A 72089-nucleotide genomic window follows, 5' to 3' on the forward strand; every position below is an offset into this window, starting at 1 on the left:
AATTTAGCACTTCAAGTTCAGCCATTTCTGGCTTCTCAAATGAAGTTCTGTTACTGCAAGAGAAAACCAGTATTTTTAGGTTGCAGTGGTGATCAAATTCTTCCTGAGAGCCAATTTAATTGGATTGTCTCTAAAAACTAGTGGGGTAAGCACTTACTGGCAGGAACTGGTGACTTCATGCAGCCTTGGTATGGCTCAGAAGTGCATGGGTGTTGAGCCTGTGACCTGTAGCAATAACCTTAAGGAACTCTAGCACAGTAGCTTACTTAACTATGAAACCCCTGTAGCCCAAAGAATATATGGCCTCTGTATCTAATTAACTTCTCCTTAGGAGCAGACTATTTAGTAGGGGACAATTCTATACCCCTTCAAGCTTTAAAACCCCTTATTTAAGCAAACCTTTTCAAATATGTAAACAGCAGCTTGACCAGCTTTTCACTAACTAAATCCCTTCAATTCGCTACTGAGTGTAAGTGGATAAGTTGGTATGCTTATTTTATATATGTAACTTAAATAGTCTTAAAAAAAGTTAAAGAAACAAACAACACACAAAAAAAAAAAACATGCTGCACAGAAAGCCCTCCAATGTGAAAGGAACATGCCTGTCTGAAACTTGAATAAGACAACCTGAAAAAGAGGTGTGTGAAAAGGGAAGGGTAGCTCTTTGTGGTTTTTCAAACACATTATAGTTCAAGCTGAAAAACTGCAGGTTAGTACCTTTTATGCAGGTCCTGCTAAAAGGGAAAATGAATTGCAGTGCAAATTTTAAACTCACAGTAGTATTGTATGCAGGAAGCCTAATGCTTGGGGCCAGGGATGAATACAGTAGGGTAGAGGTAAATGAACAATGAATGGCACAATTAAAACTTTTAACATGCTGCAAAATGCCTCTGAGACTTCTCCAGGCACTTGTAGAATTTGATTTCCATCTTTTTTGGCTATGTACAACTGTAGGTGGGAAATAAGTAAAATGAAAAGCAAAGAAGGAGTAAACACCACCCATGTTCCTGCAAGATCATGTCTGGTAACAGAAAGTGCATGTGATGTGGCTTAATTTTTTTGTTACATATGCCTTCACTACACAATAATTAATTGAATTTTATGTAATCAAAGTGAGCAATGTAGATGATATAAGTTTGCTTTAACTCTATACCATTGCAACACTGAGAAGGTTTAAGTCCCATCATAAAAAAAGGTTAAATAATGCTACTGACCATAAAACAATTATTTTACAATGCTAACTAAAGAAACAGCTACCTCGTGTCATAGCTGTTATGTTCCAAAACCAAGGCATTATGTCCTGAACCTCAAAGGAGTGACAGTGTAATTTAGAGGAATGTTTGTCCTGGACATGTTATGGCTAACGCTAAGAAGGTTTGCTAGAGAATACTGTCAGAGAAATAATAATCATGGGTCACAGTGATGAAATACCACAGCTGTAGGTGACTATTTCTTAAATATGGCACTTAAAGTCTATTACTTGAAGTCTTTACCCCCAGAATAGTTCCTTGCAGAGAAACATATTCTTAAGTCCCACAGGGAAAATAAGCTTGATACAACACCACTTTGACCTTGGGTTAAGACTAAAAGGATCACATAAACCCAGAAGTTGTAGCTCTATTTGAAAGTTGTATCGAAATTCCTTCCCAAAGACTATTTGAGTTCAAAGAAGCATACAGAAAAGGTGAAGATAAATAAGAAAAGGATAGTAACGGAAGTGATGAAAGGCAGCAGTAATAAAATCCAATTATTAGGGAAGATTTATATCAACATATGCATATGTATTACTTCTCTGTTAGGGGACCAGTTTTATACTTGGCTTCCTTTCAGGGTATTAAAATACGGTATGGTTTTAGGTGTGTCCTTCCCACATTTTCTTTTTAACAATAGGAAAAAATAAGATGGAATGTGTTCTTATTCTTCTCTATGCCTTTGCAGATAATAACAGTTGGAAACTAGATAGCTCTAGACTGATTGCTGCTCAGCCCAACAGCTGCCTTAGCAGTAAGTGTTGAAAGTAGTATTTACCTTTGTATGCATCTTCACTAGGAAGAGGTTTCCTACACAAGAGGTACATACATTATGTAATGAGACACAACACAGAGGTGCAAGCATCCTTAAAAGACTTTTGCATTTTTGCAAAAGATTCTTCTTTTAAACCAGTTCAGACAACATGCTGTTATGCAGTCTATGTAAATCAAACAATGACTGCCAGTTAAGAGATCTTTAATTACAGAAAAATAGGTCTTTAATGTCATCTCATATCACTTTAGACAAGCATTTTCAATGATAGTCCATGAAAAATAAATGCATACACTGTGGAAGTTAAGAGCTCTCAGTGAAGTCACCATAATCCAGAAAGCTGTAGTTGAACAGAGCTTCCTATCTGGTTGAACTTCAGCAGCCATCATTGCACACAGTTAAGTTCCTTTAAAAGGTTTGGTTTAAAATAAAGAGTTCGTTTAAGTGTCTGGAGGGAAAGGCACTTAGTATTGCAGTTTCCAGAAAATGATTTGTTTGTCTTCCCCTCCTGTAATAACACTGTTGCATTGTTCATTCATCCACATGGACATTACACCACCTGGGGGAAAAAAATAATTTAGAATACAAGTAGTACTCATGAGAACGGAACATAACTTTTAAATAGGTTAGGGTCATCAGTATATATTTAGTACCTCATTATATACTTAGTGTCTATATACTATAAACTTATATAGTGTGAATGTAATGCGAAGAAGATGAGACTGCAAAGTGGCTGTTCTTATTCACAGAAGTAATCTCATGCTATACTGCCTCAGCTGATTTTTGGAATTGGAAGTGGAACGTAAGTTCCAGCGTATGATGCAGACAACACAGTAGCAAAAGGATGTATTGGGATAAGGGGAGAAGCTTCTCCAGAAAGAATTTTTTTCCTACATCATCTAGACTTGTCATATTAAAAGTATATAGCGCCTTATAGAATATGCTTAGAGGCCCACTTTTAAAGATTCTCTAGCTGCAGCTTGATGTTAATACAGCTCAAGTTCCAGATTACAAGTTTACAGAAGGGAAATTTGAAATAACTTCATGAAAGCAGCCTTAAAAGCAAACTGAATAAAACTGAGATAGTTATTCCTTCTTCGTACATTTTGGTTTCTCATGTCTTGAAGACTATGCACATACACGTAAGATGTTTGTAAATCTCTAAACAAAATACATTTATTTAGCAAATTTTACTTAATCGTTGTTAGATTTACAGTCTGGACAGACTTTGATATAAAGTAGTCTACACTACACTTTATTAAGACTGTGAAGTACAAGAAAATATGGTATTTTTGATGCTACATGAATTAGAAAAGCCCAAGTCATCTGCCTCTGTTCAGTCTTGTAAAAAGCAGTACTGCTCCACTACTGTCACATTTCCTAGGAGGCTCATGTGTACCTCCTTGGGGTGTTCTGGTGTTTCAGGTAACACTTAACATCAAGAACAACTCACAAGCAGAGCAGATGACGCTAGAACTTGTCAATACCAACACAGACAGAAAGTCGGACACTTCCATTCAATTTGAGAACAAGAATAGTTCAGGCATACCTGTATGTCCCCTGATTCTTTCAGTGACTTTTCCACCAAGAAGGTCCCAGATCAGTAATTCACCGGACTGACTTCCTGATAAGATGGTATTTCCATCCCACTTGAAACACCTGCAAAAGTAACTCTGTAATCAGTTCACTTTAAGCTAAACAATTCCAAACAAAGCCAAAGATAATTGAAAACTGAGGTATGAAACTGAAGGAAATTTACCATTTAAGAGTCTTTCTGGAAAGGTTATTCCACATCCATTTTAAAGGGTCATGACCCAAACTTTCTTTTCTGACTGCCCTAAACCCTCCTGCCAGAGGGATAAAGTATATTCCCACAGCACAAGAGGACCCGGTCAGTTGTACATGTGTATGGTACATACAGCCAAGTGTTCTCATCTCATGAACCACTTTCACTTCCATCACTTCACGTTTCTGAAAGAATCACTTGAAGTGCAAAGACGACTTTCAGGGTAATGACAAAAGAAGTTGGTGCTGAAAAAGCAGGAGTTATTTGCTTAGATACCTGTTTGTTTTCATTCCAGTTTGGAAAGCTTGACCATAATGCACACAACTTACTAGGATGTCAGCCTTTGCACTTAAGTGCAAATTAAGTATTTAATTTAATTCAGTAAAACAATCTTCAGTATTACTACCCTTTCCATTCTGCTATTGCCAACCATTAAGCATCTCCACAGTTAACTAAGCTGGCCATGCAGCTTCATAGTCTGTGTTCTCAGGATTACCTCTGTGGCTCATCAGCAGTTACAGAAGATATGAGCATTCCAGTCTGCACATCAATCACTTTAAAACAGCAGTCTTCTCCTGCACTGAGTAGATGTCTGCTGTCTGTGCAAAAGAGCAAACAAAAAAAACAAAACAAAAAAAGCATGTTTAAACATGCAGCTCTAGTTATCAAAGCAGTCTACAGTACAGCATGTTTGCTGTGACAGGCCTGACCTGCTTATTTATACAAAATTTACTGTAAGTTGTCTTCAAGCATGCAATGATAAACATTGGTCTAGAGTCTAGACCGCTGGTCTACAGTCTAGTATGGCCTTATATAGAATTAGTACATTTTTTTATTGTGAAGAATCACAGAATGGTTTGGGTTGGAAGGGACCTTAAAGGTTATCTAGTTCCAACCCCACTGCCATGTGCAGGGACACGTCCACCATTCCCAGTAGACCAGTAATTTCAATAACAAGAGTGTATTACATGAAATCAGGAATAAGATTCCCTTTGAAACTCCCAACAGTGCACATTAAAAACCAAAATCCAACATACCAGGACTAAAAGCAGCTTCAAACACAGTACCAGAATGACATGACAACTGGTGCAACATTGTTGCTGTAGTAACATCCCAAATACTAATGGTACCCTCTTTGGTTCCAGATGCCAGTACAGTATTTGCAGCATTAAGGTCGATTGTATTTACCTAGGAAGTTAAACATCCCATGATTTTCCTGTTCTTTCATGTAAGCCATCTTGAGACAAGTTTTAAACACACCCAAAAAAAGTCTCATCCATTAAGATACCATTTTATTTACAAAGGTTTTACGTTTAATTCTGCAACATCCTTAATTAAGTACAATTATTACCTAGAAAAAGCAAAAGATAGGTCCCTTTGATTATATTTTTAAATATTTTTTCTTCACAGAGTATGGAATGCAAATTGACATTTCAGACTATTTGTACCCCTGCTCTCCACCTAAATGCAAGACATTACCCTTATGGGTAATATTCTCCTTTATTCCTAAAGAACTTCAGTTGTTTCCAATACTCTTGGGTACTATTCTTAAATGTTATCAACACTGTTTCAATACTTGCTTATGTTGTGCCCTGTTAAAAAACAAAACACTAAACTACCAGTCAAGCAGGTTTACAATACTTAAATATCCTAGAGTGATACCAGATGCTGTAAGTAAAAGTGCACATTACACAAAACCAATAACTCTTCTCACTGTTGCTTCAGTCCACAAGAGTGCACCTTCCACCCAAGAAAGTAGGGGACATTGTAGAGCAGGACATTCATCTCAGATTAAAACAAAGAAACAAAAACAATAAACAAAAAAACCCAAAGCAGTAAACGAAACTAATAAAAACAACAACAACAAAAAGCTAAAAACACACAGCTAAACAAAACAATCCCCCAAGACAACCCTCATACTTTAACACATTATCTTGACTTTTGTTTTACTGAGCAACTAGTCTTCAAATTCTCAGATACTGTATCTCTCTCTGCATACTTACACTAACATCATGTTCTAACTCTGCAAGGAGTTCAAAGTGGTGTTTTTTATTGCTCAAGGTCTCTCCAGGAACACAGTGCCACACCTGTAACACAGACATTTCAGTTTGCTCAAGATAGCATTAGTAAAACTCTGAATGAATTTCTCCATTCCTGAATTCTCATATTAAAAGGGCTGCTTGTGTAACTGTGGCACAATACAGCAACAACAAATTGCACCATAAATCATTTACACTAAGCAGAGCAACATATTAAACATGATCATTACAACTCCAAGTAGGTTACAGAAGCTTACCAAAGTGATTGTAAATCACTGCACTGAATGTATACTTATCAAAAGCCATTTACAGAAGGCTTTGGGAATTTTTTTCATGTTTGTAACATTTAATTTTAAATTATCTTTCAATCTAACTGTAAGCATGCTCTTTTGATTAGCAAGTGCCTGGTCCACTTGGCTGAAGAAATAAACTACAGAACTATCAAACACTTTAGAAGCCTATTCCAGTCAGCAAACAATTTTCAGTCAAGGTCACAAAACATTCACATTCCTTCAACAAAAGCAGTTCACCCCCAAAAGAGCACATTTGTAGTAAATTAGAATGAATTAGATTCCTTTAAAGTAGCACTTCAGCGTTGAAACACAGCTGAGGTAAAGCTAATGAGCTTGTACTACAGTAAGATTATTTCTAGGATAAGTATTTATTCTACTACAACAGGTGCATCCACTCCAATGCATTTGTCTGGCTAAATAATAAAGTGTTAGCAATAAACAGTTATTGAAATATTAGAAATTTGTATACAAACCTTCACAGTGGAATCCCAAGACGCAGAATATAAACGCCCATCACGCCAACAGATCTTACTGACAGCATCATCATGTCCCATTAAGATGTCTTGACGTCTTCCAAATGCAATTGAATAAAAATATCTAGTAGGAAGGAGTTATAACAGCATTATCTCTTCAGAAAAATTAAACAGGTTTCTCTGTATTGATTAAAATAACTTTTCTTCTACAGTTTCTAACACAAACCCATTGAAAAAAAACACATAGAAATATAGATACTGCATATTAACAATGAACTTCTGTATCTATAACCATAAATATAATTACCAAGGTACTCAATGTAATTCAATAGAGTCACTAGGAAGTAAATACACACATATGATTGTCCCATGAAGAACTTATGACAGTGGTATCTCCTGGTAAGATTAGACAAGATGACAAGGCCTGTAGGAAAAAGGAAAAAGAAAACATGTTTTTTACCATGAGTCAAAGTGAAGTACATTAACATGCTTCTGGAGAACAAGAAGCATTGTAACTTATGAAAAACAACATACAGGTGTTACATGAATATTACATGTACATAAGAAAAACCTTTTAAGTTGGACACTGGCCATCCTTTAAAGCAAGAACACTGAATGTCAGGTAAATAGAAAATTAACCCTAAAGTTCAGAAACACGTGTAGAACTGATGGATCTCTTTTTTCAAAATGCTGTTTTTCCAAGTAAATTGGATGTGATTCCACTCAGGAGAAACTGGGTCAGCTTTTCGTCTTGCAAGCTACTGTCAATTCTAGATGCAAGAAGAAACCAAAAAACATAGGTTTCTTTTGATGTTTGTTCTCCATGTCAGCATCTTATCTGCTCAGCTCTTTTAAACAACAGATGTAAATACCTAATTTCTATTATTCTCAACACAAAACATTCTTTACAGACAGGTGCTCAGTTACATTGCCATTAATGGAAGCAGAAGAAAAAAATAAATAAATCAGCCCACTGCTTCTACTAGTATCATCTAAAACACGAACAATATACTGTTCTAAAAAACAGGTAGGCAGCTGGAGTGTTAAAAGACTATTGTTTCTGGCCTTTCTCCAGCAGATCTGCACTGAAACTACATAAGGGGTGGCAGAGAGGGAAGAGTACAAGAATGTACATGGCCTCCTCATGACAAATAACTTCTGGACTAGGATTCAGCAAAGAGCTCCCTTTCTATAGTGTCAACAGTGGAATTTCTAAGTTTGCCTTTGTTAAAGCATTAAGAATTCTTGTATATAAGTTCACCCGCTAGTGTGTGCCACAGAAGGCACCAACCAGGGTCTTGATGCTAAAATTTGTTTTGGGACCTGCTAGAGCATAACTATGGCTTCTATCAAGGCAACATATTTGGTTTTTCTCCCCCTCCATAGAGATGAGGGTACAGAGGAGGGCTAATGCATGCTAGTATCTTGTCTTGGTAAATTTCTCAGAACATGACAGAGAGGGAATCTCAATGACCCAGCTCTGACCACAGTGCTCAAGCACAGAAAATCAAGTAGAGAATTCCTTTCCAACTTCTGATTTAGAAGCATGGGAAAAATGTTCAGAGGCTGCTGAGATCACTGCTCATGAAGAAAGGATACCTCGGGTTCACACAGCATGGATTCCACTTCCTGCCCTTGGCTTTCCTCTGCTGACTGACTCACAGACTCCAAACACTTTGCAGCAGTACGGCAATAGTGGGTATGAGAACACGGGTGGCATTTAAGCTTTGTGAATCTGTTCTTGTACTGAACAGCAGCTCAAGGTTGTACAGAAAGTCAACCTCTGCTCATGCAGAGGTATTTTTGTCTACCACAATCCCTTCCCTGGACAGCAGAGCAACTCAGAACAGCACTAACACAGATGTAAAGTGCAAGCCTTTAAATGCACCCTTCCTGTGTTCACATAATGTGCTCTCTTCTCTCCCTGGAGGCCTGACAGGGAATCTCAATTCACTCTACTAAATTATTCACACACAGTAAAACTGAGGAGGCAGGCAGGGAGGAAAAAAAAAGAAAAACACTGAGGTATGCTAAGAGGTGTTTCTGTGAGTAGCTTTCAGAAGATTCTTAATGATGTCCTTTTTGTTTTGACAGCAACTTACCATGTTTGAAAAGGACACACTTCTTTGCAGTGTTTTTGATTCTTTGGAAAACATCTTCAAAGTTGAATCTAAGGATAATGGACAAAACAGACAAAAGACAAAAAGGACTGTTTTATATTACAGAAGCTAGTAATTTTGCTCCTGTTTGAATATTCAAATAGTTTATTATAAAAAGGAGGTATAAATTTCTCAGTCTTTGAACTAAGAATCTAAAGTGAGAAATTACCAACTTGTCAAGCCTAGATATAGACAATATTGAAATCTTTGAATTAAAGATCTAAAACTTTAAAAATACATGTACTTAAGCTTTTTAATTACATGAAATATATATATTTCACTTCATTAATTTCCGTAATAAGTGACTTGCAAATCTGACAATCCAGAAGCAAACAGAAGAAGCCTTTACATATTGCTTGATATGTTTCAGTATTCATAAGAAGTAATTAAGCATGAATCGAAAAAACAACAATCTTGCATCTGGAAGATTAGGGCAAAGCTCCTTTAAAGACTGTAAAAAAAAAAATTGAACTCAATGATTCTGGAAAAATCCCATATAATGTTGCCTTCATTTTGCTCTCAGAGAAGATATTCAAAGGATTCAATCTTAACTACATTTGAAAGCTTCATGCTGTTTTGTTCACAAAACATTATTTGGTGTTACAACCTATTACTGAAGTATTTACACTGCAGGTTCTAGTAAATACCTCTGCAATAATACTCACCTTGGGATGTAGTGAAGACAGAAGACCCATTGCTTGTGACTGCTATTCCAGTAATTGCCCTGTTTAATACAAGTAAACTTATAGGTGATTTCATAGGTTTTAAAACTTAACCACCAACTGACTACAGTTGAAATTTGTTATTTCATCTCTGTAAGAGTTAAGACTTTTAAGGAGATTTAAAACTCTACAGCGGTGTGTTACACAGAATCACAGAATTTCTAGGTTGGAAGAGACCTCAAGATCATTGAGTCCAACCTCTGACCTAACACTAACAGTCCCCACTAAACCATATCCCTAAGCTAAATGCTTATATATAAAAATACATGCCTATATATAAAAATATACCTTGATATATGTGAAACACCAGTACAGGTCCTCCATATTGTTCTGCAATAACTTCATCCTCACCAGAAAGGACATGCCAATGTGAAAGGATTAATGATTTCACATTCCATCTTCCCAATTTGGCATTAGCTACAAACTACAAGCAGATACCGAGTACCTCAAGTATTGGGGTTTGGAATTCATACATTTTTTTCTCCTTGAATTTGATAGTGGTAGAGTCATGATAGTCTACATATTTACCCATCAACCGACTTAAGTCAGTGAGTTAGCTGTTAGGAAGCACAGAGCATTCTGTACTGCCAAGAGTCTCTTATACAGTTCTGCTTCTATTTTTTAACTCAGTATTTTCGGAAAACAAATAATATTTAGAAGCTAAAATTAAAATTTGTTTTCAGGATTAGGATTTTCTTAACCCCCTAACAACCTGGTAACTGGGGACCTTTCTCACTGCAGATACTGCCTTGTTTTCTAGACAAGGAAATACCCCTTTTCTAGATTAGGTTATAATCACTAAGAAGGTAGTTCCAGTTGGTAAGACATCCTTCTACTGGTCTAGCCACTAGGAAAAGGGATGGGGTCAAAGGAAAACTTGTTCTTGAAAATACTTTTGCTCTTGTTCATTGTTATCATAAGCCCTAAACCATCATTCAGATTGATACACAAATACCCCTTATCCCCCAGTTAAATAGAACAATTGTGACTGAAAGGCAGAGTAGTACCTACTCTTTGTGAATTTTATATTGCTCATCTAATTTTAGTTTGGCAATATTATTCCAAGCAAGCGTTATACTTTCTTCTGTCAAATCTTCAAACGATTCTTCATGTACAGAAACTGCAATAAAATGCCACAGTAAGTTTCATCACAAACACAAGTCAAAAAGATGAATTTCAAAGAGCTAGGTAGTTCAAGTTGCAAATATAAATATGAAAGTACAGAAATCATGCAGAGTTTCAGGAATACAAATTTCTGGCTACTGTAGACAGAGACCAGATAACTCTTTTTCCAAATCTTTTCCTGACTGCATAGGGCTAAAGTAAAAAAATACCTTGTTGTCTTCCTCCCCTCCCCCCCCAAAAAAAAAAAATATGGCTTTTAAGCCATAGACTTTATGTAATACATTTCCAAAACAGAGGAGGCAGGAGGGGAGGAAAACAAAACACACACACACACATAAAAAAGAACCCTTAACACTTTCTGCGGAGATGTTGTGGTGTTCCTTTGAGATGCCAAGAGCTTTCCAAATGGAAAAGTACCAGGAAAGCCACCTACTGCTTTTTATCTTACTTCATTCTGTTAGGAATGTAGGAATTTTACAGCTTTATTTCACTGCAGTGTTCTCAAAGCTAAGGGATAAAAAATGCAAAGAAAACGAGACAAAGTAAAAATATCCATTACTGTAAAGAGGCCAAATCTAGCAATTTAACACACATGACCATTATTACAACCATATACAACTTCCAAAGCCAGTCATGCCATTTCAATGCTTCTGTTTGCCATGCTAAGTAGTAACCAACTTTACTTCTCTGCTTAAAAATGAAAGCCATCAAAAGGTAAGAGAATCAAGGACAACCACCCTGAGAGAAGTCTTTCCATGTTATAGCTGGGCTGAAGATCCAGTCCAGTTTATAGTAGATCACTATTCACATAATGAGGGCCATAACATCTTAATTTCAGAAAAATGGGCAAAGTTTCACATGAACAGAAGCCTGTGTTGACCTTACACATCCTTTCCTCGAAGTTATTCAACCAACATTTTCTTCCATACTTACTGTAGGAATAAAGTAATTTCTTTACAGATTTTCACTCAAGTTATGATAGAGTGGAGGGAAAAAAACAAAAACAAAACCACAACAAACTACGCATTCATATCCAGACGCTCAAATTAAGTTCTTATGGTTCACTTAGACCAAGCCAACCAAACACCCCACAGACATCCCTGTTCAAAAACTGAACAAATCTTTATGTCAGTTAGAGTGCCTGCAGAGATAGTCAAAGAAGTTGCTGTCATGTCCGTTTGATTCTGAAGTGCCACGAAAGGCCAGGGAAGATAGCCCTCCCACAGCTTCAAAAGCAAAGATTGAACAGTCCCAGAGGAGACTACTGGAACATAAGGCAAACTGCAGGACCAGAGCTCCAGGACAATGCATGTATTTTCAAATTTGAAACTGATCTTGTCAGTTTTTCCTCTAACAGTTAGTCAATGTATTTATTTTGAGTTTGCTTAAAGGGCAAGTGGCCAGGAGAGTTATATAATGAAGTCCTATGGGAAAAAGATACAGAACTCCAAATCAGTTACATTGTCAGTTTATCTGTTACACACTTACCTGGAGACTCAGTTATGGAAACACTGTGAAAAGATGTTCGAGAGGAGCTTTTCGATAATATCCGTTGGGGATGAGGAACTGTAAACAACTGTTTTGGCGTCTGTCCAAACTCCAAGATTTGTGTCAGCAGAGCTACTTTTTCATTAGGGTCCATAATACTTCAGAGGAACAAGATATTTAATTAGGGCAAGTTGTTTGTTTCCTCCCTGGAAGCATGGATCTGCACATACAGTTACTATGCCACTATCAGCAATCACAAATTCTTACAGAACAGATTTACCACAGATACAACACACATCCATACGACAGCTCCACTATTTTAATAATAATAAAATTTCACAGAAGTCGGACTGAAGAATCATTCAAGTTACAATCTTTCAGCATTTTTTAAAAATGACAACTCTGTATCAGTTCACTGTGTATTTGGGAGTCTAAAATGGAAGAGCTACACTGTTCACATACAGAGCTTTCTTGCAGACAGCAGAGAAGCTGAAGGGATACTGGCATATGTAGCTAACTACTTTAACAAATGTCTTCAGATTTTTGTTAATTACCTGTTTAAATCCACTCCTCCTTCATAAGTTAATGGGTGAAACACTGGAAAAAAATAAATTCATACAATATAAATATACAAGGTTCATTTTCTTTAGGTATCTGCTATGAACAACTTATATTTTTACTCAACTAAGTTATATTTTAGTAACCAAGCTATTTCATCAAGCTAGAGAGTTTGAGATCCTGTGTTTTAATCCTGTGTTTCTTACTTGAAATAAAATCCAGGATTTCTAAGACACTCAGAAAAAGTTTCAGAAGTCAGTCCTTTCATAATGGTAGCAGCTGCAAATACAGTGAATTAATTTGGGACCTCTGTATCCGAACACTTACTTTGTCTTTTGTCTTTGTCATTCTTACACAAAACCCTTCTGTCTCTCGTCTGCTCAAGACTGTCTTGCAAACTCATCCACATTGCAATGAGAGAAGCACGCTGTGTTTTACAAGTTTATTTGTGAGACAACATACAGATGCCGTAACTTAAATGCCAGTTTTCCTCATTCAAAGCCTCTGGTATATTTTACTTGACACTTACAGCATCCAACCATATTGTAACCAGACCCTGCAAGCCTAACATACAGCCAATCATGATTTAAAAGCATGTGAAAAAGCATATTAATATATATTTTTAAAATCACATCATCTGACTCTTAAAGTAGAAAGCATTGACAAGCAAAATTAAGAGGTATTTATTCCTTCCCTCCCAGTATTTGAAAAGAACAAAATTTATCTATCTTGTTAAGTGCACTCTATCTCACGTTGTCTCTTACTTGTAATCCTTCAAAAGGATCAGGGCTTCTGAAATAGACAGAGTATCTTCACTCTATAATACAAATCTGCTAATGTTCTTTTACCAAGAAGACATTTCCTTACCAAACAGTAACATTCTTAAGCTAAGTATCAGACCACTGAATAGACTGATTGTTGGTATTCCTACTAGGTCTAGAGAAATTAAACATGCCAACATAGCTATCCCATAATAACATCCTCTTTTATAAGCATTTACAATGGCTCTATACACGTTCAGTATATATACAGAACAATGAAACTTTCCACACACGAAGTATACACACTACACAAGGACAAACTCAGTCACCATGTACGTTTCCTCCATTCTCACTCCTAAACAGCTGTAGCCCATTAGATACTTCTTTCCCTTGACAATTCACAGAAAACGAGGGGGGGAATTTTAGAACTGAAAATCTTACGCGGTAGGAATGTTAAAAACACATTTGTGTGGAGGCTCCTACGAATTCCCATTCTTAACTGGGAAACACTACAACTTCAACACCACATTGCAACACCGCACTGTGTGAACAAATAACCGCAATGCTGCAGAATCTTCTTGCCTACCATTTAAAATACATCTTCAAAGATGCCAATAGATTTTACTGGATAAGGCACCGTTTCCATTAAAGAACTGTATTTCCTTAAAGGATCAAGAATTCCAAGCATAATTATGAAAGCTCAAAGCAAATCGAGCATTACAGATGGCTGTTAATTTACCTTTTTTGTTTGTTTGTTTTGTTTTTTTTTTTTCTATTTCAATAAAATGTATACTTACCATTGTGAGCTGCAACTGCTTCAGTTCCCTTCTGCTTGTAGCCAAACACAATGTCAATCCATTCATGAAGATGTTCTGATACATATTGACTCTCTAAAGCCTCTCGGCTCTTCTGAAGAAAATCGTCAGGACCTGGCAAGAAAAAGGTTAATTAAAGACGACATCCCTCTCAGTATTGGTATCCATTTATGTTGTTCTTCACATAAAAACCTGAGCCCTAAACAAGTAAAACAACACCAACAAAAAACCACACCAAACTCAAATTTGCTATGAAAATTAAATGTAACTATTATACCAGTGTTTAAGAGCAAAAAATACTTCAGAAGGAAACAGAGTAAGAGCTTTTGAGAGAAGAATAATCCCAGGAACCTAATAACAATGATAATTTAATTCATTCATAAAACAAGAAGCTTGACTATTAGTACCTGATGCCCAAGGCGGAAGCTCTACATCTTCAACTGTCTTTCCACCTTGTCTTTTTCCCAAGTCCAACTTCAAACTGTTTACTAGAAAACTAGAATCATTTTCATAAAATTCTGGAATCAACTGGTAGAAAAGGAAACGGAAAGTTCTGAGATCAGCTTGGCTTTGATCATTTTAAGTAGAATACAGTTAATAAAAAATGATAGTTATTGAAACTCATACATTAAGCTCTAAAGGTGGATAGACATTTCTCCAGGCTTTCCTCTCTATCAGAGAACATCGGAAACTTCCTTCTGTTACCCTTCCAACTAGGCTTCCTGGCTACCAACATGGTAATTCTCAAAGTTAAATTCAGAGTAGCATAAATATTTTTAACATTATATGTATGGCATATGAATCCATAATATCTAAGAGTATCTTCAGAACTCTAATCACAGAGCTGCCTTCTTACTTTTAAGACATGATTCAAGACAAAAAAATAGAATAAAAATAGAATTACAAGAACAATTTGAGAGGTTAAGTCAGTTATTTTAAAGACCACCACAGCTAACCATTCTTAATTCCACTATTAACTATTAAAATAAAAGTAGTATTTAAGTGTCACTAACCCTGTCATCAAAGAAATGTTATTTAACAGTACCCACAATCTGGCAATCATTCAACATACTCCACAAGTTTTTGTCTCTAAAAAGCTCAAAAACCTAAGATAAAATTTCTGTAGTTTAATCTCTCCAGATGTACTGTTATAATGCAGCCAAATCCTAATGAGATTCCAGCAGGTGTATCCAGCACATAAAATTGCATGTTTCACCCTTAATACACTTCGATAATTCCCCCTTATTCAAATATCATTCATATGGACATTTGTCTTAAAAAGAATGTAAAGACAAGCATGGAATAACACAATTATAGAGAAGAAAAGTTCAAAACTTTAAAGGTTTCATAAATTGCATTAAATAGCCTCAATAACATATAAATTCAAATCAACAGAAGATATCTGAGAAGAGGAAGCTCAGCGTAAGCACTAAGAAGGACTTGAAACATTTTCTGGCCACTTACCTCTTTGAAATCTGTCGCACCATCCAAACAATTTTTCCAGGTTTCTGCAAGACTAGACAACATGCATCAATCACACAATTGTTAAACAAAACGAAACAAAAGCCATGTTAAAAGCTTTGTGCTCCCTTGATACCTATTTTAAAATGAAAACAACTTTGCTATAAACAAAACATAAACAAACCTGTTAAACGTTCTGTCAGCATGATCAAACTTTCCGTTCTGCAGACAGAGCATATATTCTGGCGCTAGGGAGAAAGAAAAAGTCATCAGATGGCTTCAAACCTTGTCCCCTTCTGAGGCAACAGTCTGCATAGAGAACACGTAAAAAGTTATCTTACCAACTCTAACAAGATAAAATAAAACATAACCCGGAGATGAATAGTGGCTCCCATACATGAACTTAGGTTCTGGCATTTCCTGATAACGTGTCTGCAACATAAGAAGAAGAAAAGAGTTCTGTTTAATATCAGCACTCGTGCCTTCTTTCAAAATTGTACACCCATATACTGTCCCTTTATCTATTTAATAAAAAAAGAGGGAGTTGAGGGTCACCTCCCAGATTTTTTTTTCCTAAAGACAAAACATATTCTAAGTACTAATAACTATGCTGCTTTAATCAGATCAGTAAATCAGTAAGAAGGCACAAAGGTTTTTTGTAATTCATATTCCAGAATTATCAGGACTTCTGCTTTTTTCTTCTCTCACTTTCCACACACCATGGCAGTGACTTAACTTCAAAGTACTTGATATTTTTGCTTTTCACCTGAAGTTTACTAAGATTACGGAAGGCACATATTGATTGAACTCAGCCTGGCAGATTCCCTCCTGCCTTAAGCTCCTATGTGTTACCCCCAAACCCAATTGTACTCTAAACAAAAAGTCCATTAAGTATTTGCTGTTATTGAAGAAGTGGAGAGTACAAGCATCATCAGTATTACAACCTTAAGAACCATTTATGATTTTAAAGTACTTAATATTTTTATCAATAAAATGCAGCTATTCTGGCAGTATTTTCTTCTCTAATACTTCATTAAGGACTAATGAAGACTGCAAAACATGAAACATTTTCCATAAACTATTTTGGAATAGTCAACCTACCATAGTAGAAAATAATTTCATAAAAAGAATTAAGAGCAAAAAAAACTTGGGACCTTCTAACTGTAATTCTGTATTTGACTGTTTATGAAAAGAAAGCGTGCCTATTTTGAGAAATGGAAAAAAATTGTGCACTGCTATCTGCATGTGGAAATTTCAACGAACTCTGATCTGCATGGATCTGTATTTCCTCCCCTTAACAAATTCTCACTCAAATTCAACATTTTTCTAACACGGAGATACTTAAGATTTCTGTTAGTTTGCCTTGTGTAAGGCACACATGCATTTTACATTATGTATTTTAATCCTTTGGTCTTGAAGTTTTATATTTCCGTGTATGTTAACAGTGCCTGCCATACAAATGCAGTTACAATAATGACAACTTGATGATCTTACTATAAAAAACAAAAACAACACCACCAAACACACAGAATATTTAAAAGTACAATACATACAGTATGTTACTAAGAGAGATGAAGCAGATTTAAATAATTTTAAGTTAGTACCAGTAAAATCAGTACTAATAAACTGAAAATAAATATAACACAGTTTATAGGCAAGTTTGCTTCTGATAAGGTTTATAGTATTTTATATATGTGCATTAACTCCAAAAGGTTGCTTGACAAAGCTCCTTTTATTTCCAATATGTTCAAGGCCTAAAATGTTCAGTTTAAAAAGCCAAGATATACATACCAATAATCTATCCAGCCTTTCCTTATTCAGGGCACCAATTGGTTTACTGAGATCACGGAATGTTTCAGGCTTTGTTAGATCTAAAAAAACATAGTTAGACTATGAATTGCCAGGAATAAATATATTCTGATCAATAGTAAAAACCACAACTACTACAACAATCACCACAGAAACACCCCAGTAATTCTTCCTCCTCCCCAGGTGCAAAAGAATAATATTCTTGCTCTAAATAGCTACTCAACTCCTTCCTTCCCGGTAGAATTGCTCTTAAACCACTTGCATAAGAGCTAGTGGTTATACATGCTTGACAGTTACTGCAACTAACATCGTCTTCTATATGAGACACAAAAGCAGCTGGTATTGCCTTATTTCTGTTCAGCTATTCTGCATGCTACAGTTAAAACCACCAAACAATCAGATTGCACTACCTGAGCCGGTGCTCAACACCACAACATTCCTCTACTCTACTGGTTTTAGAGGGACAAGCTTCCAAAACAAATTACACAAATATCCTTAACCAATGAGCCTATTTAGACACAATCCTTGTTAGCCTACTTCTTTCAACTTGAAATATCCAGAACTGTGAAAGAACACCTGGATCCTGTACATTTCAATACATACAGATTGTTCCACGAAAGGCCATTTTATCCATTCTTACACACTGATTTTCAATACCACTGATTTTCAAAGTGACCAAGCAGATGCTAAAGAGCCTTTATGTGAAAAGTGAAATATTTAACAGAGAAAGTGAAAGTTCAGTTGTCCGCTGAACTCTTGAGCAAGGGTAAATACAAATGAAAACATCCAAGGCCACTAACACCAAGTGCATTTTGATGTACCTGGAACTTTTGGCAGTGTAACACCCATCCCCCCCACCTGCCCCAGAGATGTTGGGCATGATGCACTAACATGGCTTCTTGTATATACATACCTAATACTGAACTAGAGTAGTCTGCTATGATCCAGGGAAATACAGGATACTGGGAGAGATCATTGCAGCTCCTATCAGCCAGATTGTTGAGATGAAGAAGATATTCGTAGTTTGATAAATGTCCTCGTTGCCATTGTAACATGTAACTTTCAGCTGTATGCTCCGTAATATGATTTTCTAAAATGAAACATAACATTAAGGGGTTTTGAGGTCTGGAGTTCCACCCACAAAATTATACTGTAATTAATATTAATCAATGTAAAATAATTAAGGGCACAGTTGTTTAAAAGAACCAATCAGAATTAAGTGGAAGTTTTGTGTTTCAATAGCTACTATTCTTTATATATTTTGTAATACCTGTTCAGATGGGCCTGAAGTGCAATTCTATGTGTACGTCCCTGCCCCCCTGCTCTCCTCCCCCCCCCAAAAAAAAAAAAAAAAAAAAATCACCCAGAAGGAGTTTTGAAGCTGAATATGGTCACGATAGGTGGAAAAGATCCTGAAAGTTTATGAAGGTATAGAACAATATTTGCAGACCGTGAATAGTGTTCATGGCAAACAGGCAATCTTTAAGATTTCAAGTTTCAAGAAACAGCTCTGCTGGGAAGCAAAGAAAAAAATGTTTCCTACTAAAGATGCCCACTGACAATAATTTATTGCAAGGAAGTCACACACAAATGTAAAAGGAGTTCAGTATCAAGACAACTGAAACAGAGAAACTAGTGGCAGATAAAACTTTACCACCACTAAAGTAGAAACTATGTAACTGAAGCATCCAGCCACTGAGATGTTACAAGCACCTTTAGAAATCATAAAAGGGTGAGCCCTATCCCTAATGTCCAACATCAACAAAATCTTCAAGACAGAACAAAAAACTTTACTGGAAGCAGAATAAAAGAGAGAAGACTGATTTTTCCACTTCACCCCCTTGTACATCTTTTGACCTCTTTGGAAAGTAGAGTTGCACTCAAATAATTTATTTCCATGGAACTGGAAGCTTTGACTTCATCAGTCCCTGCACCTGGAAACTTTGTCTTTGGAAAAAAAAGTACAGGAGAAAGTTATCCAGCAAAGTCTGAAGTGAGGTAACAGCATGCAATTAATTTAATAACAGAGGAAATCATATCAAACTCTACTTCCTTTCCAAAACGAAAATGTAAAAGACAAAAAGGATTCTCAAGTTAAGTGATTATTTCATTGTGGATTTTCCAGTTTCCTTTGTGAATACTCCAAGATTTGATGAAGTGGGGAAAATGTCAACTGGTATTTAGGCAAATTCATTAAAACAGAACTACAGTTCCGGTACAATAACGAGGTAGTACAAAATTTACATAAACACTTCCAATATTGGCAGTAAACATGGAGTTCCAGTGTTTCAGTTGTAGTAGTATTCTAGAAAAAATAACTATTAGCTTTTTCTTTCATTTTCTCAGTGCACATACTAGCATTTTAGAAAGTTTGTGTTCATGATCTGCAAAAGATATGTACCACTTTCTAGGAATTAATGAATAAAAGACTTAACAGAAATGATAATTCAATTGTTTTTGAAAGGTGATTTTCATAATTTAATTGTTTTTGAAAGGTGATTTTCATCAGCCGTTGCTGCTGAGTTTGAGGAAAGTTCAAGTATTTGCCTGCACTAAAGATCCATTCACTACAGGAGCCTTCTCAACACAATTTATACCCAGACTTAACAGGGGGTAGGAATGGAATCCACCCACTATCCTCTCTATATTCTTCCAGCAAAGCACAATTCAGCTGAGTGGATCTTTCTTACTCCTTGCTTTGAAGAAACTCTATTTTATTATTTTGGTTTTTGGGCACTACCTATCAAGTTGCAGATTAAAGGAATCAGTTTCACCTTAATAATGTGAATGTGTCTCAGCTTTCATACTCAGTTCTTCAAACACAAACAAAAAACATGCCACTTTGCAACATTCATTTTGAACTTTCTTCGCTTCTACCAAAAATTTTTAGGGCTTATTCTTCCAATTCTCCCTACAAATCAAGAAAGCAAAACCCAGGCAAATTTCCCCTCACAAGAGTCTACAAACTACATTAATAAATAAATACTGCAAACCTAGATATGTTGCAATAAGGAAATAGAGCTCATCTCGATCTTGACAGCTGTAGAATTTCAAGTAGATATCAGAACAAAGATCATTTTCTGTGCAAAATACTTCAAGTCCCTTAGAAGTTAAAGGGGAAGAAAAAAAACAAATTGAAAGCAGTTACTGACAAGGTATAACATTCATGTTTTTACAAAATATTCCAGTTACTAATATCTAAAGCTTAAGACTAATAAACTGGGCAGTGGTTTTGCCTACATACAGTCTAATGTTTTGATCTTTTCTGTTTCCAACCCTAAAAGTATTCAATTTACACCCCACTAAGCAAACAGATTTACAGCTGTCCACAGACTGGCTCCATCTAACTTGTTTAAGGACAGGTAATATATTTTTTGTCCTAAGTGAATGAAGTGAGGCAAAGAGTTAAAGGTCCACTTAGTTTAAAGGCATTTTGACATGCGAATTTTGTTCAATACTGAAATTTCAGTGTTAACACTGAGAACACACAACTGAGGTTCCACCACAGCACTGTCAGTATCCCTCAGTCACGTACAGCAGAGCTCATCACTCCACATTAGTCTCAAACTAAACTAGTGATCAGGCTCCCTCCATGAATCAATCCAGAGAGAAAATACACCATGAGAGGGCAATTCATTCTATCATAAGATAGGTGTTTGAGATAAACGGGATGAATTGCTCCCTGGAGGTACTCCCTTCTCCCTTCCCTTACACCGACTGCTTATGAAGGAAATTTTTCATCCTTGACAGAGTTCAATTTTCCTGTTTCCATCTTTCTGACAACACAGGGAACTAAAACACCTTCTAGTGTTTTAGGTTTAGTTTTTGAGTGCTGTTCACTAAATATTCCTCTGTTTTTAAAAACATATATGTTTTACCTGATGATGCACACAACTTCAGCTGGTCAGTTTAACAAAACATATACACAGCATGCTGTTAAGATATATGTATATACATATTTGATCTTACCAGTGGCATTAGACCATGTCTTCTTTTATAGATGCGACGTACATTTTGCAGTGTTATTTGTACTACTGGTTTCTGTAGGGGGAATGGGTAGGGTGGTAAGAAAGAAGACTGAGATATTCCAGGAGATGTATATTCTTTTACATTAACCTTTCCAATCAATCTGAAGTTTCTCTGAACTAGCGATACTAGCAATATCAAAGCAATATCCACCCATGTCATTTTAGAAGTGAAACTGGTTTTAAGCAGTTACTTTAAAAAAAGGAAGTTTGTCTTTGCTGTTGGTTCTTGTCTGAGTAGCAAAGCAGCTTAAGAATAAAAGATGAACAATGCATGATCACCTAAATCTGTTGCCAGTAAGAATTATCAAGCAAAAGATGTGCAGAACACAAAGATCTGTATTAAAAAATAAGGAAGCCATTGGGTTGCTGGGCAAAATGTTTGCCAATGGTGCCATCTAATGGATGAAAATTGAATGGCATTTTGTCATAAAAATGTGAAACACTTTACTTGTCTGGACACATTTTCAGTATATTAGTAGCCTGCTAGAACTATTGCTGCTACTTCTGTGACAAAGCTCCAAAGCAGTGAGATGCTCTCAATTTTCCTCTAGAGAAAGCAATACTCCGTTTAAAACCTAGATACATCTTCCAATATGAAGTAAATGTATATAAAGCTCTCACCAGGTAGGGACAGCATCAAAGAGTAAGATTAGAACTTTATCTTAAATGAAATTTTACAATAAGTTATTGTTAAATATTAATGGAGAATGAGCAAAGGACATTTTGTGCTTAGGCAGTAAGAGGTAAGTTTTAAGCAAGTTAGCGCAGAGTCAGAGTACTGAGATATACCAAATGAAATCAGAGCAGCATAAATTAAAGGAATGCTAAGGAACTTTTTATGAGAACTGAAAATACAATTTTTTGGAGATGTGCTGCATGTGCATTTAAGAGGAATAATATTAAAAAACCTGTCCACTAGAGGAGCAGCGTGCTCACATCATATGCAAGACCATCTATGAGGAACTTACAGGATATCCATTAAGAGGCTGGAAGTACAAGTTAGCATCAGTAACACACACATGCCCTGGATTAGTCACCAGTGGTGTCACCATTTCTGCTTTACATTCCATATTCAGCGTTTCAGAAATGCTTTGAAATCTACAAGTGAAGAAAGGGAGTAAGTTTACCTCTGGTTCTTACATACGCAGAGCTACCCTTAAATTCTTCAGATTAGTTTATAACCATGGGATGTCACAATGGGGACTTCACTATTTTAGGAAAGAAGAGAGTTCTTTGTTGAGACCTCTACTTTACCATGTCGTGTTCTGCACCATTCTCAGAGCAGTATACTATTTCTATGTTCATTTTTCTATACAGAGCTTTATTCTGCATATACCAATGCCCAGTTTGCAAAAAAATTAATAGGTAAACTGAACAGTTTGAAGAGGAAAGAAATGGGGGGAAATAACACATTCATCTTTACAATACATAATTTGTCATTCTCCATTCCAGGTGGTTCAGAATGTAAAGAAGATAACTCTCTGAATTAGAGAACTTCTGCTTCCCCGAGGAAGCACTTAAGTACTGAAGCAGAAGACTAATTGACCAGAATTCAAATATATTTTCCCAGTAGGAAGTTATTAGAAAAATACCTGTTTTTATCAAATGAAGTTCTAGCCAAACGGGATTGCAGTATAGCAGTTATCTAATGTGAAGAAAAAAGAAAATACAGTCTATGATCCAAATACAATTAGAGTTTCATTAGTAACATTGATATTCTGATAGAAATAATGAGATACTTACCATGGCAGCTTGATCTCCCATCTTATCTAGACAAGAAGCCCTGTAGAGCTAAAGGACGTTGAACATTAAGTGAAATAGCACAGAACTCCCACACAAGTCACAAGTCAATAGCAACTGGAAGTGTTCTTAGTGCTGGAGTACTACAAGAGCTATTATTCTTTCTTTTTAAAGTAGAACATGTTTGTTAATTATTATTATTATTACTTTGTCTATACACTACCACCCGGCATAGTAAAAAGCTAACAAGAGTAGCTTACAACAGTTTTCAGAACTAGATGCTATGTTCAACTGCTGCATTTAAAAAAAAAAAAAAAAAAAAAAAAGATACTCCCATCATTTCACTTTGAGAATAAGTTACTCAAAATATTTAAAGAAAGCTCCCCATCAAATACCAAAAAGACACTCTGACAAAGTGTGTAGTGATACCAAATAACCACATACCTGATGTAGAGTTTGCACAACATCTCCTACTTTCCCAGCCACATCCAGTTGGAATAAGTGTTCTGTAGTACCCTAAAACCAAAAGGATATTTACTATAAGTAAGTTTAAAATAAAGAGCAATAAAAAAAAATAAAAGAAAAAAAAAAACACCTAAAATTAAAATACACTAAAACCTTGTCAAATTGTTTCCACAGGTTGCAGTATATATTTGAAAGACCTATGTTAAACCCGAAGTTTTTTTTTTTCTTTACAAATCTATCTTCCCTGTGGTAAGCTCTTTACATAATAATTGGTCAGTCATTTAATATAATGCAACATAATAACTTCAAAGCGATCCATTTAATATAGTGAAAACATCTGTAAGTGTAGAACTAGTACATGCTCTAACTAGTTTAGTATCACAAACATGTAAATATAGAATTAGTAAATGCTCTGACTAGTAAATGGCAATACATTTGGACAGCTACTATATATAGTTTTTTAGACAAAATATTCCAGCCCATTCAATCTTGAAAGACCTGGCTTTAAAAGTCATCATTCTTCTCTACATAAATAGTTTTAAACTGGAATGATTCCAAATGTAATTATATGTTTGGACTACTCATTAATAAAAACTCTAGGAAACCTGCTTTGGCAGGGGGGTTGGACCCAATGATCTCGAGGTCCCTTCCAACCCCTACAATTCTGTGAAAACCTCATGAGTATACCACACAAGTTGGGTGATGTTCATTTCTTTCCTCTACAAAGTCTTCCCAGATCTCTCAAGTGTCATTTCATTTCTCATTTTGACTTAACTATATTAAAAGTATGTGTGCAGATCAGCTGACAGTGACTCTTACACAAAAGTCATCTTCAGCAAAGGTGGTTAGGATCCCTTGAAAGACCCAGAATGTAGTATAAAACTGTATTAACACATTTCTGTAGGGCTTTGTTTTATCTTTGGTTAGACTTTTAAAATAGTTATCAGTAAAACTACTTCAAGACATTGATCGGTGGATACAATTGGATTAATTTAAAACTTAAGGAAACAAAACAATCTAGAATTTCAGTAGCAATTTGGTTAAAAACTTTGTAACATTTTACAAGCACACAATTTTCCTTCAACAGGGAAAGCATAACTTTCATATTCTAGCGGATGGTCTACAAGGGCTGCTTACAGCCTACAACGCAGAAGCTTTCATGAGCAGTTCTCTGTCTAGCTCTCCAGCTGCGTGCAAAGACAGCAATGCAGTGTTTTGTAATTGATCTCAAACGATCAATGGAAGACATGGAAGCTAAAATGTACTACCAGATTCCAGTACTCAGTGAAGCATCCAGAACTGGCAACGATCTAAGTGTAAGACATCTAGCAGCAATTAAAAAATATATATTCTGAAGTGACTTAAGGCAAACTGAACTTCTGTTTTAATTCACAGAAACATACCTGCACTTTTGTGAAGGAAATTGTAACGGTTAACTCTCAGGAATGGTTCGGGTATGAATGACTCTTGATTCGGGACAAATTAAAATGAAAAACCTTACAAAAAAAACACTAATTCTTTTATCTTTTCACTGTTTTGACAATGTGATAGTTATAAGATATTTAATAAATGGTGCACTTGGAGGCAAAACGGAAAATACAAGGACCAAAACAGAAATCAGGTTTAACACAAAGAACTAATGGCATAAAGCAAATGAAAAAAAGAAAATCAAGAAATAAAATAAAATAAAATAGTTTAAGAGATATCAACAAAATAACCTAAACCAGTTGTTGAGAGAACAATTCCTACAATTTCTTGTCTCTTATAGCAGCAATACATATTTATGGACTCCATGACTCCTGAAATCTTTCACTTGAACGAATATGGCAAGAAATATAATACAATAGCCTGTTTCAATTCTTGCCTTTGGAAAGACTTTTTGGTCAGAAATAGCGTTTCAATGACTCTGCGTTTTCATTTTGTATTTGTATCTTAAACCATCTCCCATTCCATCTGAAAAACCCTTACTTGTGCACTTCAAAGCCCTCAGGCTCAAGAATTGGAGCAGACTCACCCCATCAGCAGAAAGGAACCAGAAACAAGCTCTGGTTTCTGCTGTAAGCAGACTTATCTGCCATTCCTTTGAACCGCAACGCATTCAGCTGGGAAATCTCAGTTAGGAATCTCTCATCTGGGTGTGCTTAGAACTGAGGAGAAGTGGCCACTAAATACCAGTGGCCAGCTGACAGCTCTGTCTGATTGTTCAGCCCACAGAGCTGCACAGCAAGGGCAGCAAGGTCTGCAGTATGTCCTCCAACAAATAATACAAATATGTTGTAGAAGAATTCAAGCACTGTTTTTTATTCAATGTGTACAATTTTTTAAGCTTTATTGTCATATTCCTCAACTTATAATCACCTTACTGTTTCCGAAATGAGAAGATAGGTCTTTGCAGAACAAGAGTTCACTAAAAACAGTGAAAAATTGTATACTTACTCTGACTGTTTTATAGGGTGCAATAATGTTTCTTTCTTTAATGAGAAAAGCCTGAAAAAGCAAGAATGTTAGTTTTAGTCTGAAAAAAACCACACCACCCCAAACAAAAAAAGAACACATCCAAAAAAAACCAAAATAAACCCAAACCCACATCAATAATAAACATAAATCCTGATAAAGGCAGAGCTAAAAACACTGTTTAAGCAGTCAAAATACTGGGTTGCAATATCCTGCTTTAACAACCCTACATGAACTGCAGAAAAACAATGACCTTTTGTAGCTGCTAACCACAAAAGGGACAAGTGTCCAATGCATTTCAGAGGCTTACTCACTTATACAGTCAATTAGCGAGCTTTTATTCCCATCATATGACCTTCAAGGAGTTGCAAGATTAAAGGCAGTAAACATAGCCACCAGTCTGGCCCCATTCAACAGAATACTCCCCCCACCTTTTTGTCTGGCAGCTCATGTCCCTCCGGTTCTGCCCTGAAAGGAATGCCCCTTCCCATAGAGGCAACTCATGAAATACCCTGAGACCTCTCAAATGAGCTCTGTCCACTGCCAAACATTTTGCTTCCTGTTCCAACAGCCACAAATGTCAGATTTCCTCTCTCATTCAATAGCTCGCTTTTGGACAGTTTTGTATTTCTGATGCTACTCAGATCTGGAGAGGACCTTCCCCTCCTCCCCCCTCCAAAAAAAAAAAAAAAAAAACACAAAAAAACACACATGAAACCTTCAGATTTTTCTCTTCACAGCTCCTACACAAAGGTTTAACTGTTGGCACACTAGTTCATCACCTTATCATCTGCTGTCTCAAAGGTGTCAAAAGCCAGAAAAGTGTTGTTTTGCCCTGTCCATGGGAAAGACTCAAACTTGTTAAAATCTCATGCCTGATTAAGACTAACTCAGTCCTAAACTCCACGAAAGGCACCAGACTGCACTACCAACTGCATTATTCTACACCACGGCCTGAGAGCCTTTCAACACACCAGGCATCCACGTGGCTCCACCAGACCCAGTGCCTTGGTTTGCTTCCTACAGAGAGCATCACGCCTGTGGGTCTGCATTCAAAGGCAAATAAAGAAAACCAAAACCAAGAGAAATACTGTTATCAGCCTGGCAGATCAGGGTAGAGGAGTGGACACTGTCTACCTGGACTTCAGTAGGGCTCAGAAGCTAACATCATAGCTGACCTTTGCCGTGTAACAACTCACAGTACGGGCAAGCCAGCAGAAATTGAGCAGCATGCTTAGAAGCTTGAAGGCTCAGCATGCCTCTTGAAGTGCTACATCAAATAATAATGGCAATTAGTTCCTTTCATCTGACATCAGCTTTTACAGACCTGAACCAGGCTACAGGAGAATAAAATTCAGAGTAAGAGGCACCTACTTTATACTCAGCACTTACTTCTGTACGATAACTAAATATTATTCTACACTGAAAGTCCCAAATTCCAAACTGTGAGGGAAAAGCCAACAGCACACATCAAAAAACATATGGAAGCAGAACAAAAAATTTAGCATACTACATTAATTTCATATTTTGGAGGACCTTTCTCCAATTATTATTTATATTTGTTGTTTTATAGTCATTATTTTTTAGTTTTCTTGTTACATAAAGCAAAGCTTCTTATCCAGCTATGCATTAACAGCTTTGAGCCCAAAGAAAAGGTGAACATGTTGAAGATGATCCAATTATTCACTGTGTACAGTTTCCTACAAGACAGAAATTCTACTAAAAAAATATTCGGAACTAGATCATGATTTATCATCAATACAACCACTGAGCGAGTACTTTACACTTGAAAGTCCCTATGCCTTTTATATAAAATACCAGCGTTATCATCACAGCAAAATGTTTCAGAGCACTTCCCCAGTGACAGAAGGATGACTGGCATGCTACACGTAGTGGGACAAATAACATTTGCCACTCAAAAAGTTAATTCTCTTTTCTTCATGAATGTTTTTATACTCATCTGTTCTTCAGAACATCAGCATATGGGATGAATAAAAGGTGTAATGAAATAAAAGACAACACTTTTTTTTAGACCACCTGCAAGTTCGCATGGAACAATTAGAAATACCTATAAACAACAACAACTGTAAAACACTAAATATAATAAACAGCATAGACAAAATTAAATGCTTGGGTACCTCATTGACTGCCAGAGTACATAACACAAGGCCTTCAATCTTTGGTAAAGACATTTTACCTTCTCAAACATTCTAGCATATTTGTATTTCCCATCTCATCTCTGCTCTTTCCAGAAATGAAAACATGAGAGGTTTCTTTGTTTGTTTTAAGCTCTGGAACACTTATCAGCCCCGGTTTTGCAAAGCTTGAAGTATATTCTGTTAGTTAACATTATGTACAAACATGTTCAAGTTAATCACACCTCATGACTGAAACTTGAGCCCACATTTCAGGATAGCTACTGAAAATGACTGGTGGACATACAGTAGAGTCCAATGTTTTTATAAAGCTGAATTGAAAGGACAAAGATGGCTTTGCCATTGCAAATATATGCTGCAGAAAGAAAAAAAAAATCTATATATATCTGTATCAAGATGAAAACAAGGATGATTAATAACCACTTTGAGATCAGTCTATTTGCCTTTTTCATTCAATTCTAACATTGCCCTAAGCTCCATTATAAAATGTAGTGTAAAAAAATCTTCTATAGTTTGAGATTTCCAACAACAGTCTCACATTAATGCTAAGGTTTTTCACACCAATTAGTTGTGTTTCCAGTCAACTTCTCACCCTAAAATTCCAGCTCTGAGAAAGACAACATTAAAGAATGTAACCTTTCATGTTTATACATCAAGAATCTGTTATATGCAGCTCTTACCTGATTACATACAACAGAAATCCCTCCAGATGTTTCCCTAAAATGTAAATAAGATATTTAAAGTGATGGGCATTTCAGCTTTTTAGAGTTAAATGCATAGATACAGTAACTCAAATTCACATACCGAGTGAAAGGATTATTTGCTTCATTGTCTTCTGGGGCTTTTATACTAATGCAGTCTCTCAGTGGTATCTGCAACAAGTCAGAAAAACACATACCCCTTCTTAAAAGCTTTTTAAAAGGAATCTTAATTTATCAAGAACTTGCAAGGTTGCAGTGCTTACCTTGATAATGGGTTGGATATTTTCATCTGGTTCAAAAATTATTGATTTTGAACAGATTTTTAGAGAACCTCTGATTTTTCTAGAAGAACAAAAAACAAGTTGTAGTTGTTATGTGTGTTTTACAGATACATGAGACTACAACGACTAGAGCAAACAAATGTGTGTAAACCTTTCATACCTTTCATCCCTGCAACCTTTATTTATGATATGATTAGCTGTGTGCTGTTCAAAGTAATATTCTTCCAGGTTAAGAAGCAGCAGTGAAAACCTGCAAATAAATAAACAAAAAATATTTCATTAGAAAGAAAACACCATGAAACAGTTAATGTTCTTAATAAAATATATCAAGTGTTTGGGAAATCTTCACTAACATATATAGAAACATAAAATCATTCAGGTTGGAAGAGATCTTCAAGATCATCTGGTCTAACCATCCCCCTACCACCAATGCCACCCGCAAACCACGTCCCTAAGCAGCACGTCCAACCTTTCCTTGAACACCCCCAGGGATGGTGATGCCACCACCTCCCCGGGCAACCCGTCCCGATGCCTGACTGCTTTTTCTGAGAAGAAATGTCTTCTCATTTCTAACCTAAACCTCCCCTGATGTAACCATTCTCTCTAGTCCTATCCCTAGTTACCTGCAACCTGAACCTCCCCTGGCACAACTTGAGGCCATTCCCTCTGGTCCCATCACTAGTTACCTGTGAGAAGAGGCCAACACCCAGCTCCCCACACCTTCCTTTCAGGTAGCTGCAGAGAGCAGTGAGGTCTCCCCTGAGCTTGCTCTTCTCCAGACTAAACACCCCCAGTTCCCTCAACTGCTCCCCACAGGACTTGTGCTCCAGGCCCTTCGCCAGCTTCGTAGCCCTTCTCTGGGCACACTCCAGGGCCTTGATGTCCTTCTTGTAGTGAGAGGCCCAAAGCTGAACACAGCATTCGAGGTGTGGCTCTACCAGAGCAGAGTACAAGGGGATGATCACCTCCCTGGTCCTGCTGGCTACATTATTCCTGACACAAACCAGGATGCCATTGGCCTTCTTGGCCACCTGCGCACACGGCCGGCTCATGTTCAGGTGAGCATCAACCAACACCCCCAGATCCTTTTCCTCTGCACAGCTTTCCAGCCACTCTCCCCAAGCCTGTAGTGCTGCATGGGGTTGTTGTGGCCAAAGTGCAGGACCCGGCACTTAGCCATGTTGAATCTCATCCCACCGGCCTCTGCCCATCCTGTCGAGGTCCCTCTGCAGGGCCTTCCTACCCTGTATGTGCCCTGTCGCCCTCCCAACACCTGAGAATTAATTAATTTAAAATAACTTTTTAAAAGAACAAGCCTGTACGGAAACTTTGTATACACATAAAGATGATTGACTGATGCTCTTCCAAAACAGTCAAGGTTAGATATTTCAGTCTGTTCATATGTCTGAGGCAGGAACTATCCTAGCATAGCCAGTCTTTATGTAATAAAGATAATAACAACACAATAACAACACTACATTTAACTCGGATCAGTGTAAGCCAGTCAAAATATGCAATGACACAAAAGGTGGAGCAGGAACTCACATGGTGGAATGGAGAAGATAAGATCTTACCAGGGCAAGCCAAGTGACACTGGTTTCAAGTGTTAAGTGCAAACCACAGGCATGGTTTTTACAACATGGCTGAGCCACGCTATGGATACCCTCTAAAATAGCATTCTCCAATAACTTTTTGGCATTTTGTACCAGTGCCAGTGTTTGTTCAAGCCCACAGGAAATCTGTTTATGGGCTAATCCCATAGAAAACAAACCACAACAACAACAAAAATTGAAGAAGTCTTCTAAAGTATTTCATCGCAGGATCACGGTAATGCCAACACTCACGCAAGGCAAATGCAAATAGGTTAGGTTTGATATAACATGAAACTACATCCTCTAACAAATTAACTGCTGCAAGTAATGAAAGCTCATCAGCTCTACTAACAGGGTGAGCACGGGGTCACCTATGCATTTCAGCTGCAGGGAATGACAGTGGGTATCAGCACAGCAGGCAGAGCAGCAACATCTTATTTCCCTTCCACATACAACAGCTTGTTTGTCTGTGGAGCCGGCCTGATCTGCAGAAGTACTTAACATTTATGCACATCCACGCTTTGAGCTAAGTTCTGCATTGTGGTCATGAGGTGCTTTACGAGGAATGCTTGTGACAATGCTAATAAGCACCAAGTGTCCCCAGAGCAGTATGGCACGTTTAAAAAGCAAGCAGTAAACATGTCGAGAGTTCAAGAAATGAACTACATATTAAACAGTCTGCTTGTTAGGGCAGCATATTTCATACTAGAAAAAAAAAAAAACAGCATTACTGGAAAATATATCCTGTTTATGTAAATTTTGTGTTGTGTCTGTGTTGCACTAAATGCACCAAGGCAAAGGTTTGCTGTACTTACAAGTGGGTCCACATGCTCAACACCTCCTCCTGACACCCCGCATCCAAGACTCTCTGCCCTAATGTTCTCCTGCTTCTGCAAAAAGTCCAGTGCATTATCTTTGCCCCTGCGTTCTTGAATACAGGTGTTTTGTGATGCCATTAACAAACAGTTAAAGTTAAAATGTTAGAAAAAAATACCAGTTACAACAGTATAAGCCATATAAATCTCCCTAAGAAAATTCAATGCAAATCCACAAAGGTCATTTCAGCCTTTCCCCCAGTTACCATTACTGTGTGTTTCTTGAATATCTCAGGTTTCCAATGGAGTTTCAGGGTCTTTGCCTTCACATATCATTTCTCAGAAGGCACAGTACCGATTGCCTTCTGTTTCTCATAGAAGTTTATCTTTCAAACTCACTGCAACCTATGAATGCACATCCTATCAACAGGTGTAAACTGAATTCCCAACTTTCAGAGGCTTTGGTGCCATCACTCACCTTCAAGAAGCTAAAATAGAAGCTCCAGCTCTGCATTTTGAAGAAAAAAGCTTCACTAGGAATATTCTACATCCTAAGGGGGTAGAGAAGTATGAAACCATAGCAGCTTCCACATAGCTACCATTAAATCCCATTTTTCAACGCATCACCTAATTGAAGTCACACGGGACAAACTTAAGTTTTCTAAGTTCCACTAGCCAAAATATTTAAAGTTAGGAACAAAGGTAACACTCAGATTTGCTTGTAAAATCTTCCACTTTTTTGTCAGGGAACAGACACTATGGACATGAGGGACAATCAGCTTCACAGCAATGATGTTAGAGGTCCCGTAAATCTTCTTTTGTGACAAGTGGTAAATCACGTTCGATAGAACTCATTTCTGAAATACTGTAAGTAAGTAGAGCCACTAACAGTAATTGTATCAACGGGGTCCCTCGTGAGAGCCTTCACCACACACAATGATACTTCAGGCTTGCCAGGAGTTTTAACAAGTATTTACAGGTACCAGGGGAACAGCTCACTCTCTGGTACATGGCATCAGCAGGCAAACACAGTGTTGTGAAGGTCTGAAAAAATAGGAGATCAATAGCTATACAATTATAGCAGTGGGGATCTTCAACATGCAACTAAGCAGATGGACTGCAGAGGAACCAGCAGGGTGATTGTCTTCCGAAGAACTACAGAAGGTAGTCGAAAGACACTTGTGGTACCAAGATGACTGACACACAAAATTTATGTTATCAGCTGCTACATAGTCCTATGGCAGGAATTTGTACATATGTTTGGTACAGAGCTAGAATAGTAATTTGTTTCTTCTGGGTATGACAAGAGAAAGCAAACACACACACAAAGGAAAGGAATGATACCCAAGATATGAAACGGATTAAATGCATAGCAGTGGAGAACTGAATCGTGGTCTCAAGCCACGGAGCAGCTGGGCTATTCCCTGTGCTGCATAAGCCTATGACTTACCATGCTGCCCTGGAGAACAGCCTGGCTCACAAACCCAGTGTCAAGTCACGTAAGAACCAGGACTAGGTAAGCCTGTTCCTTTTTCCTCATGTCTGACCCTAAGACATCAAGAAAACTCAACCTCAGCCATTAGTCAGGCAAACATCTAACCAAGGCCTTCCAGTGAGAAGAGCCAGACTGCTTCAATAATACAAGTGGTTTCACACCCCCCTCCCAACAGAAAAACAACAACAGAATCTATTTGTATCTAATTTTTCCCCAAAAAGCAAACCATAAGTATCAACTGACAAATGTACAACACCACAGCTGAATCTAAAATGAAAAAGATTTTTTTTTCCTTTTAAAATTATCACCAAGAACTAGTACCTGGAAAAAGAGGTTTTGTTCTAATGCAAACACTTGTGTTTTTTAATAAAAAAGCAAAGAGATCTTCTACGTGTGGCTGCTGCTCTCAAACCGCATATTCCTCTCAAACCCTGTATTCCTATAGCACAGTAACAATGAATACTGGCTGCTATTGTTTCAGGCAAACACAAGAGGATCAAGTTTGCGGTATTTTTCTTAAGCATCAGCAAGTGGCTCATTTTAATCCACTTTTGAAATGTATAACCTCGTTGTTACTTGAAACTTCCCTGAAGTTGAATCACTTGAAACAAGTGATTTCATTAGCATTTATTAAAAATAGCATTACCTTTTTCTAAGTAGCTATCTTCTCTTGGAAAGCTCATGGAAACCAACTCAAATATCCTTTGAAATCAAGCAATGAAACTCATACCCTAGCATATTGTATGATGTGTTTATGCTGGCTTCCTAATAAAGATACATTTCACAGGCTTAACATTCACAATTTTTGTGGTCACCAGGCTATTTAGTTACTTACAACAGATTGATGAGGTCAGTAAGCCACATTTCTTCAGAAATTTCTTCAGGCATTTCTTCAGATACAATATACTATTTTTTCCTCATACATTGACCTTGACACATTAAACTATTTTTAAAAAGCGATATATTGATTTGAAAGTGACAGAGAGGAACAAAACAGACAAGATTTTCTAAGAAAGCTCAGATGCTGTTAAAATATCTGTATGGGGGAATGCTCAATGCCTTATGTTTTATCTTCTTAGCAGTCTGGTCTTTATCCTTGAATAATGTCTTGCCAACAGTAAGTAAGCTTTCAAGAAAGCTTCTCAGAAAATGATATGTGCCTAATGCATTTGATCATTTCAAAATCTGAAGGAAAAAGGCTTTAACAGCTTCCCTTGTCCAACCCAGCCTACCAGCTTCCTCAGAGACCACTTACAGTTCAGGAGACAACTCACTTCAAACTGCAGAAGCCATCAAATTAGCAGACAGAGAGGAACACCAGCTTCCACTCGGAGCTGCGGAGTTCCCTCAGGATAGTTTTGCACAGGTTTAATAACCTGAATGAGTTCATGGAGGGGAACAACAAGTAACACAGACTGTACAGCATGAAGGGGTCGGGGGCAAGAACACCGTGGCCAGAAACGAGACCTTTCTGCTCAGAGGGCAGCAGCCCTGCTGTCAGAGTGAGAAGGCAGCAGTGCCCCTTCCAGGATGAAATGAATCGGCAGCCTCCACGGCCAGCAGGGCAAAGCCTCGAGCTTTAACACGGGTGGAAGGGCATTTGAGCTGTTACAGGGTTTGCATTAAACCTGAGCTGTATCTGAGACCAACAGCAGAAGCAGCTTGGAGGGAGAAAAAGAAGAAACTTCAATGAAGGCCCTAATAGCGTTTCTGTGGAAACATCTTTGATACCCACCCGCATCCACTGGTGTTTGTCCATTAACTCTTTACTCATGAGGATCAATCTTTTAATAGCTGTTGCTTAAAATCTAAGTACCTACACTTAAGTGTAAATTAAAGCATGCTAATACAAATTTGCTTGAAGGCTTTTTCATATTCCTGTTTGTGTTGTCCCAGAAAAGTGGCATTAAGAAAATAATAAAAAAAAAAATCAAATGGAAGTGACGTGGAAGGTGTTCGCTTGTGATGAGAATCAGTATTGGTTCAAAAAGTAGCTTCAGGGGAAAAAAAAAGGAGGAAGGTAAAAGGAGAAGGCAAGCACCTTGCCAAGACAAACAGAACTTAATCTGTAGCAGGAAGAAGAAAGAGTACCGCAGGTAAGGCTGGTACACAAACAAAGAAGTGAAAAACTCTGGTTGCTCTTTTTTTTTTTTTTTTTTTTTTTCATTTTTGCCTTTTTCAAAAAGCTCCAACATAATTGCCACTCAGAAAAGGGCTGAGGAATATGAGTCAAGAACACACCCTAGATGCATACAAAAACTAAGCAGGACACTAAGCAGCAGGAGAACACTTGCAAAACCTAACCTCATGTGAGGTCATCTCCTATAAACAAGGTTTGGGAACCCAAATTGCACCCAAACATTCCTAGCATTGTTTCAAGTAAAATACAAAGCCATACACTGAACTCTTCATTTACCAACTACAACTTGAGGTTTGTAAGTTCTGCCAAGACGCTATAAAATATCCCCCAAGTAGAAAGTGTGTTATATCAGGCTTGGTTCTCAAAGACCAAGTGAGATTCAGCAGGGAGAGAACCAAAATCCAACCCAACAACAACAACATAAAAAAAAACAAACCCACAATTTATTTTATGCACCAATGTCATCTATCACCTGAAGCACCAAATCAGGTACAGGAATGAGCATGCAGGGACCAGCATCTCAGAAAAAAAAAAAAAACAACAACAACAAAAAAAAACCACACATTTACGTTATCCAGAAGAAACAGCAGCCAATTGATCCTGCTTTAGATTCTTCATCTGTGATTGAATTGGTTCCATTTCCACCACTTCATTGCACACGCTGGGAAACTACTGGGGCAGAACAGTTTCAGGTGGTTGACTGGACACACCTGGGACAATCACTTGACCCAATACTGAAGTACAGTCCTCAGAAGTACACTGCCAGGGACGAACAAGCAGGCCACCCAGCTCAGCAGCAGCCTGCAGGTACACAAAACCAGCTCTAAGTAAACCTCATCCTAAGAGCAAAGTATCTATTGGCCAGCTGATGCATGAATAAAAGTCTTCCTTATGTGTATTTTGTCCTCAGAGGCTAAGATAAGGCTACATACTTAAACATGAAACAAAAAGCCAAGGGGACATCGATCTGCAGGACCTACATGCTACCAGTGTGTTGTCTTACGTGAGTGATGTGAACAGCAAAACAGATGAACTCCTCGAACAGGAAGCCGAGCAGGCAAACCAGCAGAACTATTTATAAAAAGCCTCTGTATCAAGTGTTAGATATGCCTACATTTGGGCACACAGCCAGCAGAACCCGGAACTCTATTTATAAAGAAAGCAACAACCTCACCAAAACGCCACATCATTTAATTTGAAGTTTTGTAACTAAAATTATTAAAAAAATAAATCAAATATCATACTAATGAATGCTGAGTGCTTTTACAGATTAAATTGGGTAATCATGTACACAACACTGCATTAATTAGAAGGGAACATAATATCTTTCTTCTCTCTGAACACCTAAGAAAAGTGAAAATAGATGTCTAGCAATACAGATACATTCGAAGTTAAAAATCCTGCCAAAATTAACCCAACCTCATTAGGTAGATTGATTTGTTTAATAAAAAATAAAGTAAAGCCCGTTCTTTGTTCCCAGTGTACAAACATAGGATATTTTAGAATGATGTTCTTTTTTTCTAGAAAATGACATAGTAAGAAAAGTAGACTTACATAATCAGATATTAAATCAGTCCAAGTAATTAGTTTAGGATTTTTTCCTGATCTCTTAGAACTGATCTTCCTTCCTCCCCCCAGAGAGCAACTATATAAGAAGATTAACTTTTTACCTACTGTTTCACTGTGCTCTCAACCAGAACTTTCATAGCTGGTACATTTGCTCACTGCTTTATATAAAAACAAACAAACAAAAACAAACAAACAGCAAACTAACAAAGCCACACATGAAACACCATTATCACAAAGTTTCAGAAAGGCCTGGTCATCTCACTCGGAAATAACTACAGCAAGATTACTGAAGATAAGAGAAGTGTGAGCTATTGTCCCTGTACCAATTACCCAGCAAGAAGGCTAAAAGAAAAGCTCCCAGAGGATGTCATTTCTATTAGGCAAAATAAACAGCTTTTTTTGTGCTGTTTTAAGGCAGGACTGCCTATTAGGAAAACAAAAGACAGGATTTGATATTTCACAGCCAAAAACGTTTTAAATTGCTTAAGAAATATTTTACGATTTCCTTTTTTTTTTTTTTTTTTCTTCTTCAGAAAGGCACAAGAAGAGAGAAAGAGAGAGAGGGGAAGAAACACAATACATATGTGTGTATATATATATATATATATACATACACACACACCTGATTTCATATATACACATTGACTCTTATTTTACACATTTGTCAAATTAGGCAAGGGGAAGAAATAGAGAAATGAGTTTGCAGATACTTAGATGGGAAAAGCTACAAGTGAAAATGACGACAGAATTAATCTTTCATGATGTTCTCAAACTACAAACAAGAAGATACAAGATCCTAAAACGCTTCCAAGGAACCTTCATTAACTGCAGATCAGTAATGCTGACAGACATTGATAAGTTGGTTTTGTTGTCAGGGCTTTTAGGAGAGACTTTTATACCACTTGGATCTTTAGAGCAAATCTGATGAGTCGTGGCCTCTTCCTCAGTTTCTCAAAGAAGCAGAGACAAGTTATGTTAAAACCTGAACAGAGCTATTACAGTCATACTTCTAGCTTTTCCTACAGTGAAGATGTTTCACTTCACAATTAAAAATCCTTCTCCTCCTCCGAAGGAGCTTGTCCATTCTCCCTCCAGGACCCCCACAGTTAACTGAAAACACAGCAGTCCCCAAAAGCAGCAAGGAAAAAGATACTCAAGAAAGCAAAAAAGGGATCCAGAATACGTTCAGCCTTTGGAAGCGTTTCAAAAGCTGCCGTAGCTTAATCGGCTGAACACCTATGAATCAGAATTTATACGGGCAAAGTGAGCCAAGCCCTTCGTCACATGTTTTTCTCCCCAACAATAAACAGCACTGTGCAGCCAGGGGCAGGGATTTGCACAGGGCTCACGCGGGCCCTGCTCGGTGTCCACGCGGGGCCCTGTGGCTGCGGACCCCCCAAATCCTGCAAGGGGAGGGAGGCACCTGGGGGGCACCAGGGTGCCGTGCCCTTACCTGGCAGAGATCTCCTACAGGGCGATACGAAGCTTTATGAAGGGCTTTGAAACTTTCTGACGAGCCCGGCGTCGATGAGCCACATAAAAGAAAGTGTGACACAAGCTAAAAATAAGAGAGCGAATTCCGGCCAGGCGCAAGGTATGGGCTGTTAGTCACAGGCACACGAACTGCAGCCGGAGAGCAGGAAGGGGGCAATTGCGTTTAGCGCTGTAAGGAGCTGTCAGCCTGTAATTGAGGGGCTGACGAAACCCGGATCGTAACGCTCAGAAAAATAACAAACAGTGAAGCAGCGCTGTGCCACGACACCAACACAACCCAAAACAGCCGAAATGCAGCTTCCACGCAGCTGAATTCAGCCGAGCGAGCTCATTTTATCCCCATTTCCCCAGCTTTGCCCAGCACCTTTCCAGCCCCGGCTGCGGGGACCCAGCACGCACCCCCCTGCAGCGAGGGCGCAGCGGGCACGGCGCCTGCCGCCCCTCCGCCCCCCGGCACCCCGGGACCCTCTCGCCCGAGGGGTCCGTGCCCGGGTCCGGGTCCGTGGCCGTGGCTCTCACCTCTCCTTGGAGTACAGCTCCTGCTCCAGCCGCCTCCTGCGGATGAAAGCCATGGAGCCGCCCGGCCTCCCCGCCGCCGCCGCTGTCGCAGCAGGCCGGGCCAGGCCGCGCCTCAGGGAGGCGGGGAGAGTAGGGCCGGCCCGGCGGGTCGGCGGGGTGCCTGCCCTCAGCTTCCTTCCTCTTCCCCTTCCCCTTCTCTTTCCTTCCTTAAAACTCGAGCTGTGCTGGTTTTTATCGCCGCAGGTCCAGAGGAGCAACGCGAGTCGCCAGCTCGCAGCAGGGCCTGTGCCCGAAGTGGTGTCGGGGGGAATGGTTTGGGGTTGGGGTTGGGGTTGGGGTTGGGGTTGTCCCTCTCCATGGGGCTTATTCAGAGCAGGAATGCAAGCCTCGTCCTCCTCCCAGGGGTTTAAAACCTAAAAAACCTCCGTGGCAGGAAGAGGGAAATAAAACCCCACACGCTTTTAGTCCGTGTCACTGCAGGGGCATCTGAGCAACCCGTAACATGTGCGCTGACACGGTTTCACGTGAGGTAGGAAAACACTGTTGTTTGCATTTTTATAAGTAAAAAACATAAAATAAAATAAAATTGAGTCACACAGGGAATGTGATTTTTCACGTAGGAATAAAAAGAATTATAGGCTTGTAGGCCTCGAGTCTGTCTGATCTAATCTCTGCGCTGAGGCTGATTCAGATATATGTTGATCAGTGTTATTCAGACAGTTTCAATTTGTGGACCCGTAAACATGAATACGAGAAGTGCTGTATATGCTAAGAATTGATCTGCTTTTGCCATTTGTCTTTCAGGGACGTTTTAGGAGTAGTTCACAGACTCTAAGGAGGCTGTGCAACATGGTTTGAAAAGTGGTATCATCCATAAAAAGTATCTCTCTAATTGATTTATAAAAACACCTATTTGAAGGAAATATACAACACTGGTATGTAGATTGCAACAATGTTTAACTGCATTTGTAAAAATGTATTTGCCTTGTATCCCACTTTATTCTTTTACTGCATTGCTTGCTGCCATCTCAAAATGGAAACTGACAATATTTTTATATTGTTCAGGTATGGTTTTATAAATTCGTGTGTAAATATATATATGTATTTATTTATACAAGTGTTTGTATGTGTAGATATGTATATCATCTTCACACAGACTACACAATTTTGTTCATTTTCCTCCCAGACTGCATTCATTAAATGATTTATTCTTACTGATTTTCTCTAGTTTCTTTCAAGTATGGTTTTTGCCTTTATCTTAAGGTGTGAGACCCCTTAGAGCAGTTCAGCTGAGGACTAACACCAACTAGAGTGTAAGAATTACAGCTTATGTATTAGACAAAAGAGGAACTTCTATAAATACATCCCAGAAATAAATTGCTTTTCTTCTGACAGTGTTACTTCTGCTGAGAACCTTTTCTAATGTACTGCCACCTACTTCTCCCCATTTTAGACTGTGCATTTGAGTTTTTCTCAGTTGTAAAGTTTTGCCTTAGCCCTCCTTCTAACTATAAATACTTAACCAGGTAATAGAAATAGTTTTGAACTCTGACTCTACCTTGTAGCTCCCAGGTTGGTGAAAAACATTTACTTTTTTTTTTTATTATTATTATTTTTAAGTATATATCTATATTCTGTTACATATTGCAGATCATTAAAGGAAATATTGAATAGAACAGAAATGACAACATACCCTGACAGGATGTCCCTGAATATGCTCTTCTTTGTTTTTTGCAAGCAGCATGCCAGTTGGTTGTGATTTCATGAAAACTGTATTTCCTTTACCTTTTGTTTTAATAAAACTCTCATGGGACAGTCTCCAAACTACAGTAAACTCAAGGTCTATGATACCTGTTTTTCTACTGAATCAGTGAAATTGATTGTAAAAAAGGGCATTAGATTAGTGTGAGATTATTTGTTCTTGACAAACCCATGTTAACCTCTTTATAAAACAATTTTTCTAGAATATCAGGATTAAAATTAGCGTGTATATGAGGGGAAATGGGCTTAAGTTGCACCAGGGGAGTTTTAGGTTGGATCTTAGGAAGAACTTCTTTACCAAAAGGGTTGTTAGACATTGGAACGGGCTGCCCAGGGAAGTGGTGGAGTCACCATCCCTGGAGGTCTTTAAAAGACGTTTAGATGTAGAGTTTAGGGATATGGTTTAGTGGGGACTGTTAGTGTTAGGTCAGAGGTTGGACTCGATGATCTTGAGGTCTCTTCCAACCTAGAAATTCTGCGATTCTGTGATTCTGTGATAGTTGTGGATCTACTTACCTTAGATAGACACATTTTATCCTCTTCTTGTCTTCTGGAGCCTGCATAGTCTTAGCAGTTCAGAGATTACTTTTGCCATATTATTAAACCAAATTCTTCAGGCTCTATTAATTCAAACCTATATCATCTAAATAGTTTTTAACCCATTCCTTCTCTAAATTCTTTGTAAGATAAATTTAACTAAGTATCTGGGTACATTTCCTTGTTGCATTTTCTATCCCTTTTTACCTGTCACTCATTTTGTACTGTAGGCTTTGTGATTTTATTCTTTTTTTTTCCCATTCTATTAGATTACTCTTCAGTTGTGTCCCCTTATTGTGGCCTTTTTTTTTTTTTTTCCAAATCCTTGAAGGACTCCTAATGTAACTTTAACACAGTATACCTAAGCTTTCTACAGTTTCTTTTGTTCACATCAAGATAGCTTGCTATTGTATGTTTAATTAAAAATGAGTCTATTGTTCTCTGTAGAAAATCTAGGTTAGCTTTAAATGACTGAGCACAGGCTAGACTATACAGAAGGGAGGTTAAATAACTCATATAGGATGTCATGCTGTTATGATGAACCTGCTTTTAGTACCCAGATTAGTTTGATTAAAGCTAGTTTAACTGTTCCTACATAACAATGTAATCTGTAGTTGGCAGTGGCAGCATGCTTTTTCTTCCTCTTCTTAGAATAGAGAAGCCTATTTTGCTAAAAATATGCCATGATTGCTTTCACCCGGTTTACCTTCTCCTTTTAAAGTCAAAATGAATTCTACCCTACCTGTCATGAAATTCAGGTTAGTAATGCCTCTTTAATTTCTGTCCCTTGAAGCAAAAGATCATCCCTAAAATGTAACAAGAACTTCATGGACCTTTTTTGTCCTGGTTACATCATTTTTCTCATTTTCAAGTAGTTGAAATCCACCGTTATCTCAAGGGCGAGTTTTTTTGTATACCTCTATTGCTCAGAATAAGTCAGAAAAAAAGCACGAACTTCCTCCTTTTTAAGAGAGCTATAGTCTGTTATGGAAAGTAGACCCCAGTGGTGACATACTGCTACTTCTGCCTTTTCATTTTCACAAAGATACAATCTCTCCCTTCCTGGAATTGATATAAAATGAAGCACCTTCTCTTGCTTTCCTCTGCCCATTTTCCTTACCAAGCTGCATTCTTATACAGCTATTGTTGAAGTGTGCCACCGTATCTCTGATGATACTAAAACCATATTATTTCCACAGGTTTGTTAGATCCCTGACATTTGACTTCAAATATCCCTGCATGTCTTTCATGATTTTCTTTTCTCTCTTAATGCTTAATCATTTCTTTCTTCTGTCTTCCTCTCTAAGATTTCTTATTCCTGGCTCTTTGTGGCAGGTCACTTTTTCAAAGTCTCTCTCTCAAGTTGTTAAAAGATCACCTCCCTGCATATGTTAGTGTCCTCAGATGCTCTTTCCCATCTTTGCTGAATTCACACCTCTCTTCTCAATATCGAAGAAATATATTTAAGGAACAATACCCCATGGTCATGTTGTTCAGACCCCCTGTCAAACCATCCACAATTCTGTGCAGTTAACCCTTGTATTTATTACAGAATAGCCAATGCCCAGTCCTCCATCATAGAGGTGTTAGTCTTCCTTCTGTCAATGTGCTGCTATAATCCTGTTATTCTGGCTAGCTTCCACTATTCTAGATTTGTGTCATGTCAGCATCATGCTAATGATGTCCTTGTCACCCCTTGTATTTCCCAGGTAAAAACCCCTGCTCATTTTCCTTGTCCTGAAGTGGAGAGCAAATAATTGAAAGCAGCAGAATGACAAGACCTACTACTATTACGTTTTCATATTACTGCCATCTTAAAGAAATAAAGGGCTCAGTTAAGTCAACGTCCATGCATCAGCACAAACTTTAAGGCATACATGATTTTTTCTTTCAGGACTGGAGAGAACACATGAATGTATATCAGTCAGTATCACTGTGAATACAGGAGTCATATATTAGGTGTAGTATCATATGTACTGTGCCAGCAGTTTTGTTAGGGAAGGTTTCTACAATAGTAGAATAGCTTCTTCCAGAATAGCTTCTGGAAGATATTCTTCAGTAAAGCTTTGTCCTTCAAGTACCTAAAAAGCTTCATGAAATACAATGTTCAAGTATTCCATGTCAATCCATTCTGTTCTATGGAGAGTTTTTAGACATGTTCAGGAGAGGCTTAACCTCATCTGTTGAAGTCAGTGAAATTCCCACTGAATTACTGGGATTGTAAAAGGCTTCCTGAGTGCATTTCAAGGATCCATCCAGTACTATATTTATGCTGTAGTGTATGGTAATGGCCAATCCTTGACATGTTAATGAAAAGCAGAACTTGTAAAGAATGCTCTAGCTATTATTGTTAGAACTGGTGAGAAAACACAAGCACATTTTTCATGCAAAAAAAAAAACATAGTCACCTCTCACTGTTTTTCAATGACATTTAAACTATTTTAAATAACTTTGCCATTTTGTAAAGTTAGTTTTTTGTTTTGTTTTGTTTTGTTTTTTAAGGTGAAAACAAATACTTGTACTTTCAGCAAGAGCTTAGGGCAGGTTAAGTCCTGTAAAGCAGATGCTAGCTCAAAGTTCTTTGTGGTATATGCTATCTTTTCATTGTATGTGTACTCACAGCCTAGACTAATATGTCTCTAACTGGTACATCTTGCTTCTACCACAGTAACAATAATAGAATCAACAACATCGGCAGCAACAATAATTAGATGTGCCATGGCTTAACTGTTTTTCCTGATCTGAATGATGACTTCGAGGTACATGCAGAAATTACACTAATTTGAAAAGAATCATATAAAATTTACTCTCATACCATTGCAAGCTCCAGTGTGAACACTTTTAAACTAGTTTTTAATCGGCTTATTTGTACTAAATTCTGCAAAGATTTTTTGAGCTAGTTGTGTGTACACAAAGTGTTTAACTGATTTAAAATCAATTTTAATTAAACCGATTTTGTCAACCAACAAATGCATAATTTACCATTTTACTTGTAGCAAAACAATCCTATAGGCAGATCTTTAAAGTCAGCATTTAAAGCTGTTCTATAAGAAAAAAAAAGTGAAGACAAGGAAGAGAGAATTTTGTACAAGTATTTTACACAACAATTTAAATGGATGATTTCATACAAAGGTAATTTTTCTTGTGAAATCCCCCTGAATGACACCAATGATTAAAGGGAGTACCTGACTAAATGGTTTTGATTTTACTGACATCCTCTACCCAGACTTCTGCAAAGCATTTGACACTGTCCCCCATGATATCCTTTTCTCTAAATTGGAGAGACGTGGACATGAGTTGGTTGGATGGTCTCACTCAAAGAATTGTAGTCAATGGATCAACATAATGAGTGGTGTTTCTTGGGGATCAGTATTGGGACCCGTACTGTTTAACATCTTTGTCGGTGACATGGACAGTGGGATTGAGTGCACCCTCAGCAAGTTTGCCAGTGACACCAAGCTGAGTGGTGCAGTCAGCGTGCTGAAAGGGATGCCATCCAGAGGGACCTGGATGAGGTGGGCCTTTGCAAACCTCATGAGGTTCAACAAGGCCAAGTGCAAGGTCCTGCATCTGAGTCAGGGCAATCCGAAGTACAAATACAGGCTGTAAGGAGAATGGAGCGAGAGTAGCCCTGAGGAGAAGGAGTCCGGGGTGTTTGTTAATGAGAAGCTGAACATGAGTCAGCAATGTGTGCTTGCAGCCCAGAAAGCCAACCGTATCCTGGGCTGCATCAAAAGAAGCATGGTCAGCAGGGAGAGGGAGGTGATTGTCCCCTCTACTCTGCTCTTGTGAGACCCTACCATGAGTTTCAGCTCATTTAGTTCTGGGGCCCCCAACACAAGAAGGACATAAACCTATTGGAGTGAGTCCAGAGGGGGGCCACTAAGATGATTAGAGGGCAGGAGCGCCTCTCCTATGCAGAAAGGCTGAGAGAGCTGGGGATGCTCAGCCTAGAGAAGGCTCCAGAGAGACCTTAGAGCGGCCTTCCAGTACCTACAGAGTGCCTACAGGAAAGCTGGGGGATGACTCTTTGTCAGGGGGTGTAGTGACAGGACAAGGGAGATTGGATATAAGGAAAAAAGTATTCAGAGGGTAGTGAGGCACTGGGAAAGGTTGCCCAGAGAAAAAACTGTTGGAACTAGATGTCCTTTAAGGTCCCTTCCAACCCAAGCCAGTCTATGATTCTATGATTTTAGTGCTCACTGTAAGGTAGTCTCCTCTAGGTCTCTGTATGCTTTCACTAACATTGCTAGGAGCTCTTTATCACAGTTTGAGCCATGGAGAATTCCAGGGCTGCATTCTCAGCCCCTGTTTTGGTCAGTTGAGCCTGTTTATGGGCCATAAAGGAGCTGATGTAGTCAAACATGAAATGGCACCTCTATAGGCAAATGCATATCATTAGAGGATAGTTGTCAGAGAGTGCAGGCATCTCTTGAAACAACTGCAGAGGCATTTTAGGTAATGCAAGAGATATGTTGTCACCGAAGTCTTCAACTGCTTTGATGTCTGCTATGGTCAGAGGTCAGACTACGGTCAGACTAATGAAATAGTGCAGGATGTATGCTTATCCCAAAATAATCCAGTACACATTTATATATCCACACTGGTGGGGTATACAGAACTAAATGCTAATTAAGTTTCTTTACAGGCATTTAAGTTTTAAAGATCAAAGGCAAAACTTTAACATGAGTATATTTACTCTATTAAAATAGGTTTAGGACACATGATAACTATACCAGGAAAAAATGTAGATTATGTTCATCAAGTAAGATCCCTCCTCACTACCTCAGTGCCCGCGTACTTCATGAAGTGATGACTTTGCTCCCCTCCAACATCTATAAATCACATCATTAGATTTGCAGAAGTCACTCTGATCTGCTGTAGAAATACTAAATATCTTACTGCAGATATTAGTTTGAAAAATAGATGAGTGGTTGAGTCATTTCCCTGTGTAACCTCTGTTTTAAACCTTTCAGTAACCTTATTACATATAGACATAGACTCGCAGTCCTCAAGACAATGGAGCTGTATTTGAAATAGCAGCAATGAAAATGAATATGGATAGTGATGGTGAGACAACCAGAAAAGTCTAGGAGAGTGGGGGGCATCTATTCAGCACAGACACATTATGCAAAAGTAGTATTTAGAAATACCACCTTTCAGATTAAAGTCTGATTTTCACTGTATCTGCCACCATAATATGTCACTTAAATGTAGTTACAGTTTAGAAATTTATGATATTGTTGGGTTTTCCCATTTTTTATGTGGGAAAATTGTTTTGTTGGCAGAACATCAGTTTGCAAATGAATACATTGGTTTTTATTCCTGTTGTGAGCAAGTGCATGTGACAGGACGTGTATGTAGTATGTATAAAATCCTGTGGCAAGGGGAAGTTCAAATTCCACTCTGTGAATGCTAAAGTCTCCCTTTTTTGGTCAACAGCTTGAGCATTCTGCACGGAAGCACCTTCCCAGGCAAGGGTGGTTTGCTCAGATGTAGGGGATGGAAAAGAAAGCAAAAGAAGAATCGAGATGCAGGGCAAAGCTATGTAATTGTATTAGTTAGGCTGTAGCTGAAAACTTTCCAAAATCTTGGCCAAGGATATTTTAAGTGCCTATATGTATATGTATATTATTTTTTTTTAATATTTTTTTTTCCCCATAGGTAATAGTCCTAGGTATGTTAGTCCATTTATTAATCAACTACTGCTACTCTGTATCCAACAGGTAAAATGGATCCATAATTTAGATTAATTTTCAGAAATACATGCATGCATGTAATATTTCTTTGATATGTTTTAAATTATTGGTTGACTGTCTCCTGCTTTCCATATATCAGAACCCACTTCAGTAAAGATAAAGAGCAAGCCTATGGTAACGTAAGTTCTGTCTAAAACCTAAAGCTGTGTGATGAACTGGGGAGGTATAAGATCAGTTCAGCCAAAGCCTAAATAAGCAATCGGACCACTTACGTCTTAAAGACCACACGACAAAGATTTAAGGGCCCTTCCTTCAACAGCATTGCCATCCAGAAAACTTGACACATTTTATATGATGTGTAATGCTCATGTGCTGTGGATGTATTTCTGAATGCAAGACCAGATTTTTTCTTGACTGGAAACTTCTGTCTCCTCTGTCACCAGTCAACAGAGTTATATTTTATTTCAGAGCAGCTGGAGAAGTGACTAAAGGATACAGCACTTCTATTCGGAGGGATTGTTCAGAACAGAATTTCTTCAGGAAATAATCGTAGTGCAGGCGCTAAGGGTGGATTTTTCTCCCCTAAATATAGCCATAAATACAAGTTAAGCTTGTAATCTGAGATAGTCTTCCATATTTCTACTGTAGATCATAGCGGGAGAGGTGATTCAACACTCTGAGCTCAAACACCACCACTAGGGAGAACACTTGGCTTCCTCTGGGATCTGCATTGACTGTGACCTCCTGAATTTTGATGGCCAGATGTGCCTGGGCAGGCTGTCCACCGGGCAGCACTGTGAAGGGATGGTTCACCAGCCATAAAGCGCACCGTTCTTACAGCTTCTTTGCAAGCTGTGCAAAGTTCATTCGTTGTAGTGGAAACAGGGCTGCCAGCAGCTGACTGGTTAGAAGGAGAGGAGAAGCAGTCGTTTATATTTCAGAGGGACTGCTTTTAATTCAAGAGCAGAGGTGAAATTCTAGGTTCTTGTGTGCTCTGAAAAAAAAATCCAAAACCAAACTAGGGCTTCTGCTCAGTACTCATAAGCATATGGTAATTTTTACAGTACCACATTTAGAGTTCCCACTTGGTATGATTTGAAAGAGAAAAATTCAGTATTTGATACTGCTGCCTCATTATAATAGCCTGACTTCAATGGCCTTCTGTTCACAGAATTGGAACAGAATAGGTGTGAGAAACTACTTAGGACTACATCACTCAGCAATATGCAGGAAATAAATTGAAAAGCTCTTTGTGCTGTATTCCTTCCAAAAATTATTATGATTGTTATTATTGTTAATTCCTAAAGGGGAAGACCATTGATGAAAAAGCTGTTTAACTTCAAGCTATCTGAGCCCTTCTTTCAAAAGTATGTTTGAAAGATGGTTTAGACATTGAAACAAACAGTGTTTGGCTTTTCATTTTGGGGAGATTAAAGGGTTCGTCTGTTGCAATAGCATACTTTAAGTAACTAAGAAGAATTTTTAAAAGTGTAAAGCAAAAGATACCTACTCCTTTTCTGAGGTTGTGAGCCTGAAATCCACTGCTTCAAAGGAGCTTGTGTGCTCAGCATTACTACTGATCAGGCATAAAAGAATCCAGCACTCTGGTTGACAACTTAAGCAGTGGTGGCGTTGATTTGGGAAGAGGAGAAAAGAAGAAAAAATAAAGCCAAGAGTACGGTTTATCACCACAGGTGTCCAACAAGTGGGATGCATTTCTCCAGCCAGTTGTACACGTGAGCCGGATATTTTTGACATTATTTTCCTTCCTCAGACTGTAAACATTTTTTATGTCTTTATGTTAAGTAAACAGTATTTTTATTTTTTGGAAAATGGAGCATCTTTTGGTTGTGTTTGTGTGATATGTAGCAGCATATTGTTGCCCATGACATTAAATACATTTCAACAATAGAACTATAGTAGATGATGATGACAACTGGACCATAATAAAGTCCAGAAAAACAGCAAGGCATACAAAGTATAAATTGTTATGAGGCCATAAGCAGATGTCGTTAGCAGAAGGAAGATGTTATTATTAGAAAGTAAAATTCTGCCTGGTTATTACTGGTAGCATTTGATTGGCATTCAGCATTTCCTCTACGCTGACCACTGCATCTCAGTCAACCATCTGTATCTGAACCCCTCCAGAATCTGAAATCTTGTGATATAGGGATGATGTTTAACTTAATTTCTCTTTTCATTTTATTTTTATTTTTATTAATTTCTTCTTGCATATGAGTATCTCTGGCTGATCTCAGCTTCTGGCTGTGCTCTTTGTGGAATCACAGAATGGCTTGGGTTGGTAGGGACCTCAAAGTCCATATGGTTCCAACCTCCCTGCCTTGGGCAGGGACGGCACCCACTAGATCAGGTTGCCCAAAACCCCATCCAACCTGGTCTTGAACACCTCCAGGGATTGGGCACCCACAGCTTCTCCAGGCAACTTGTGTAAGTGCCTCACAACCCACACAGTGAAGATTTCCTCCTTATATCTTATCTAAATCAACCCTCTTTTAGTTTAAAACCTCTCCCCCATGTCCTATCGTTATCTGCCTGAGTCAAAAGTCTCTCTCCCTCTTTTTTATAAGCCCCGTTTAAGCATTGTAAGGCAGCAATAAGGTCACCCTGGAGCCTTTCCTTTGGGCTGAATATCCCCAGCTCTCTCAGCCTTTCTTCATAGGAGAGGTGCTCCAGCCCTCTGATCATCTTCGTGGCCCTCCTCTGGACCTGCTCTAAAAACCCCACATCCTTCTTGTGCTGGGGGCCCCAGACCTGGATGCAGCACTCCAGGTGAGGCCTCACAAGGGCAGAGCAGAGGGGGACAATCACCTCCCTCTCCCTGCTGGCCACTCCTCTGGTGATGCAGCCCAGGATGCAGTTGGCTTTCTGGGCTGCAGGCACGCACTGCTGGCTCGTGTCGAGCTTTTCATCCACCAGAACCCCCAAGTCCTTCTCTGCAGGGCTGCTCTCAGTGAGTTCTCCCAGTCTGTGCTCATGTCTGGGATTACCCTGACCCAGGTGCACCACCTTGCACTTGGCCTTGTTGATCCTCATTAGGTTCACATGGGCCCACTTCTCCAGCCTGTCCAGGTCCTTTTGTTTGGCATCCCTTCCTTCTATTGTATTAACTGCACCACTCAGCTTGGTGTTGTCTACACAGGTCTCCAGATATGTAACTTAAAGCTTTGTTTTCCACAACCTTTTCTTTTTTTTTTTAATAGAAAATTAAAAGCAAACAGTTGTTAGTTTAATAGAAGCAAATAGAAGAAGCAAATACAACGAAGAAGCAAGCAGTTTTTGAACGATATTTTTTATAACTTCATAGGAAAGTGAGAAACAAAGCAGGAAGAAGTTAAAAAAAAAAAGTTATACATTTTAGTAAGTATTTAAAATGTAAATAGCTTGTAAATATTTCAGTACTGATTATTACAGTGCAGTCAGGACACTCCCAGAAAACATGAAACCACTGTAAAAGCTAGGGAGTATGTGCTGAGTTTTTAATTCTTGCAGGCTTTTCACAAAAGAGATCCAACTGTAAACCACAGGCTTTTGTGAAATAGCACCATCAAAAAGGTTTGTTCTTCCTTATATTTCACTGGTAGCTATAACCACAAGTGCTAACTGTCTGCACATGATATAGGAATTTGTAAAGGCAGAGGTGCTGTGAACTGTCAAGGAAAGTGTTTTACAGAATCATCTATGGTGTTATTTCTGGCCAGGGGACTATTGATCAGGTAACAAGCATGGTTTGTAGTCACACTCCATGCTGCTCTTGACCACAGCCAAGCTCTGGCAGAACAGTATTCTCAGCCTATTTCTCACTAGGGCATTACCTGAGATTTTTAAAATGCTTGTTTTTAGTGTCCTGTCTGCAGATCCTCAGCTCTCCCAACCTCTCTCAAGTGTGTTTTGTAGTTTTTGCACATCCATGGTGCTTCGTCCACTCAGTAAGCCTCACGTTTACCTGACTGACTGAGAGCTTTGTCTGCGGGTGAGAACTTAGTGCAGTGTCCTCAAGAGTCAGTGCCTGCACCTCAGAGAAAACAGCTCCAGAACAAGGTTGTGTTTGGGTACTACATTAATGATCACTAAGAAGTTGATTTACATGTATATTATTTACATATATATATATATATATATATACATATATATATATATTTACATATATATAAGTCCGAAGGCGATCAAAAGAGACTTTAGGGATTTGGGGCGACTACTTAGAGGATCAGGGGCGCAGGTGGTGTTTGCCTCTGTCCTTCCGATAGGGGGGATCGAAGCTGAAAGACGTACTGTTCGCATAAACTCGTGGCTTCGAGACTGGTGTGACCGGCAGAATTTCGGTTTCTTTGATCATGGGAAGGTCTACGCTACACCGGGCCTGATGGCACCGGATGGGATGCGCCTCTCTCGGAGGGGGGTAAGGATCTTAGGTCAGGAGTTGGCAGGGCTGATAGATAGGGCTTTAAACTAGAGTCGAAGGGGGAAGGGGCTAAAACCAGGCGCGCCGGTGAAGACCTAAGGGATGGTACGCTAGACTCAGAGGGGCTGTGTGCCAGTGGGGTCCTTTGGTCAGATCCACAAGGTGCTGAGTGTAAGGAGACGCACCTGAAGTGCTTTTACACAAACGCACGCAGTATGAGGAATAAAATAGATGAGCTAGAAGTCCTGGCCCAGTCCCGCAACTACGACATCATCGGCATAAGCGAAACCTGGTGGGATGAGTCCTGTGACTGGGGTGTTGCGATAGATGGTTACAGGCTCTTCAGGAGGGACAGGCAGGGTAGGCGAGGTGGTGGGGTGGCGATGTATGTGAAGCAGGGGCTGGACTGTGTGGAACTTCAGGTCGGCGATGGCAAAGTTGAGAGCCTCTGGGTAAGGATCAAGGGACGAACGAATAAAGGGGATGTCGTTGTGGGAGTCTATTACAGACCGCCTGGCCAGGATGATAGCGCCGATAAATTATTCTTTACAGAACTAAGAGAGGCCTCGAGATTAACTCCCCTTGTCCTTATGGGGGAGTTAATTCAACTTGCCGGACGTTAACTGGGAGTGCCACACGGCTGACACGAGCAAGTCCAGGAGGTTCATGAAGCACCTAGATGATAACTTCTTGGTACAGGTGCTAACGGAGCCAACTAGGAAAGGTGCCCTCCTAGACCTGTTGCTAGAAAACAGAGAGGGTCTGGTGGGAGATGTGGTGATTGGTGGCCGCCTCGGTCATAGCGACCATGAAGTGGTTGAGTTCAAAATTTATGATGACAGAAGGAAAAGTGCCACCAAAACCTCATCCCTAGATATGGGGAAAGCGGACTTCAGGCTGCTCAGGGAACTAGTCAGTAAGGTCCCCTGGGAAACTGCTCTTGAAGGCCTCGATGTCCACCAGTGCTGGTCACTCTTTAAGCGATGCCTCCTAGAAGCACAAGATCAGGCAATTCCAAAATATCGCAAGTCAGGCAGGCGGGGCAGGAGGCCGGCGTGGCTGACCAGGAATGTTCTAATGGAGATTAGGCGGAAACAGAGAGTGTTTCGCTACTGGAAGGAGGGCCAGGCGTCATGGAAAGAATACAGGGATGCTGTTCGTGTTTGTAGGGAGAAAGTTCGAGTGGCCAAAGCACAGCTAGAGTTGAAGCTGGCTGTGTCTGTGAGAGAAAATAAAAAGGGTTTTTTTAGATATGTAAATGGAAAAAGGAGAACTAAAGAATACATAGGGCCGCTCCTTGATAGGGAAGGTCTCCTCACAGACGATGACATAGGCAAAGCAGAGACGCTTAACGCCTTCTTTGCCTCTGTCTTCAATGCCGATGATGGGCTTCGGGACCCAGGGTGCCCTGAGCCGGAGGACCGGGACGGTGGGGATGACAAACTCCCAGCTGACCCTGAACGTGTGCGGGATTTGCTACTCCACCTGGATCCCTACAAGTCCATGGGTCCGGATGGGATTCATCCCCGGGTGCTGAAAGAGCTGGCGGATGTCATCGCGGAACCTCTATCAATTATTTTTCAACAATCCTGGGAATTTGGAGAGGTCCCGGTAGACTGGAAGCTGGCAAATGTTGTGCCAATTTTCAAGAAGGGTCAGAAAGAAGACCCTAGCAATTACAGGCCTGTCAGTCTCACGTCAGTGCCTGGTAAAATCATGGAGAAGTTGGTTCTTGGACTCATTGAGGCGCACCTGGGGGACAAAGCAGTCATTGGTCCCAGCCAGCATGGGTTTGTGAAGGGTAGGTCCTGCCTAACTAACCTGATTTCCTTTTATGATAAGATCACCCGTATGGTGGACCAAGGGAAACCAGCTGATGTGATTTTTTTGGACTTCAGCAAGGCTTTTGACACGGTTTCCCATAGGATCCTACTGGACAAAATGTCCACCATACAGCTAAATAAAAACATCATACGATGGGTGAGCAATTGGCTAACGGGCAGGGCCCAAAGGGTTATGGTAAATGGAGCTGCGTCAGGCTGGCGGGCGGTCACCAGTGGGGTCCCTCAAGGCTCCATTTTAGGGCCGGTACTTTTCAATATTTTTATAAACGATCTGGATGTAGGAATAGAGGGTATTTTGAGCAAGTTTGCTGATGACACCAAACTTGGAGGAGTTGTGGACTCAAATGAGGGCGTAAAGGCCTTGCAGAGGGATCTGGACAGGTTAGAGAGCTGGGCGATCACCAACCGCATGAAGTTCAATAAGAGCAAGTGCCGGGTCCTGCACCTGGGACGGGGAAACCCTGGCTGCATGTACAGACTGGGCGATGAGACACTGGAGAGCAGCCTAGAAGAGAGGGATCTGGGGGTCGTGGTAGACAGCAAGTTGAATATGAGCCAGCAATGTGCCCTGGCAGCCAGGAGGGCCAATCGTATCCTGGGGTGCATCAAGCACGGCATCGCTAGTAGGTCAAGGGAGGTGATTGTCCCGCTCTACTCTGCGCTGGTGCGGCCTCACCTCGAGTACTGTGTGCAGTTCTGGGCACCACAGTATAAAAAGGACATGAAACTGTTGGAAAGTGTCCAGAGGAGGGCTACGAAGATGGTGAAAGGCCTTGAGGGGAAGACGTACGAGGAACGGCTGAGGTCACTGGGCCTGTTCAGCCTGGAGAAGAGGAGGCTGAGGGGGGACCTCATCACAGTCTACAACTTCCTCGTAAGGGGGTGTCGAGAGGCAGGAGACCTTTTCTCCATTAACACCAGTGACAGGACCCGCGGGAACGGGGTTAAGCTGAGGCAGGGGAAATTTAGGCTGGACGTCAGGAGGGGGTTCTTCACAGAGAGGGTGGTCGCACACTGGAACAGGCTCCCCAGGGAAGTGGTCACTGCACCGAGCCTGTCTGAATTTAAGAAGAGATTGGACTGTGAACTTAGGCACATGGTCTGAACTTTTGGGTAGACCTGTGCGGTGTCAAGAGTTGGACTTGATGATCCTTAAGGGTCCCTTCCAACTCAGGATATTCTATGATTCTATGATTCTATGATTCTATATTTATATAAATAAAATCTGTAAAAATAAGTTGTAGAAATGTTTTCTTGGAAATTTACATTACATATGCTTGTTTATGCAATGGTCATTTGTATAATAAGTGGACATACTAAAACCTAACCATTTTCCTTGCTATATTCACTTCAGTCCACTTAGGGTTCTTGTTTCTGACAGAGCTAGCTACTGCATTTCAGAATAAGGACTTATACACTGAGTTTATGATATTCTTAATTAAAAAAAAAAAAAAAAAAAAAACAGTATCAGAGCCTCAGATTATCACCATGGGATAAAAAATTATCATGATTTTTCAAATAGCTGAGACCTCCTACTGAATTAGCAAATTCAGCTAATTTCAGCAAAGATTTCAGCCAGAAGTTCTTCAGACCTTATAAACTGAGAAAACAGAGGAAGCCTTGATTTGTCAATGTATGGAAGGAATTTTGAAGCTAACTTTTAGATTCTTATGAAAAAAGCCCTAGAAGTAACACCTTGTGAAGCTATTCCCAGTAGCTATATTGAGAGGAGAACAGGTCAGTTTTCCATATAAAAAAAAAAAAAAAGAATCAGAAAAAAAAAAACACACCACGAAACAGAAGTGCTGTTTCACATTTTTGGTCACTTGATGGCACTAAACGAACACGGTATACATATTAATCGCCAACAGCATAAGAATATTTCTGTGCCAGTGTATTTTTTTAAGGTTTGGCCTGATGAAAGTGCATTGTTTTGTTCCGAACAGATTTCAGACATAAAAGAGATTAAAAATAAACAAACATAAAACCAAGAAACAGTTGTGAAATCTGGCTTACTGTGTTCCTTCTGTCTTGCTAAAGTTCATGACATACTACAAATATCAGAAAGTAATGGAATACATAGCATTTGTGAGCAGAACAAAAGTCACTTTTCCAATATAATGCACTGAAGACCAAACCAAGCCTTCCAGCATCAAATCTGATGGACATATCTGCAGACCTTGAGCAGTAGTTTCCACCACAGTGTACTGCCAGCAGGTTGTTTATGGCCACCTGCATTAGGCAGAGCACACGGACATCCTGGCCCTTTACATATCTCAGTGTCCACAGGGAAATGGATAATATTTCAGGGCTAAATGTCAGGGTTAACTGCGTGAATGCAGAGGTGAAGGGGGGAGAGCTTGGCATGGATGATCTCAGTCCTCCTACAGGGAGCTGCTGGTGTGATTGATGGCTAAAGATGGGACTGCAGCCTGCTGTGCCTCCCAGTAAAGACAGCTCCTCATGGACTGTCCAGCACAATGGCTGTATTCTCTTTATTTGTACTTAGAAATCTGAGAGAAATCTCAGCTAAATGGAGCCTTTTTCAGGACTTTTCAGGATGTGACTGCAGTAGCAAGGGAACGTTTTTATTTGATTGATAGAAATTCTGAGCTTTAAAAGTATTTTCTTCTCCTACAAAGGTTGAAAAAATACATTTTTGGAAAATTTTTAAGAGACCTGGAATCAAAAATGCTTTGGCTGGATCAAAGAGAGTAGTTTGTTATGATAATGCTCTCTCTCTGGATGTTTTTTACTTAAACAGGAAGTCACTTAGATTTCAAAACCTCCAAAGGTTTTGAAAGACTTTTTACAACCTCCAAAGGCAATCTTTTATTTTGGAAATCTAAAGCAGGATATTACAGCAAGTTAAAATAAATAGTGGGGAGGGGGAGGGGGATTTTTTTCTTTTTCAAATGGAGATTACATTCAGTCCTTTCCCATAAATAGGCCTTAATGAAAGACAACAAGCCGTGGCACAAAATTCCCAGGCAGCTCTAGAAATGATGCTGCCGATTGCAACCACTCTCCCTCCGCCTTTTCAACAACCCTTCTGAAAGAGCAGCAGTGACTGGCTGAGCAGCACTTGCACAGAGGGGCTTTCATAGAGCTGAATTTGGGAAGTCCCATGACGTCACATGCATCTAGCTGAAGGGGAAGGAAATGTGGTCATTGTATTTATTTAAAGGCCATTTTTTTTTCTTTTGATAATTTTTGGACTTACAGCATTTTGTACTTGTTTCCATTCTTGTTTTATTACCTGTTGTGTCTCCTTGCAATATGGGAGACTTGGATGGTACTCATCCCAAAGGGAGAAAAACCTCCATGACTTCACCACCACTTTTGGAGCACTGAGCATCAATCTGCAGGGTTTTCATGTTGTCACTGTTGAACTGCTGCAGAGAGAGGGCTCTGAGGGGCTTCACTTTGTCATATCCTCTCGCTTTCCTTTTCCCAGTGATTCTGCAACGATCGAGAAGCATGGTGCTTTCCGGGGGGTTGTGAACTTTACCATGGCTTCTGTTAAGTGGTAATTTGCGAGGTGCCAGCCAGTGAATCCATTGCCAGAATTTTGGTTGAATTTGTAATCTCATGTGTCCTTAACCATGTTAAGTTAGAAGAAAGGGATTGGCCAAAGCAGTGCAGTGATTTCCACAATATGCAAAGCCAATTTCTGCTCTCTCTTCTATTCATGAAAGCACCTAGATTTCCACAGGAGGTAAATGAGCACAAATTTGGATTTCTTGGCTTAAAATACCTTGTTTCATGGCTATCTGATTATGCACTCACTAAATTTAATCCAGCTACAACAAACTGAATCTCTTCATGAAGTTGGATAAATGTGAGCTAAGCTAATATAAACCATGTGAAAAATGACACTGTTCGATATAGTACCAGTCAAACTGTGTTTGGAAATATATTTGGAAATATGGAAATATGTATGATAATCTTTTCAAAAATAATAGATGTAGTTCTAGTTTTTAGATGCAGGTCTAGGTTTTATATGATAAATATAAGACTAGAATGCTAAGACTAAATTCAAACTCACAACCCCCCTGACAGAGAAACAAAGGAGAGAAATGAGGAGAACTCAAGAAATCCGCTTTTCAATACCACACATTGTCATATAGGTTTTCCACTGTTACACATCTTTATCTCATGCTTCCCGTAAGCGTGCTGGAATCACATAACACAAAACCTAATTTTTTACAGCCACGGTAAAAAATGATCACCATTTTAATTACATGTCGAGTTTTGATTATGGTTGTACCCAGAATGAATAACTTCTCATGGCAACTCAGAAACCACCCGCTCCTTTATATTTCTGTACAGTGATCACTTTCTAAAACTGTTTGATTGTACAGCATAAATTTATTCATTTATTTATTTCTATGTTTCTAAAGGGTTTTAAAAACAATTACAAAATCAATAAATCCATTAACATTTGAATCAAAACCCTAACATTCACTGAGAGGGCTATTGGAGGGACTTCCAGGAGGATGGACACAGAGAGACTCAGTGGATATGCTGCCCAGATGGCGTGGGCACCCCTGCCCTTCCTGCTCCTCTGTGTCTTCATGGAACCTCGTGATCCTTAAACAAATCTGCATTACATTTCTACCTGAGTAGAGATGAAATGCATAAATGAATAAAATGCTGAGATGATGGCAGCTCAACTAGAAACACTCCTGAAGACTCCTAGGGAGACCCCTCATGTCCACTCCACTACTTGTCGGCCCTCATCAGCCGTTAGCCACTGAACAGGATAGATGATACATTTCTGCTGCCTTAGGTTCTTGCTCCCATAATTATGTGCACTCAAATATGCTAAGATTTATGCATCTGGCAGATGTGTAGCCTAACACTTCATTGCGAACAGAATTCTTCTTTACAGAGACCAAAGTGAATACGTCCATATGCTTTTGTTCACTCTCTACTCTGTCAACATTTCCACTGACTTCAGTAGAAGTCCAAATGGGGAAAGTCCAGCTTTAATATTCCTTTATGCCCACAACCTTCCCCTCATAGAGCCTACTCATTTTGACAAATTCTTGAATTATAGTTTTACTTACAATAAAAGAAAAAAAAGTGCTTAGTCTTAGACTTCAAGTTATTAGTGGGTAAGTACTGGAGACTAAGTATGATACAAAGAGAAAAAAAAGCTGTGAAGCCAGATACTAACTTGGCATACTAACCTTAGCATCAGTGGAATTCTGCTGATTTACATAAACTGAGAATCAGGCATGTTTTTTTTTAAAAAAAAAAAAGCCAACAAAACCTACAAGCATCTACAAAACTTGAACACTGTGCTTTGAAATATAAGGCAGACACTTTATCCATAGGTCTGTGTAGTCTTTCATTGAAATCCACTGGAATTTAGACATATTATTTTTGGCCACTGGAAAGTGCTCACATTGTTCCATGAAAGAAACAGAAGCGTGTTGTGAATTCAGGAGAAAAATTAATAGAAATGTAAAAAAAAAAAAAAAAAGGAAAAAAAAAAAGTAATAATTAAAATAAAGAAGGCTATGGAGTTCACACAAAGTGCATTCCTTCATCCCAAATTAAGAGCTGCATGCATGAAGAGCTGCTCAAGAAGTCAGACTTAATTTAGCTGTCTTTCTACAGAAATTAAGTGTGGTAACAGTAGTGATGACTTTTTTCCCATTTGCTAACTGTTCATTTTTCTTTTAGTCTCTTAATTCCAGTCCTGAATAGCGTATGCAATTTGGGAAAGACTTAATCTTTTCCAAAGAAGTACAAATAGTGTTGTGTGTGTTTACTGCAATACCTCAGCGATGCCAATCCTCTCTGACTTGATGTTTTCTCTGTCTGCCAAGGGAGCCCCATCCTCTTCAGCCTCACAGGAGAGGCCATTGGGTCTGGCCAAGGCAAATAGGTGTGGTGGTTCTGTAACAAGTATATTTCTGGAAATATTACACAGGTAAGAAAAACTGACCTGCCAGGCCATGGATCACAGACTGGACATGTCTATGATACTACACACAACTCCTTAACTCAATGCAAAACAAAAACAAAAACAAAAAACGAAAAAAAAAAGAAGAAAAAAAAAGAGGTGTTTTTTCAGTTATCTGGGCTAAACATGACAAAATGGGAGCTTTGACTATTCAATCAGCAGTGGAAATTAGGAGTAGTTAAATCAAAGTTCATGGTGTCAGGTAGAAAACCAAACAGGATATACATACTTATATAAACATACACCTGAATCTTGCTCTCTTTAACCACTGGAAGCCATGGAAGTGTTCAGCACGCATCTACACTGCTAAATAGCAGGAGTCGTGGAGCAAACTCATACTCTGGTCATCCATGCTGTTCAATTATTAAGTAGCCTGATGGCATGATTTTGTCCTGTGCCAACTAGCATGCTCTGCCACAAGTGTTGGATTCAGATTTGAGGTTTGGAGGCATTAACAGCCATTCCCAAAAAGGCAGTATGAATAAGAATGACAAGGCTTGGCTCCCTCTACCCTTCGCAGCTCTCCAAAACTGTACTAGCAACCTTTGTACCCTCAAGCATGTCAGCATATCAAACCCACGGCATACAATCATAGTTTTTATTTCAAGCTGCAAAAACACTGTTTTGGTAAGCTGGAATGCACTTTTTATTATTATGAACATTTTGAGCACACATGCATGCAGCAACTATCATATCTGAGAGCCTCAGGGGTACCTAAAGGAGATCTGAAGGACAAGTGGTTGTAGTAGTGTAGACAGGACCAAGCCAGGACACTTTGCTTCAGGGCCAGATAATGGTCCCTGAACAGGTGTTATTTAGCAGAATAGTCATATTCACCAGCAGCTACACTAGCAGGATCAAATAATAAATGTTTTGCTGCAGAATAACTTGTTCCTGTGAACTGAAATACCATCTCTTGCAATGTAGCCAGTACGAGTATAAAAGAGGTCTTTATCTTTCCCATGCATGCTTTAGATAAGCACATTAATGTAGGGATGTAAAAAATAAAATAAAATGTCCAAATACAAATCAGTCTGGCAAGTGTTTTTCATCAAGGAGTTTTTTTCAATAAAGTCCTTAAAAAAAAAAGAAAAAAAAAAAGTCTTCCATTTTTAGATAGGTACAAATCATTAATATGCTATACTACATCTAACAAACCATGACATGGCGATAATAAAGTCCCATCTTTTATTGGACAGAATGTGTAATGCAACCTTTTTGATCTAGAGAAGATTCTCTTTTCTCTCTGGTTTGAAGTAGAATATGAATAATAAACTAAGTGGTAGCTCTAAGAGACTGGTGCTTTTTCTCTCTTGCAGAAGACAGAAAAATAGGAAAAACATCTTGCAAGTGGGAGTTTTTGAAAATCCCAATGGAGTTTCAGTGGCTGTTTTTGAAAACATTAGTTACAAGGATGTTTAAGTCCAGGTATCTTTTACTTAGCTACACTCACACAATTCCTGTTGCCTTAAATGTGTATTTAGTGCTGATCTGTGAGCTACAACAACACATTCATGTACAGTCACTGAGAGTAAAACTTCTTGAGACAAACAGTTCAAGACACACAACAAAAGCAAAACCAAACAAAACAAAAACAAACAAAAAACAATATACACCAATACCTCAAGGATAGCTGGAAAACACAACCCTTAGCCAGGAAAAACCCAAAACATCCCAGCACTATCCAGAATGGCCTTCAGATATGATGCAAACTTCAATTTAGTTTCTATTGCAATAGGCATACTAATCTAAAGAGGCCCAATTTCCCAAGAATTGGGAATCCAGAGGGCACGGGACTTGTCCCACAATGCAAATCTGGGAAATGGTGTTGGTATCAGCACAGAGCCAGTCACATTCTGGCAATGTAAAGACTAAGGCAAAGGCTCACTATTTATACTAGGTTTGAGTGATAATTTGGCTAACTGATGGCTGTATATGTGGAAATGTACACAGAAAAGTACAAAATCTTTTCTGGCATTTTGTCAAATATTACCTGCCAACATGGCGAGAAAGCCATTCTTAGGACTGCTGTCTGCTCTCTCCATCTGCAACACACATACAGCGTGGGATGTACATGGGAAAGTACACCTTGTTAAAACACTGGCCTTTTAGGGAAGGACAAAGAGGACAATGCTTTCATATATTGGTTCCTAAGGCTAGACAACTGAGTCCACATTTCAGCTTCTAATTTTAAGATTCTTACTCCTGATTCCCCCGATGAATCTGAGAAGAATCAATGACACTGTCTATGGACTGTTCCTTTATTCACTCCCTTCTTAAGAATGCAGACACGCTTCTCCACTGGAAGGCGGCTCTCTGTTCTGCAGATTATGCATTTGTAGCAGGTTGCACTTGGCCTTCAGTTATTGATTACAAAATGTTGAAAGCATATGAGTTTACATATATAGGTTTAGCTAAAATAACAAAAAATCTTTCATGATATTGTACAAGGCAGTAAATGGTAACTTTAAAAATTTCCATTTGCCATATGGTCTTCAGGTAATTTGATATAATTCAAAACAGGCATTCGGTAGCCTAATAGTTTTACTGTGCCACAGATGTGTGCATTCCCTTGAAATATATTTTTAGTTTGCTTCTCAGGCCTTGATTCTTCTGCTGGCATTAGAAGCCCAATTACAGAAGCAAAGCAAATTCCAAATTCAGTTCACAAGTCTACATTATCAAAACCCTCTATACTGGAAAAATATTCATGTCAGGCTTGAAATACCTTAATCACATTTCTCTTCTTCATCCACCAACACAGTATATGAGGATATGATGTAGAAAAGCTAGAAGTAGCTAGAAGCTACTCAGGAAAAGCTCTTCCCTGTGTTGTCAGAGTCATTTCAGAGAACTGTGATTTGAGTCTGAGCTTAGGCTTATGGGTTTGCAGTTTTAACATGATTATGCACATGCATGACTACCACCCATACTTGAGTGCACATACTGAAGATTTTAATTCAGTGGTTCTAAACACATCTTAGTTCGTTTTGTTGCTGTGTCTGAAACAGCAATGATAGCTCTGAGAGCAAGCCAGGGAAAAGTTTTTGTTTGTTTGTTTTTCTTCTTTTTTACTTTGCTGCTTTGATTTTTTACAATAACTGAAGTATTAATGTGAAACCTTTGCACTTAGATCGGAAAATTTTCAAACCAAATGAGTGCATGTTCATAGACTGATAAAATTTAGATATCAACAAAATGTGTGTCTGAAACCTTTGATGAGCAAGTCCACTTCTCTTTGCACAGCCATTTGTTTGGGCAGTTGTCTAGTGGTTGATTCATGATCTGTGCCTCTCCAATCTACCTCATGTAGATCTGACAGATTAAATCAGGGAGGTGACAATTTCACAGCATGAACTTCTACCCTAAGTGCAGCCAATGTGAGCTAAGCAGTCTGTAGTGTGTAGATAGAAACTTCTTGTTCTGCTTTAGCTGTACGGATTAAAGATTAGTGTAACAGCATCATAGCTGGCAATCCCCTATTAAACCATATCTTTTCTATCAGTTGTTCACTACTTTTTGCAGCACTATATCCATTTACATACAGTACATTCTTCTGATGTTTTTGGTTTCAACAATTAGGCTTTAAATGGTATCACTTCAAAAGACTAGAAAGATGATGGAGCCAGTGGCTCTTTAAAAGATTTTCAGACTCCCTCAGAAATGCTTACAGAATCACCATTGGTAAAGTGGGGCTTCATAACCACTAGCTCATCAGGAGCATTAATATATACTAAAAATGCTTATGTTGTTAGCATGGTAAAAGTATAAGTATGATTTATGAGAACTAAATATTGGCAGAAGGCTGAGCAGACACAGTTGAATGTAGTGCAGGACATGTTAGTAGAACAAGACAGATCACACTTCATGAGATATGACAGCTATACTACTGTCTGAAATGAGCTCTTGCTCTGTGGGGTTGCCCACATTGCCGTGCTCTCACACCACAAGAGCCACCAGATTTTAGACATGCAAGGTGGGCACAACAGCTTTTTGGCATGGTTGCCATTCTCTTGGAGGAGCTGGCCAGGAAGAGGCCAGTCCTACCAACTTCTGCAGCTCTAACTCCCATGGCAGGTACAACCAGGAGCATCTCAACTGCTCACAGGTGTAAACATGGCAATTGTGTCCCCTAAAGCCCAGAGCTCAGAAAAGCATGAGCTCCTTTACTCTTTCTCACTCCAGTATTTGTACAGGTGCTTATAAAGCTCTTGACACGGAAGGGGCATGAGTTGTGAATTATGATGAATACTGCTGCTAGGTTATCACACACCCATTTTTCAGCACCTACACAGAGATACTTATGGGAACTGTGATGAAACTAGACACAGTTTCTACCTGTTTATTAATGAGATCAAAGTTTCTAGTTCAAAACAGGTGAAACAATAAATACTCGGTTTGAACAGAGAAAGTTAATTGGTATATGTAACTTCTTATTATATCAAAAGTAAAAAATTATATATATTGCAGACATGTTGTTTCTTGCCAAGGTCTTGTTGTTGTTCCAAGAAAAATTAATAACTGACCTACTGTAAAACTATATTTTCTTATTACTTTCTTGAGGATTTCATCAAAAATAGATATCTTGAATGTGCTGGATATTTCTGGTTCTTTTGATGCTCTGCTGTAACTTTAATCTCCACAACGCAGTTGTGTTAACACTTTCCCACTGCTAAACGAAATTTCACCTTCAGACACAGGAGGCTGAATTTTTAGACAGGGATAATCCAGGACTCAGCAGCAGTGGATTTTGGAAAAGTGACTGAAATATAACCCAAGCTGGGCTGACTTGGTTGGCAGGCTGAAGCTGAGGCAGCTTAACAAGAAATGAGTCTTGAAAGATCCTGTGTGCTGATACTTCAGTTATATGCTACATTTATGAAACTTCCAAGGGAAGTTAGGGGGACCAGAAAGCACTGATTTATGGCTGCAGAATAACAGATTTTTTTTTTTTTTTCCTTAGGAATAAGGGTAGTTCATCTCAACCAGTTCTCATCCATCGGCTGCACCACTGATCTATTGAAACCTATTGAAATGGCTGCACATTCTTTTTTCTTCAATAGTACTTAGAAATTACAGCTAAGTGTTTTCTCAGGATACCAAGATACAGGTACAACAGCAATATGAATTGTGTAAGTGTGACAGATGGGTAGGCAGGCAAATAAAGACAGGAATGTTCTCAGAGTCTAAACAAGACCCTCAAAAGTTGATGCCATCATTACACATATGACAGCAATTTGATTTCAGTGAACCTCTCCTCAGGCTGCAGTCTGGGCAAGGGATCACTTGCTTGAGACTCTAACAGAGCTGCAGGTTGTTCACTGGATACCAGCAACTCCTGAAGAGCATGTGGAAAGTGAAATCTGAGCCATGGTTTTCTACTGTTGGTGCAAGGGAAATGGGTAGTCTGTTCAGTTACTGGTACCTTAGATCCAATTCGTGGAATAAACTACTGTGAATGTCCATATCAGGGACTTTGGACATCATAATGTAATTTTTCCTTTGGTCTCTTAGAACTGTGTGCTATGCTTATACATATATATACATGTATATGCAATGTATAACAATGTGTTCCATGTCAGTCTCTGATTGAAAGAAAACTAAGCAGAAACTTCAACTAGTGAATTTCATAATGATGTGTTATACAGAACATTCAGCAAAGAATCTGACCTCCCTTTCTGCATGGTGCGTCTTCCATTGCAATGGATGGAGATATTTGGTTCATTGGCAGAAACTGTCACCAGAATATATGGAAGGCTGGTGGAGACAGAGCATTTTCAGTACAGGTACATACATCCTGAGAACTGCCAGTATTTTATTTCCTATAGAATTTAGATCATTTCCAAAACCTTACCTGCTTACACATCTTAACTTCACCATAACTTCAATTTTTGATTTCATATAGGAAAGGTTTATTTATTCTAATTATTGTTGAATAAATATTTATAATTCTATAGCTTCTTGTACTTGGCTGCAGGTGCAGACAGCACTTGCATTCAGTTTGTATGATAAAGAAGAAAAAAAAAAACAATTAGAACCGTCTACACTATAGCACATCTCAGGACATACTTCTAAACTAAAATACAGAAGGAATGTGTTACGTCTTTGAATGAAGGTTGTGAGGTTTTCTTCTTTTTTTTTCACGTCCCAAAAAAAGGATGCTTGTTTCATTCTGACAGAAGATGCTAATATTACCTCTCTTCCTTCCTGAAGGTAGATCCTACACTGGTGTCCGAAAGATTTCAGTTAACAAAACACTTATTTTCTACTTACATTCTTCATTTTTCCTATGCTGTGTTTTAACACACCAGGCAGCTAATTACCACACAGCCGCTGGCTTACTTTCCTCAGGTTGGATGGGGGAGAGAATCAGAAGGTAAAAGTGTGAGAATTTGAGTTGAGATAAAGGCAGTTTGTGAAGTAAAGCAAAAGCTGCGCTCACAAGCAAAGCAAAACAAGGAATTAATTTGCTACTTACCAGTGGCAGTCAGGTTTTCAGCCACTTCTGGGAAAGAATTGTGGAATCATAGAATACCCCAAGTTGAAAGGAACTCACAAGGATCATCAATTCCAACTCTGCAGGACCACCCAAAAATCAGACCACACGTCTGAGAGCGTTGTCCAAACGCTTCTTGAACTCCAGCAGGCTCAGTGCTGTGACCCCTGCCCTGGGCAGCCTGTCTCAGTGCCCAACCACCCTCTGGGTGCAGAACCTTTCCCTAACCCCCAGCCTGACCCTCCCCTGTCCCAGCTCCATGCCGTTCCCTCAGGTCCTGTCACTGTCCCCAGAGAGCAGAGCTCAGCGCCTGCCCCTCCACTCCCCTTATGAGGAAGCTGCAGGCTGCCATGAGGCCTCCCCTCAGCCTGCTCTGCTCGGGGCTGAGCAAACCAAGGGACCTCAGCCACTCCTCACATCTTGCCCTCTAGACACTTCACCATCTCCAAAGCCCTCTTTTGGATGCTCTCTAAATAATTTTATGCTCTTCTTACACTGTGGTGCCCAAAACTGCACATTCTACTCAGGATGAGGCTGCACCAGTGCAGAGCAGAGTGGGACAATCTGTTCCCTTGACTAGCTAGCAATGCCATGCCTATTACACACCAGAGTACAGATGGCCCTTTTGTGGGCCACGGCACACTGCTAGCTTTAATTTATTCAACTCACCATTGACCAGACCCCCCAGATCCCTTTCCACAGGGCTGTTCTCCAGCCTCTTGTCTCCCTGTCTGTATGTATAGCTGGGGTTGTCCTGTCCCAGTTGCAGAATCCAGCACTTGCTCTTGTTGAACTTCATGCAGTTGATGCTTACCCAGCTCTCTAATTTGTCAAGATTTGTCAAAAGGCTGCAAGGCCTCTCTACCCTCAATGGGGTCAGCAGATCCTCCCAGATTAATGTCATCTGCAAACTTACTTAGTACACTTTCAAGTCCTGCATCCAAGTCATTTATGAAAATATTAAAAAGAACTGGCCCTAAAATGGTGGCCTACAGAATCCCTCTAGTGACTGGATGCCAGCCTGATGTAAACTCATTTACTAGAACCCTTTGAGCCTGGCTCATCAGCCAATTGTTCACCCATTGTATTATGTATTTATCTAGCTGAATTCTGGACATTTTGTCCAGAATGATACTGTAAGAAACAATATTAAAAGATTTTCTAAAATCCAAAAAGATTACATCAACTGGCTTCCCTTGTTCAACTAAGTGAGCAACCTTGTTATAAAAAGAAATTAAGTTCGTTAAGCAGAACTATCCCCCCATAAACCCATGTTGGCTGTAACCAATGACTGCATTGTCTTTCAGGTGTTTTTCAATAACTCCCAGAGTAATTTTCTCCATAATTTTACCAGGCACTGAATTGAGACTGACAGGCCTGTAATTATCAAGGTCCTCTTTCTTGCCCTTCTTGAAAAGTGGAACAACATTTGATAACTTTGAGTCAACTAGGACCTCTCCAGATTCTCAAGACAAGGAGCAGGGCTCGTGAGGCATAACAGTTTCTTGGGAAGACAAACACCATCCCTTCTCATGTCCCTTCCTTTCTTCCTTCCTTCCTTCGTTCCTTGCTTCCTTCCTTCCTCCTTACCCCAGATTTTATTGCAGAGCAGATGTCATATTGCATGGGATGTGTCTTTGGTCAGTCTGTTTGTGTCCCCTCCCAGCTCCTTGTGCACCCCTAGCCTATCATTGTCAGGGCAGCACAAGAAACTGAAAAGTCCTTGGTGCTGTGTAAGCACTGCTCTGCAACAAAACCATTGGTGTGTTATCACCACTATTTTCATCAAAAATCCAAAGCATACCATCATACAAGCCTCTATCAAGAAAAGTATCTCAGTCCCAGCCAAAATCATGACATCCTATTACCTGATGCTTGCTTTTAAGAAAAATATAAACAGAGAAATAAACACTTCAGCATTTCTACTGTTTCCCAACATTTTTATACAGAGTAACACAAATTTTGCAGCAAAGTTCATTTGAGATTTGAGTTATATCATTAGTATGAGGTTTTTTTGTTGTTGTTGTTGTTGTTGTTTTTTTAACCATTTCTCATAACTGTGTCCACAGTTGTGAAAGACCAAACTTTACCTTTTAAGCATTTGACAGCCAGGTCTCAAGGAGCATTATAAATCTCTGCAGTTCCAGAGCAATTGAAATGAATTCTGCTATCATTATTTTAAAGTTAGGAAAAGCAACATCCTAAAGTATTGCATAACTCGGTAACAAAGATAGTCTCTGTTTGAAACAGCAGTATATGCTTTGTCTATTGACTTCCAGCTAATTTTTAATCTTCTCTTCAATAGTTTAAATATAGACTCTTTCAGAACAACAGATAGCTATGGATGTGTACCTCAACTTGTGCAAAATAGCATTGCTTATTACCTAATGGACAAAATGGGCAAGAAATATCTTGGCTACACCAAATTTGTTCCTTGTGACCTCATGATGTGAAACCAAATGCTAAACACAGGCAGAATAGACTGATATTTCAATCAAACCACGTTCACATTGCACTACCGTAAACATCTATGCAGGATGGAGGGTTATATAAATCAGGCATCCAGCTTGTAAGCAGAGATACTCACCACCAAATTGTTGTAACTGTCTTATTTAAAATGAATGAATAAATAAGAACCAGACTTCGCAATACATTGAAACAGATGCCTGACTCTGTAAACAACAGTGACATATATCTGATTAACAATTATTTTTAGAAAACAAAACAAAACAAAATAAAACCCACCTTTTAAATCTTGTCTAGATTAAAAATATTCATACAACAACTTTTTGTCTTCTGCCAAAAAACCTACCCTCTATTAGACTGATGACATTTCCTTTGAAAAACATATCGGGCTTCTGACACTACAATGTCCATCATTGAAAATCATGGTAGTGAAAGAGCAACAAGAAGGTGATATAGCAGATAAGGTTACTGACATATCTCCAAATAGAATTTCCTCTGTGCCAATTTTGAATAGTCAATTTTGAACACTTATGGAGAGTTTCACAAATAGACAGTGAAACTTTGTTATCTTCAACTGGTAAGGAGATAGCATATTGTAGAGCAAAATAGATGGCTACCACACTCAATGTGTCATTCTGCCTACAGATGTGTTTGTTGTCTGATTGGAAAAGTTAAAAAAAAAAAAAAAAAAAAAAAAAAGATTCTGCACAACAAAGCCAAAATACACCTGGCCAGTTGGGAAATGCTGTTTCCTAAAACACATTCCTTCCTGACTTCTATAAGTAATCCGTTTATACCAAGAAGCATGAGGTTTCATTATACTTAATTATCTTTGCATAATTATAAATGTTAATGGTCACATAATTATCTACATCTTTTAAAAATCCAATCACTCAGCTCACTATTTCACTCAAAAAGTCTCTTGGGGCTGTAAATCTCATAGTTTGCATGAAATAATATTTCCTTGAATTTGTTCTTCATTTAACTGCCATTAATTACACCATATAACCTCTTCTCATATTTTGGAATAGAGAAACAGTGGGTGCATGTGATAGTTTTATATTAATACCATTGCATTTCAGTGTTCATTTTGTAAGTTAAAACCGTAAAAGAATACATAAAAACCTAATGAATGAGTTGATGACAACCATATAAAATAACAAGCTTTATAAGCACTATCAGAATTACTACCTTAAATTAATGCAAGAGCAGTCCTATTCAAAAATATGTCAGTCCTGTAATCAATCCAAAGTTAAGTATGTAAATGAATACTGAAGAGATAAATTCAAACTTTAGTATGTATGGTAATCCCATTCAGCAATAGGGACCATAGGGAAGCCCTGCACAATATGAAAACATCAAACAGGTCTCCTAGATATGGGCCCAGGATCCAAAGCCAGTTAAAAGGTTTTGTAATCGCTGATGGATAATTGGCACTTTTTTCCCCACAGCCCTCCTCTCACACCGTTGCAGACAATGCTGTCGGCTCTGGTGGATGGTGGGCTTGAACCAGCCCTTCCTCCTCGCAGGGCTCCCTGCTGCCGTCAGCACCTCCTTCAGATCCGTCCCTGTAGGTCATTAAAATTATTACAGCTTTCATTTCAGAAATTTTACTGTTACCCTGTGTACTGGGTCTGGCTGGGATGGAGTTAACTCTCCCTGCAGCAGCCCATAAAGTGCTGTGCTCTGCACTTGGAGCTAGAACAGCATTGGTATCACACCAGTGTTGTGTCTGCTGCTTGGCAATGCTGGCACAGCACCAAGACTCCCTCCAACCCTGCTCAAGAGCCAGCAGCCTGGGGGTGGGAAAGAGGTGGGGAGGGGACATCACCAGGGCAGCTGACCTAAACTGACCAAAGGGGTATTCTATACTATGTGGTGTCACACATGTGGGCTCTTGTTATGAAAAAATCTGTCCTGAACAACCCCCACGTGTATTGAGGCCCTGCTTCAGGGACGAGGCCAAACATCGCTCATTGATGGGACGCTGAGAGTAAATTCTTTCTTCTCTCTTTGTGTTTCTGCATGGCCTTTTTCCTTTTCCTTTTCTTTTTTTCTTTTTCTTTTTCTTTTTCTTTTTCTTTTTCTTTTTCTTTTTCTTTTTCTTTTTCTTTTTCTTTTTCTTTTTCTTTTTCTTTTTCTTTTTCTTTTTCTTTTTCTTTTTCTTTTTCCTTTTCCTTTTTCCCTCTTCCTTTTCCCTTTAATTATATTTCTTTATCTCAACCCATGAGTTGTTTTTTTTTTCCTTTCCAGAATACTTTCTTCTTTCCCTCTTCTTCTAAGAAGGGGGAGTGAGAGAGCGGTTGTAGTGGAGTCCAGCTGCCCAGCAAGGTAAAACCACCACACTCCAAGGCCCAGTCAGTGCAGGGGCTCTTTCTTTTCATGAGCAATTAAGGGAGTAATGCACCTGCATCAAGCTGAGAGGGGAATCCTGTTTGTTGTCCTATGATCTTCATTTTTCCAGCCTGATCTGCACTCTGAACGACTCTGAACAGCTACTGAACAGCTACGAGAGCTTCTTTCCTGCATTTGCATGTCTCAGCAAATAGGCTCCTTGTCTCCTCATTCTTCGATGTGCTCCCCTCTGATGTCTTTTACAGTGTGAACCAAATCTCATTGCCAAAAGACGATCTTCAGTGTCCTTGGGATTGATTGCTTATACTTCTATTCCACCAACCCTTGAATAAAGTCGATGGAGCTCAAAGGTGTTCTTGCAGAATCCTCAGCCCATTTTTAAAGTTTCATAGGACCTTCATCACCCTGTGCTCTTCATTCGCCTGTCTCATTGGCATCTAGCCCTGCACCACTGTGAAGTTAATGGGAACATCCATGAATATAAGTTCAAGCTGTACAATGTAAGCCTGGGCCTAAATGTCAGTAAAAAGTGCATGTGACAATTAATACAACTATAGCCTATAGGTGCTATGGCTGAGTAATGACAATACCAGTAAATTAAATTAAATATCCCTAGCTTAGCTGTCCAAATTTAAAGCAAGGACACACCAGTCCCATGCAGAATAAGGAGATGGACTGCTGTGAGTGTGTGGCTCAGATACATCAGCAATCTCTGGCACGATGCAAACAGTCAGCAGTGCTTTGGGTATAAAAGAAAGTATGTTTAGAACTCTGCAGATCTTAGGCACTGAACAAATTGGCTCTACTGTGTTGCCCATTTTGATTTTGGGATGGCATAGTGCTGTTGCACATTTTTTTTCTGTTTGCTATACTGCCTGAACAAAACAAATCCAAGTAATAATTTTATCATCAAGTCTAGTCCTTGGAAAGAGGTCAAGGATCTTCAGCTGTTTGGAAAAGTGCATCTTGGAGGATAAATCAAGATTTATAAGGCTCAATACTCCTGCAAACAGCTAGGAGTTATATTTCCTAACTTTTTTTAATTTTGGTTATATTTCAAGAGTACCTCAAGTTTTTCATGTTGTATTTTCTCCTTGTCTGCTCTTGTCATACTTAGTAATTGGAATCTATGTTAGATTAAAATATATATATATTAAAAAAAAAATGTACTTTTTTTTTTTTTTTCTCTTTTCTAGACCTTCGTCCACTCAGAGTTCTATTCTGTCTCATCCCTCCTGGTGGCTGTCTGGAGCCCAATGCTGATAGAAATCCCCTAAAACATGGCTAACGTATATGTTTTTTTTTTTCTACTCAGGCAAAAAAAGTGATGCTTCATAGAACCACAAGATAGCTGCATTTGGGAGGTGCTGCTGTAAATCATCTAGCCCAAAGCTCAAGCAGAGTCAGCTAGAGCAAGTTGTCCAAAACTGTGCCCAGCTGGATTCTGAATATTTCTCTGCTATGCTCTCCTATCTTGTAGAAAGAAAGATCATATTTAAAGTCCATAGGGCAGGGGCCACTGAGATGAAAATTATGACTTCCTCTGGTCCTAAAAAGTATAACAACCTTAAATC

The 72089-nt window shown here is 39.0% G+C and overlaps 1 protein-coding gene across 2 annotated transcripts; it reads right to left on the reverse strand.

The window, feature by feature from the left end:
• Positions 1-2209: 2209 nt before the first annotated feature.
• NSMAF (neutral sphingomyelinase activation associated factor) lies at positions 2210-39058 on the reverse strand. Of its 2 annotated transcripts, none has more exons than XM_032181946.1 (31): positions 38961-39058; positions 29497-29586; positions 29319-29397; positions 29159-29226; positions 29035-29071; positions 26181-26231; positions 23724-23795; positions 23283-23330; positions 23132-23184; positions 22508-22637; positions 21481-21552; positions 20505-20613; positions 18425-18601; positions 17494-17573; positions 16044-16134; positions 15887-15950; positions 15706-15757; positions 14649-14769; positions 14224-14355; positions 12662-12704; positions 12108-12265; positions 10506-10614; positions 9438-9496; positions 8716-8783; positions 6970-7037; positions 6614-6737; positions 5812-5895; positions 4846-4996; positions 4305-4407; positions 3572-3681; positions 2210-2581 (listed from the first exon to the last, which is right to left on the reverse strand). In XM_032181946.1, the coding sequence occupies exons 1-31, from the start codon at positions 39011-39013 to the stop codon at positions 2487-2489; spliced, it is 2751 nt and encodes a 916-aa protein (XP_032037837.1). In that variant the 5' UTR covers positions 39014-39058; the 3' UTR covers positions 2210-2486. The 2 variants fall into 2 exon arrangements, with proteins under 2 accessions (XP_032037837.1, XP_032037838.1); XM_032181947.1 differs by lacking the exon at positions 38961-39058 and adding an exon at positions 34074-34126.
• Between the last annotated feature and the right edge of the window lie 33031 nt (positions 39059-72089).

The sequence above is a fragment of the Aythya fuligula genome, chromosome 2, assembly GCF_009819795.1.
Source record: "Aythya fuligula isolate bAytFul2 chromosome 2, bAytFul2.pri, whole genome shotgun sequence".
In the NCBI taxonomy this organism is placed as follows: domain Eukaryota; kingdom Metazoa; phylum Chordata; class Aves; order Anseriformes; family Anatidae; genus Aythya; species Aythya fuligula.

Coding starts and splice junctions, on each gene's coding strand:
- NSMAF (XM_032181946.1), bottom strand. CDS start 39,013: ATGGCTTTCATCCGCAGGAGGCGGCTGGAGCAGGAGCTGTACTCCAAG. Junction 29,072..29,158: donor GCAAATAATCCTTTCACTCG/GTATGTGAATTT, acceptor TTTACATTTTAG/GGAAACATCTGGAGGGATTT. Junction 9,497..10,505: donor CAATATAAAATTCACAAAGA/GTAGGTACTACT, acceptor TGTATTAAACAG/GGCAATTACTGGAATAGCAG.